Source organism: Sturnira hondurensis, unplaced genomic scaffold (assembly GCF_014824575.4).
Source record: "Sturnira hondurensis isolate 20B ecotype Veracruz unplaced genomic scaffold, ASM1482457v3 Scaffold0015767, whole genome shotgun sequence".
NCBI lineage: Eukaryota > Metazoa > Chordata > Mammalia > Chiroptera > Phyllostomidae > Sturnira > Sturnira hondurensis.
In genome coordinates, this window is record NW_028088398.1 from 34,507 (window position 1) to 95,555 (window position 61,049).

At 52.2% G+C, this 61,049-nt stretch overlaps 3 protein-coding genes across 6 annotated transcripts; 2 read left to right on the plus strand and 1 right to left on the minus strand.

The window, feature by feature from the left end:
- The first annotated feature begins 26,016 nt into the window (after positions 1–26,016).
- Positions 26,017–36,932, plus strand: LOC119000473 (carcinoembryonic antigen-related cell adhesion molecule 21-like). 3 transcript variants are annotated; one of them, XM_037065461.1, is made up of 8 exons: positions 26,017–26,211; positions 27,074–27,427; positions 32,666–32,941; positions 33,889–34,009; positions 35,457–35,509; positions 35,847–35,878; positions 36,275–36,316; positions 36,556–36,932. In XM_037065461.1, exons 1-8 carry the CDS (start codon positions 26,148–26,150, stop codon positions 36,619–36,621), a joined length of 1,008 nt encoding a protein of 335 aa, XP_036921356.1. In that variant the 5' UTR covers positions 26,017–26,147; the 3' UTR covers positions 36,622–36,932. The 3 variants fall into 3 exon arrangements, with proteins under 3 accessions (XP_036921356.1, XP_036921353.1, XP_036921354.1); XM_037065458.1 differs by having other exon boundaries at positions 26,102–26,211; positions 33,892–34,009; XM_037065459.1 differs by lacking the exon at positions 36,275–36,316 and having other exon boundaries at positions 26,102–26,211.
- Positions 36,933–49,047: 12,115 nt separating this feature from the next.
- Positions 49,048–50,796, minus strand: LYPD4 (LY6/PLAUR domain containing 4). Of its 2 annotated transcripts, XM_037065535.1 has the most exons (4): positions 50,614–50,796; positions 50,304–50,447; positions 49,545–49,868; positions 49,048–49,288 (listed from the first exon to the last, which is right to left on the minus strand). In XM_037065535.1, the coding sequence occupies exons 1-4, from the start codon at positions 50,678–50,680 to the stop codon at positions 49,086–49,088; spliced, it is 738 nt and encodes a 245-aa protein (XP_036921430.1). In that variant the 5' UTR covers positions 50,681–50,796; the 3' UTR covers positions 49,048–49,085. The 2 variants fall into 2 exon arrangements, with proteins under 2 accessions (XP_036921430.1, XP_036921429.1); XM_037065534.1 differs by lacking the exon at positions 50,304–50,447.
- A 4,202-nt stretch (positions 50,797–54,998) lies between these two features.
- DMRTC2 (DMRT like family C2) lies at positions 54,999–59,964 on the plus strand. The gene is made up of 8 exons (XM_037065536.1): positions 54,999–55,222; positions 55,305–55,459; positions 55,742–55,818; positions 56,092–56,272; positions 56,412–56,538; positions 58,187–58,247; positions 58,403–58,577; positions 59,536–59,964. Exons 1-8 carry the CDS (start codon positions 54,999–55,001, stop codon positions 59,646–59,648), a joined length of 1,113 nt encoding a protein of 370 aa, XP_036921431.1. The 3' UTR covers positions 59,649–59,964.
- Positions 59,965–61,049: the final 1,085 nt, after the last annotated feature.

Below are 61,049 nucleotides of genomic sequence, written 5' to 3' on the forward strand. Positions count from 1 at the left end.
TTAACTTGTTTTCTTTTAATATCACATCTTTATCATGCAAACGAAAAAAATAAAAATGAAAACCCCAACAAACTTCTAGGTAAGGCATTTTGTCCCACTTCCCGGATTTTCCACAACACGGCTATAACAACAGTATAATACAGTAAAGACCCATTCAGTGACCAGCACTATCCTGAGTGTACATTATACAATACATAAGCCAAACAGTATTACGATAAAACCACATTCGCTCTAGATATACGTTTATAAGTCGATGAATTAGCCAGAACTCACCCCAGTGGGCTGTTTCCTGGAACAGAGCTTCCTGCCATTCTACCAGGCAGACAGAGCTCCTTCAGACAGAGGGTACCCAACCAAATCAGACCCCATTTTTCAGACCAAGCTTTGTAACCCAGAAAGGTACCGTTACCAGACGACCTAAGTCGTGACCTGGGATTTTAACTTGAACGAGAAAGCACAGTGATTCAATCAAACGTGATAAACAACGAGAAATATCCAGAACCAGGGGGGAGAGTCCCCAAGTGAAATCACTTGGCAGCTGCTTGGGAATCTCCAAATCTAAACCGCTCGGGCCTGTCAGCCCAGGCAGCCAATGAGACTCCTCAGCAAACACCCAGACTTACTGAAGAGTCCCAACATCTGTCCCAGAACAGAGTGGCTGAAATAGTCGCTTCAGAGTCGCAGAAACTGGAAAACACACCTGAGCTCCTGCTGCCTGTCACTACCAGCGACTACCAGCTACCTGTCAAACCCAGTAAGTACAGAGATCACTCCTTATGGGCACTTTACTCAGATGGCTGTGACCTGAGAAGATGGGGGGTTCTCACCCTAAGGGACCATCTTAAATCCCATTTTGAAATGGCCCTTTTAAATTGGAGAACAAAGTGTGAATAAGATGTTTGGAATTCAGAGAAAAGTTAATTAGATCTAACAAAATACTGCAGAGTTCTCACCCTAGGCAGTGGTCTTCAGCAGTGCCCTAGGAAGTCTGCTGTATCTCCCAGGAGTTGGGATGGGCCTTCTCTGTAGTTTCTGAAACAATAGCTTTAACAAATGCATTACTTACTGGGCTTCTATCTATTTACCTTCAACTACCATTTTCCAACTCTTGAGTCCCCTAGCAGAAGGAATTAAAATTCCAGGAGAGAGCTGTTTGAGATCCGAACAGGGTTGAAAAACTTCAGGCTGGGGGAAGGTGGGAAAGGCAGAGGGGCACCTATGACCGCAGCAGTTCACTGCAGACACCTGCTGTTTCCATACCCACCAAAGAGCCAGCTCTGCTGAGAAACTTTCACTGGCTTAATTTTCCACTAGACTTTGCCACCTGGGGCTCTGGCGGTGTATCCTGGGAGGGGTGGCAGTGGGAGAAGGGCTGGGAGGGAAGGGGCGGGTGTGGGAAGGAATGAGGCTGAGGCCTGAGTCCCTCCCAGTGGACGTTGCAGGGTGCAGAGCACTGAAAGGACTGGGGTGGGAGGGACAAAGAGTGTTCAGGAGAGCCTGAGGGAGCCCAGCTGGACATGGGGTTGGGGTGGGGGGTCCAGCTTCAGAGGAGAGAGTGTCTGCCGCAGGAGGACCAGGCAGGGGAGGAAGAGAAAGAGGAAGCTGTACTTCCTGGCCTGGCTGGGGTCTGCAGGGCAGGGTGGCTTTTGGTGGAAGGAAGACCACACTTGCAGACCCAGAGGAGTGTGCCTCTGTTGCTGGGACCTTTGGTTTGATGTTGGGCACTCCGTGTTGGGTGTGCACTCCCATGGAGGGTAGGGTGGCTGAAGACACTGGAGAGGGTGAAAAGAAAAACAGGAGATGGCTGTTTCTGCAGGAGATGGATGATGTCTCTGCACTCAGAGAACCTGCACAGATCAGCCCCACTGGTGTGGCTGGGCAGGCGGGGGCATGGGAAGCGCTGCGCGCCTGGTTCCCCAAACTGAAGGGTCCCAGATTCAGTGCCCAGTTGGGGCATGTGCCTGTCTAGCAGGCCAGGTCTCTGCTTCTCTTCCTCCTTCTCCCTCCCTTCTGCTCTTGGTGAAATTAAATCAATAACGAAAAGCAAAAAGAAAGAAAAAGAGCTCTCTGAGATCAATCTAGGTTTCAGGCCTTTTCTCTGCCAAGAGCCTGTAGTTGCTGCCTCTTTTGAGCACCTGAGCAGGTGGCACTGTTTCTTTAAAAAGGGGCGGGCCCAGCCCTGGCTGGTGTAGCTCAGTGGATTCAGCACAGGCCTGCAAACCACAGGATCGAGGTTCCTGATTTCCAGTCAGGGCACATGCCTGGGTTGCAGGCCAGTTCCCAGCAGGGGACTCACTAGAGGCAACCATACATTGATATTTCTCTCCTTCTCTCCTTCCCTTCCCCTCTAAAGATAAATAAATAAAATCTTTTAAAAAGAGGGGGGGGCAGATCCAGCCTTCCTGGGCGCCAGGGGCCAGAAAGATGGCTTCACAAAGGCTTTGGGAGCTTTTCCTGCACCCTGGGCCTTCCTTCACTGTGTCCTCTAGGCCTCAGATTCTACACTGGTCCCCTTGCAGGTCGCTCCCTCGGGTCCCAGATTGTCCCCTGAAACCACCTGCAGTGTGGACTCAGCCCCCTCACCCCCCAGCCACGGGACGCTGGACTGCAGTCAGTTGGTCGGGAAAGCCACCCAGGGCTCTGGCCTTGCCCACTTCAGCCTTGGGACCTGCCCTGGCCCTCTCCACCCGGACCCCTCCCCTCACCCCAAGCCAGCCTCCGGTGCCTGGGCAGGGGGCTCTTCACCCCCAGAGACGTTCCCTCCCCTCCCCCACCAGGTCCAGCTGCCCAGGCTGCCTTTTAGGGCCCAGGGCACAAAGCCTGGGCATTTGTTAAAGCAATAGCACAGAAGACCTCTGAACAGAAACAGGCCACTGACAGCCTTATTTAACATTTAATAAACAGTTAAATCACGTTTCATGTTCTTGTTTTCTCCCTCAACTGCATCAGATGGTATGTAAGCAGAACTTTGTAGGAGCAGTTTTCCAATAATGGACCGTTTCAATCAGCGACTCTATTCACCTGAGGACGTAGAGAGGAGGCAAGTGGGATGCATCCATCACAGGAGTTTCGTTGCCTTAAACGATAGCTGTCGGGAGCTAAGCAACAGCCGTCCCTGGACACAGTCGGGACGGATGAGATGCATCCTCACTCAGATGATCACGTCCTCACTCACATGAGATGCATCTGCACAGCAGAGGCCACTGTGGCTGGATTTCCTGTCTGTCTCTCCCTTGCCTGTCTGTCTTTGCAATGAATAGGTGGTGGGGTTTTTAGACACCCCTATTTCGGGGTCAATGCTCTGCAGAATTCCAATGAAGTTGTACAAAATGATTTCTTGGCCATAGAACAAAATCCCCCCCTAAAAGTTGATGGAGTCACAGCCCACCCTCTACCTTGGACAGGAATATGTATTAACGGAATTAAATAGATAAAGAAGCAGGAGAAGCTGGTTAGCTATTACAAACAGAGCACATAGAAACAATTACTAAGGAGTTAGAGTCCAAAGTACATAAAGAAACATTTTAGACAGAAAGATAGCTAGCTAAGTCAGACATCACAAAAGCCCTTATAATAAATTTCCTATAACCACTGTTCAGCCTAGCATAACCTTTTGCCCCATGCCAAATTCTAAGAACTTTAATAAACAATAAGACATTTAAACTCTGTAGATACAACTAATACTAGTTAGCTGAATAATGACTCTCCTTGTCTAAATAAGCTTTGTTTAACATAACTGAATCTATGGAATCCCCTGTACTTTTCCTAGTTACCTCTGTATTGATTTTTTCTGCTGAACTGATCATGCCATATACCTATTATGTTACAATCTCTATAAAAATAAAGCTTAAATCAAACTCTGAGAGTTCGGTCCGACCCACAGAGGCTGGCTGTTCTCCAGCATCCAATCGGGTGTCTGACCATTTGTCGCCTGCGCTGTCCATCCTTCGGGGACCCTGAGACCTGCCGAGGCTGGACCGTGGCAGATAGATACACATGTTAGTTCACACGGCTGCTTCTCCTTACAGAAACGTGTGGTATCTTTTACAGCACTAAGGATGGATCCTTTCTCCAAAGCAGCCACAATCCTCACCAGAAACGTAAGAACATGTTTTATCATCTGCTCACAGATATATTCTATAAACATCCTCATGAAAGCATTGTCTAGATACTCCAATTCCTTCGGCAAAATTAACCTCAACTTTTCTACGAGAAACGACACCAGGAGGTGTGTTAAAACGTACACCACAGTGGTTTTTGACAATGAAATGGCCACATCCTTGAAAGTCATCCTGAACATTTGTTTGCCTCCGACTGGGTCTTGATTTAGAGAGGTGATCGAATAGAAGCACAGAGAGGCCAATGCCGGAGAAAAAAACACAGAGAAATGAAACAGGAAAGAAACGTTCCAGGTACTCACAGACGTCCCGAGAAGGAGAGGCGCTGCGCAGCCTGTGGGGACCCAGGAGGACTGGCAGATTTGGTGACTGTGTGGCCAGACTTGCGACACTTAAGGGCGGAGCCAGAGCTGCTGTCCCAGAGGGCCCCAGGGCGCGAAGGCCTGAGGGCGGGAAGGCCGGCCCGGGGGCGGGAAGGATACTGGGCGGCAAGGCAGGCCCGAGGGCGGGAAGGCCCCAAGGCGGGAAAAGCACAAATCCTCTGGATCCTGTGTGGCCCCAGCTCACCCTGGAGGGAGGTTGTAGAGCTGGAGGGCTGACCTCCTGTGGCCTGGGGCCTGACCCGGGGAAGTGCTAGGGCAGGAGAAGCCCTGGCTCCGTCTGGGAGAGTCAGAGCAGCAGGGAGGAGGGTTTCAGTCAAGTGGAAGCAGAACGGAAGTGGGCTGGTCTGTCCGTAAAAGAAACGTGCAGTTGAGGCACTTGACACACTACAGTTTCCTGAAGGTTTTCTCAAAGGAAGGCGGGAGTCGGCTGGCAGAACCAACCCCATGTAGCCTCCCCCAGGGCGGCTGGGGGCCTGTTCCTCCTTTGTCACCCTCAGGGCTACTTAACACTGTGTAAAAACGTGGAGAGCAGTGAGAACAGAGCAGCCCACATACCTCCTAGACCACAAGACAGGGTGTCTGCTTCATCTGCCAACCAGCCTGGACAGGACAGACATGGGCAGACTGAAGAGAATACGGGGCCCTGTGGGGAACTGGTAAGGATGAAAGAAAGGATGAGATTAAGGCCTCTCCCTCTGACAGCCACCACAGGACTCCTGAGAACATCCCGGGCTCCTACCTTAGAGGTTGAGAGTCTGAGAAAAACAGAATATCACACAGCACTGTCTCTGGCCCCCACCACCACCTGGGAAACACAGAGCGGTGCCTCCTTCCATCCCGAAGCCATCCCAACAAAATATGGGGGAATTGCAAGTATGGGGCTCAGACCTGGCAGATACCACCACAACCGAATGAGAAAGAAAGCAGTACATGTCATGTCTCTCTTGAGGACACAGAGAGAACACAGCATCTTTTCTGGGGTAATCCTGCCCAAAATACACGAAGCACATCCATTCTTGAGGAACTAGGAGCAAAGACAAAACGAACCAACTTCAACAAGTTCTCAGCTGGAAGCTCGTGTGAAACATGAGTGTCAGGAAACCAAAACAGAGTCAGATCCAGAGACCTGGCTCCTAAAGGCAGGGCACCCTCCTGGACTTGGTCCTAGGACAGTGAGGGAAGAGGGAAGGGGGAACCTCTCTCTCCTGTCCTGTGCCAGCGCTCGCGCTCTCTCTCTCTCTCTCTCTCACTCTCTCGCTCTCTCGCTCTCTCTCGCTCTCGCTCTTGCTCTCACTCCCTGTGTCTCTCTTCCTCTTTATTCTGAGAGGTAGTTTCCTTCATTGCATTTTGAGCTGTAAATGTTATTTGAACAATGGGCAGGAGTGGAGGAGGCTCTGTGCCTTGGACTGCATGCCTGTTTCCATGCTGATTTCCAGTCACTGATGGAGTGCTGAATGAAGGCTTGGGGCAGAGTGTCCCCATTGTTACAGAAGGCACATCAGAGAATTTCAACCACAGGGACCCCATGAGTGCACACGAAATGCTCCTTCAGTTTCATAGCCCTCAATGAGGGCAATATTTTTTCCTCAGGAGAATTTAAAATAACACGGTCCCCTTTTGTTGCACCCAAAACACCCTAGAAGTAGAATCTCTTCCAAAACCTTTCTCCAGAAGGACATGAAAACCTTTTCCTGCATTCCACACCACGCGGAAGACGTCGGTTTCTTGCTAGAAACTGTTTTCAACCCCGTGAGACAAATACTCTAGAAAAGGTTGAGATTCGGAAATGTTGAAAGGTTTTCAATGCAGGTAAAAATACCAAGAAAACCTTTGTGAAACCGTACGTGAGAAGACAGGAAAGACGCATGTGTTTTTATTCTGAGGGCATTTGCAGATATCAGGGTTCTGTCTACCTGAGGAAAGAGGGCTATCTGGACAGGGTTGTGGGGATGAGCTTGCAAATGTGTCTGCGGCCACTGTCTCCAGGGAATCCAGTGAGGGCCCTGGAGTGCCAAGGCCCACATACCTGAGTGCATGGAAGGTGCCTTCAAATGGCTTGGGCTCTGAGGAGAAAACACACTGCCTGAAGGCCAAAGGGGGAGGAATGAGCAGGCTCACTGAAGTGGAGGGCTCGTGTTCAGAGGGTTTCCTGAGAGCTCTGTGCTCCCCAGGCCCCCCAGAGTTTCAGCGCTGCTGGGTCCCTTCTGCGCATGCGGGTCTCCCTCAGCTTCCTGTGCTCCCTCATCCAGCCCAGGGTCCTGTCCCACAGTAGGCCCTGAGAAGATGAGAGGAAAGCCCAGCAGTTCACTCCAAACACCTGCCGTTTCCATACTCACCAAAAGGACCAGCTCTGCTGAGAAATCTTCACTGGCTTAATTTTCCCCAAGACTCTGCCACCTCGGGCTCTGGCCATGGGTCCTGGTTCGGGGTGGCGGTGGGAGAAGGGCTGGGAGGGAAGGGGCGGGTGTGGGAAGGAATGAGGCTGAGGCCTGAGTCCCTCCCGGTGGAGGGTGCAGGGTGCAGAGCACTGAAAGGACTGGGGTGGGAGGGACAAAGAGTGTTCAGGAGAGCCTGAGAGATACAGCAAACTCACAGTTACTAACAACCACACCTAAAACAAAAGCAATCTAAGCAGACAGCTAGATCCAGAGCAGAGCCATAGAAATGGAGATCACATGGAGCGTTAGCAACAGGGGAGTGGGAGGAGGAGAAGGGGGGAAAAGGTGCAGAGAATAAGTAGCATAGATGGTAGGTAGAGAATAGACAGGGGGAGGACAAGAATAGTGTGGGAAATGTAGACTCTAAGGAACTTGTGACACGTGGACAAGCACTAAAGGGAATGGGGGGGAAGGTGTGCAGGGTGGAGGGGAATGAAGGGGGAAATGGGACAACTGTAATAGCATAATTAGTAAAATATATTTGAAGAGTAAAATAAAAAATATAATGTTTGTAAACAAAGAGAATAGAACAAGAAGAGGGACTTGACCTGGTGAGAATGGTTGGCAGTGCAAAAGACACCTTGTCAACAATTTATTTATCAACATTCTGGGAAGAAAGATTTGCTCAGGACCCTGGGCCTCACCTTTCAAGCCCAATACACAGATCCAAATACTGATAAACTTCTCTTCCCTCCTAGTCTCACTGTTAACCTTCTGGAGCCCTCCCACCACTGCCCAACTCACTACTGAGTCAGTGCCACCCAGTGTTGCCGAAGGGAAGGGTGTGCTTCTTCTTCTCCACAGTCTGCCTGAGAATCTTGCAGACTCTGCCTGGTACAGGGAGAGAGTATTTCTGACAACCATTCTGTTTTATCACGTGTAATAGACACAAGAAATTACACCTAGGACTGCACACAGTGGTTAAGAGACAATGTACTCCACTGGGTCCCTACTATTCCAGAAGGTCACCATGAAGGACACAAGACACTACGCTCTATAAGCCATAAAGAAAAATATTCATCCCTGGCTGGTGTAGCTCAGTGGACTGAGTGCCAGCCAGTGAACCAACAGTTTGCTGGTTTGATTCCCAGTCAGGGCACATGCCTAGGGGGTCAGGTCCCCCTAGGCCAGGCCCCCAGTAGGGGTGCATGAGAGGAAACCACACATTGATGTTTCTCTCCTACTCTTTTTCCCTCCCTTCCCCTCAGTCTATTAATTAATTAATTAATTAATTAATTAATCTTTTTTTAAAAAGAGAAGAGAAATTTTCGGAATAAAGAATGAAGCAGACAGCTCCGTGTGTACCATGAGTGATTGCTCTCTGACTTCTGGGTGTCGGGGGAGGTGAGTTCTACTCACACTCAGGACTGACAACCCTGGACCCAGCCTCCACTCTCCTCTGAGTCATGTCACAGGTTGAGGTTTGAGTAGAACCTCAACCTCCACACACACCCTGGAGACAAACGTCCTGAGATCAGAGTTCCCCTCCCCAGATTCTAGCTCTGCACACATTCATCGCAAAGAGAAGGGCCAGTCTGATGGGAGAAACTCAGCAGAAAGAGACCAGTCTCAGTCCAGCCCCAACAGACCGTGAGCAGCAGCTGATCCAAGTCCCTGGGGGTCTGTCTGCAGCCACAGCCCCTTCCCTTCTCCACCCCGGGGGCCTTACGTGGTGTGTGTGGATCCCTAGATCAACCACTGGCTCAGATCTTTCCTTCTTAGGCATGCTCAGCTCAGAGACAGAGAGAGCTTCTGGTCTGAGAGGGAACTCAGATGGAGAATTAGTCTGTTTTCACTCCAGAACCAAAGTACCTGCAGTAACAATCAGAGTCATTGCTGGGATCGCCCAGGGCTCCCCCTCAGGTGGCCCACCCACACCTCCCTGCCCTGGACTGAAATCCCTTCTTTGCTTCCTGATGTGTTGGTGTCACTCCCACTGGGCATGAAGGGAAGGACTTTGCCTCTCACTCCTCACTCCACACCTGCAACCAGCTCAGGGACCAGCACTCCCTGCTCTTTCATGTAGGAGNTCACTCCAGAACCAAAGTACCTGCAGTAACAGTCAGAGTCAGTGCTGGGAACGGCCAGGGCTCCCCTGCAGGTGGCCCACCCACACCTCCCTGCCCTGGACTGAAATCCCTTCTTTGCTTCCTGATGTGTTGGTGTCACTCCCACTGGGCGTGAAGGGAAGGACTTTGCCTCTCACTCCTCACTCCACACCTGCAACCAGCTCAGGGACCAGCACTCCCTGCTCTTTCATGTAGGACAGAGGAGTGAATGGTGAATGAAGGAATGAACGAATGATCTGAAACCCCTTCACACACAGGGAACTAAGTGCAGAGTCCTTTGAAACTCTGGCAACACGGGACTCTATCCATGTCCCTCCAGGAGCTGAGACGCATGACTCAGACCCTCTGCTGCTCTCTAGAGAAATAGCCCTTGCTGTGATCAAAGGAGAGCTCGCTTCAGACCAAGATGACGCTCCCAGGGAAAAGGATAAGTAGAGAACACTGCTTAACTTCTTTAATGGGGCAGCATAACCTTCCTGTCGGCACCAGACCAGGAGAGAATGAGGGAACAAAAGTGCAGGCCCTTCCCAGCAACGGAGATGGAACATTCCTAAAGGAAACACTGCCAAGATCCACCAGGATTCACCAAGTTGACTTTGGTCCCCAGGAAGGCAAAACGGGCTTACCGACCGTGAGTCAACTGCACCCTTTTACCACACTCACAGGTTAACTAGAAAATAATGTATAATAAGGACAAGAGAAACAAAGCGCCCTGCGATGGCGCTCCACACCCACTCGGACTGAGACAAGGCAGACACCGATGGCAAACGAGGAGAACAGGGGGGGCCCCTTGGCCTGAGGAAGGTGCCCCCAGAGCTGAAGTCCCCTCAGACACCCTGCAGAGTCCCTGAAGAGTCACGCTGGTCAGGAGGGAGGGAGGCTGTCTGTGCTCAGCCCCCGACGCCAGGCCTCTGGGCCTCCACTTCCTACAAGACTAACCCATGGGGACAGCTCAAGGGAAGGGTCAGAGTCACAGTCGGGCTGGTGACAGAAGCCCTGCCTGGGGTCAGAGTGTCCAGAGGAGACCTGGGCCTCAGTGAGGGCAGCTCCCTGGATGGAGGTCCAGGTTCACGGCTCAGACCTCAGACCCAAGACAGGAGGAGCTGGTGCTGGGCCTCCAAGGGGGAATCTCAGATAAAGGGGCCACCATGAGACACTATTCTTGTGGCCAATTGGGGCAAACAAGGAAATTCTATTGGCTGATGGGAACTGACCCAGACCTGAAGTTCTTCTGGAGACAAATGGGGGAGGGATGGACAGGCTTCTCTCTAGTTGGGGGAAGAGCCAGGTCTCAGAAGAAGGGAGTGACTGTGTCTTCTACTGTGAGGAGGGCAGGGACAGGTAAGGGGGTGACGCAATTCTCTAAGGCCATGGACCCACTGTCACCTCCCCCAGGGCCCACACACAGGGTGGGGCATCACAGCCTTGAGTGTCCAGTCTCCACTTCTCCCTAGCGTGGGTCCTTCTCCCTAGTGACTTGGGCTCTGACGTTGGTTCCTGTCTGAGGTTCTTACCTGAGGACACTGAGGTCTGTCCCAGGAGCTTCACTCTGAGAAAATCTAAACAGTATTTGAGAGCTGGGGGCTGTGGCAGTGAAAACACTTGCAGTTCCTTGTCTCAGGTGATGGCAGAGGACATCAGAACCTCAAACAGGAGCGTGACTGCCCTCTACTGGACAGTTAATGCTCAAGGAGTAGTAAAATGGGAGGGATTGTCATTGAGAGGTTAGGGCTGACCTGGGACAAAGGGCATGTTCAGGGTCAGAAGGACTGGAATGAAGGTGCAAGAGGATGGGGACTGGAGAGGGTCAAGGTCGAGAGAGATAAGAAAAACAGGGCCAGGGCAGCCTCCTGGGAACACTGGGGGCAGGACACCCAGCAGGGCTCTCCATGTCCTCAACAGGGGCCTGGGGGGCTGCTGATTCTGGCTGGGGCTGTGCTGTGTGCTGTGGGGTGGTTAGCACCGTCCCAAGGCCTAGCACCGTTCCAAGGCCTCAGATGCCATGGAACCCTCGCCCCCACCCCGAGCGTGACGGGCATTTCCTCTGACATCACTGTGTGTCCTGGGGAAAGGGGAGAAGAGGTGGGACCATCGCCCCTGGGCGAGAACCACTGACCTGCACTGCTCTCCAACATCAACTGACCAAGCGACCCCCCGCACCTCTCTGTGAGCGAAGAAGGGAGAAACAGACTTCTTCATCATGTAAGAAAAATTCACTTTAATCCACCAGAAGTCGGTGTGGCAGTTGCAGGCATATTTGGAGGTGATAACTGACGTCTGCCCAGAGCTCAGCGGGCAGAGCTCCGTTACATCACAGAAGACTCTCTACATTTTCAGAACCACACACCGTGGCATCCCCCCTTACATAGGAACACCCAAAATGGACTCAGCTGGTGACTGCCCAGTGTCGGGTTCCATTCTCACACCTGTGGGCTGACAACACCCCTCTTCCACACCTGGCCCCTCTGAACCACAGGACCTTTGATGCCCCCTCATGTAAGGACTGGGGTGCCAGTGTGGTGTCCTCATGAGTCACCCGCCCATTCTCAACTCCGGGCAGACCCTGTGGTCCACTCTTGGCTGTGATATTTAAGTTACCGACCTCCATTTCTGTCCTTCACCATCCCACCCTGTCACAGGCCCAGGAGGTGCCTTCTGCACGTGATTTTGGGGGAAAAGTCCTCAGAAACAGATGCCTTTGCCCACCTTCAAGAGACCTGCACCTCGTGATTACTAGCAGCGTTTGGGCATCTGTCTTTTTTCACGGTAGTCTGTGGGTCCCAGCTCTGGGGGACATGTGGCTCTGTGCACAGGGACGAGTGACAGAAATGCACAGAGAGAAATCGCATCAGTGTTCACAGAACCTAATAAGGATTAAATCATAGGGGAGTCCATGTAAAATCGACATCGCTCTTGTGAGTGTAGAGGGCCCCTCGGTATTGCTGGAACAGGTGCCCAGGTCTGCAGGCCCTCCCCATTGGAACAGCACCCAGACCTCAGTAGCAGGGAGACCTCGCTGAGCCCTCAGGCAGTGAGAAAGGAGCCCCAGGTTTGAGGAGGACCCCTCGGCTTCCAGAGCCTCACAGTGAGGGCAGGATGTGGGCTAGGGTGGGGGCCATTTCCATGAAGTCCCTGGTGAGAAATTGAGAGGTCCCTTCCTTGAGCCCAGGTGGCCTCTGAGCAGAAGCCCTGAGTCCTCTGTGGGAGGAAGAGACACAACATGACACCTGCCGTCCTTGTCTCTGACCACCTGCTGCCCAGATGCACCAGCCCAGGGCCCAGACCCTCAGCTGGCTGAGGACTCCACTCTAGGCCTCAGGCCTCACCTGAGTCTACAGCAGGGGACATGGAGGTGACGCCCATTTTCCACTGAAGACACCCACCTGCCAGGTCCCCTCTGGGAACCTGTGGACTCTCAGGTCCTAGCTGCTTTCACCCTGCTGGGCCCTCATCTCACTGCCCTGGTCACAGGCCACCAGGGGCCACCTCCACCAGCTCCCACTGACAGGACTGACAGGCTCCCAGACCCCGGTCCTTCCCGGTGGAGCCCACCAACCAGAGGCGTTTGTTTAGAATCACAGGATCTCAGTTCCCCAGCATCCGGCTCTGCACTTCCTGTGGACACTCTGCTCCTCCCACATGGAATCCACTTGGGGCCCCCGACAGGAGATCGGGGACCCCTGTCATCTCACCCAGTCACAGCTGCAGCACCCCCAGCCCTGCCCTCCCACCCCTCTCAACACCTCAGTCCCCACCTTTGCCAACGCCAAGGGCACCACGCCCACAGTTGCCTGTGTCCCGTCACCCCCACCCCAGCTCAGACCTCAGCTGCCTCGGCCTTCCTCACTCCTCTGAAGCGAGCACTCCCAGCCCCCTGCCCAGCCATCAGTGGGGTGGTGGTCACCATGGGGGCTCCTGGCCCGTCTGCCTGGAAGCTGGGGGCCCAAGGCCTCTGTGTGACCAGGGGGAGGGAGGAAGGATCCCTTTGCACGTGAACTACCCTCCTGTTCACACTGGGGAGATGCTGCTTGAATCAAATATTCACCCTCCCCCTGCGTTCTCACTCCTCCCTGCCTTCTCCCCTGGGGTGCAGACTTGCCAGGAAGACTGACCTTCCCCACCTGCCCCATTTGCCCAGGTTGAACATACACATTTGTTCTCAACTGTTAAGAGGCTCCTGCTTTATTATGACACAGATGGTCACATTGTTTCTTATCTAAAGTCACAGAGGAAGACTTTGGTCTGCAGAAGGAATTTCAGCTTTGGACCGCATCCCTGGCCTCTGTCCAGGAGGCACCAACAGGTCACTCACAGGCCTGACAACCAAACTCACCTGTGGACACTGCCCAACATCCCTGGTGGGAAGAATCCATGCAGATGAGAACCACTGAACTAGACCCACGTACTCTGTAAGTGTGAGGCTAAACGGTGATGAGGATGAACGAAAAAGTAGAGGCAGACCTTATCTGTAGCACAATGTCACTTAAATAAGGACAAAATAATAAATACAGATCAGAAACCAGGTGAGAGGCCCTGGGACACTCTCCTGTGCGGCTCTTACCTCCTGTAAACGCTGTTCAAGTGTCAGGCTTGTGGCTGCTCCTGGTGACGGAGACGGAAACCTCGGCTGTGCTCACAGCAGCCCCTGCTCTCACGGAGCTCCCTGTGTAAAAGGTGTGGGGACAGAAGACAAACAGTAAACAAATACATCCCTTGTCAGCCCAGGATATGGGACATAAAGAAAATAATTGATTCATTTCTTCTGAGGAGCTAACATTGGTATTCACTGAGGAATTCCTTGTTATGTTGAGAGTCCTGAGCCTTCTCCACATTTACTACCTCTCACCCCTCACCACGTTCTTGAAGTCCCACCAAGTCCCTGAAGCAACCAACACACTCCCCCCACACAGAGACATTTCCTAAAGGTCTCTAAGGGGAGCGGGTGAAAGCAGTTCTTCCCCCTTTGAGGAGGCTTATGAATATTAACATTTATGTCCAGGCCTTGTGGCCTTCCCCTGAGGGAGGAGGGGCTTCCAGAGAAAGTGGACACTCTGTGACCCTCCCATGGTCACCAGACACGGATCTGAATAACCAGGATCTCACTGGCTCTTCCTGCTCATGGGAATTTGCTCTTTGCAGAAATTCACCTGAAACTCCAGGTCCATTCTTCCCTGGGGCACACAGGGAAAATCTGTCTGAGTCATCCCGACCCCCATCCCTGCTTCCTGAGAAGGAGGAGCTGTGGTGGGGACAGTATTGACAGGGAAGGATGAGAGTCACAGGAGCCCCTGTCCAGCCAGGAAGATGCGGGGCTGTTCCCACTCGGCCCCTGGAACTCAGGGACCTTGGACAGCTCCCAGCCTTCCTCCCTTTGCAAGTGCAGAAAGAAACCCAGGAAAACAGACTGTGAGACCAGCTGCTGCCTCACACGTATGAGCAAGGAAGGAGCAACCATGGTGGTGGGCACCTGGTGGGGATGACGTCTCAGCCCCTCCCCAGGGTCCTGAGCCCCCTGCCCCCTGCAGCCCAGCCTCTGGGGGAAAGACCCAGAGAACACGCCAACTCTTCAGAAAAGCCACCATCTGGGTAACTTCACTCTCCCCTGACCACCCGCTCTCCTGCTCCATGTCATCCCAAGTCCACACCCCCTGCACCCTCACAACTCTTGGTCCATCACCACCTGCTCTTGGCATGGGTAGGGCACAGTTGGCTGGGCGTCACCCCACAAAGTGAAGGTCTCCAGTTCCCTTCTCAGTCGGGGCTCACACCCAGGGTGCAGGGTCAGTCTCCAGTTGGGGCCTGTGTGCAAAAGACAACCGAGCAATGTTTCTCTCTCATGTCCATTTTCATTTCCTTCCTTTCTTTCTTCTTTTCCCTCTCTCTAAAAGTAACTTAATTAAACTAAAACTTTTTGAAAAGACTTGCTCCTTTTCCCCCCCGTGTCTGCACGCACGGACCCACCTGATGTGCCCTCTCCCCTTTCTCCACGAACCTGCTTGTCCTTCTTCTTTGCAGCCACCTCACTGGTCATCCTTCCACGAGGTCACCCCAGCCCCCACAGGGGACACAGTGGCCCATCTGAACTCCCACCTCTGACACTTCTCCTTTGCCCTGGGACATGTCCAGGAGCACTTTCCTGTGCTCGTGCCCCTTGTCCTGTGGATGCCTGAGTTCCCGAGAGACAGGCAGGATGGGACGCTGTGCGTCTCTGTGGCCCCATCGCTGCTCCCCAAGGGCCCTGCCCAGGAAGATGGTTGTGCGGGTCAGAGAGGGAACCTGGGGAGAGAGGGGTAACTGGGGGGGCACTGCTGCTGCTCCAGCAGCTACCATGCCCGGGCCAAGGGCCTGGAGAAACGCACGTTTACACAAACTCCCACTGCATACTAGTGCACCTTTTTACCAGGGAGTGTGTGGGTGTCTCTCCTAAACGTCTGATTNCTGCTCCATGTCATCCCAAGTCCACACACCCTGCACCCTCACAACTCTTGGTCCATCACCACCTGCTCTTGGCATGGGTAGGGCGCAGTTGGCTGGGCGTCACCCCACAAAGTGAAGGTCTCCAGTTCCCTTCTCAGTCGGGGCTCACACCCAGGGTGCAGGGTCAGTCTCCAGTTGGGGCCTGTGTGCAAAAGACAACCGAGCAATGTTTCTCTCTCATGTCCATTTTCATTTCCTTCCTTTCTTTCTTCTTTTCCCTCTCTCTAAAAGTAACTTAATTAAACTAAAACTTTTTGAAAAGACTTGCTCCTTTTCCCCCCCGTGTCTGCACGCACGGACCCACCTGATGTGCCCTCTCCCCTTTCTCCACGAACCTGCTTGTCCTTCTCCTTTGCAGCCACCTCACTGGTCATCCTTCCACGAGGTCACCCCAGCCCCCACGGGGGACACAGTGGCCTATCTGAACTCCCACCTCTGACACTTCTCCTTTGCCCTGGGACACGACGTCCAGGAGCACTTTCCTGTGCTCGTGCCACGCGTCCTGTGGATGCCTGAGTTCCCGAGAGACAGGCAGGATGGGACGCTGTGCGTCTCTGTGGCCCCATCGCTGCTCCCCAAGGGCCCTGCCCAGGAAAATGGTTCTGCGGGTCAGAGAGGGAACATGGGGAGAGGGGGTAACTGGGGGGACACTGCTGCTGCTCCAGCAGCTACCATGCCCGGGCCAAGGGCCTGGAGAAACGCACGTTTACACAAACTCCCACTGCATACTAGTGCACCTTTTTACCAGGGAGTGTGTGGGTGTCTCTCCTAAATGTCTGATTCTATTAAAATAAAATTCACAAAAGTGAAATTCATTTTTTTAGCCATTTTATGTCTGGGGCCAGAGGAATGTGACCCATCTGGTCTTACCAGGGTTCTGTGCTGCAGGATAGACCCAGGGTGACAGGGTCCTGCACTGACGGTCACTTAAGGTGAAAGGTCACAGCCCATCTCTGCCCAGGGTTGCTGTCCACAGCACTAATCAAACCCTGGTCAGCTGCCTGGTCCAGGGCTACCTGAGGGTACAGGTCCCCTCATGTCCACCAGAGGGCGATATGGGGACACACATGGTGTCTGCGTCTGTCACACCCCCACACCCACTCATCCCCTGTCCCCCTGACACACACACACACACACACACACAGAGGACACTACTAGACTCACTGACCCACAAATGTCCTGCAGTGCCCTGATCCTGGAGCCTAAGGTGACTTTAGGAGGAGAGTGACCACCATCCTTGGACAAGATAATAGATGTGCCTTTTCTGGAACCATGATCCTGCCCCAGGAGAAGTGACATCTGTCTCTGTGTGCACCTCCTGGGACAGCTGAGCTGAGGGACAGGTGTCCTGTCTGAATGTGGTTGGAGGGAGTCTGCTCTACGTGCAGACGGGGCAGAGCTCCTGCCCCTTGCTCTCTCCCCACAGGTGAACAGGCCCAGGGAGCCTCAGCACTTCCTCCCTGCTGGGCCACCACGGGCACCAGGACTCGGGTCCAGGCTGGGCTCACTCTGACACGGACTCTTGGGTATCTCTGTTCCTAGAAGCCTGTGGGGCCCCTTTTCAGAGCAGGCTCCCCTCTGCCTGCCTCCTCCTTTGTTGGCGGTACGCCAGGGAGCTCCCCTCCTCTGCAAAGGGGTCTCCCTTCCTGTCCCCCGCCCTCATCCCCAGGTCCATGACACTCTCCTGCTCGCGTGTAAGAGGGTGACTCCCACTGGGCCTTGGACTGAGGCAGCCCCAGGTGCCAGCACATCCCCAGCCCCAGTTCAGGAAGCAGCTGACAGTGAGGGACCCACATCCTCCATCCCGGGCCTCCATGCACTTGGACCCCTGTCACCTGGGTCGAGCTCCCCTCAGGTCCAGAGCTCTGCACAAAGACCCCACACTTCCCCAAAGCCATCGGACATTCCCCAGGGAGACGGACACCCCCAGAGAGTGGACCCTCCAGGCTGACCGTGTCAGGCCGACCACACAGCCATGTCCATGGGCAGCTCCTCACCCGGCCCACTCCCCTCAGCCACCCCAGGAGCACCTGGAACTTGAGGCTGTGGGCTGTGGGCTGTGCCTCGAGGACTTCTAGGAGAAAGGTACCTCCAAGCCCTCCCCCACGCAGCTCACCAGGGCACTGCAGAGCCTGACGTCTGTATCTGTTTCTCTGACAGAACCAGGAGGTCTGGGCAGCAGAGAATAAACCGCTGATTCAGACAGGGAGGAAGGAATTCAGGGGCTCAGGGAGGTTGGCCTGTGGTTGGGTGTATCGTTTCAGACCTGCCCACCCACCTGGGAGAGTCCAGAGGACGCAGCTTTCACCATGACTGGGAGGTGTGAGTGTGTGCAAGAGCCCAGCAGCCTTGAGGAGCTGTGTGATGGCTCTTCTCTGTCAGGTCACAAACTACACTGGGAACCGCGGCCACTGACCAGGAAACCAAAATGCAGAGGGGGGTACCTGGGTCCTGAGGTAGGAGGGCTAAGAGGCAGCACCTAATGACCAGTGGCAAGTGGACCATGGTCACTGTGATGGACAGTAGATCAGAGCAGTAATCAGAATGGTCTGACTCCCAGAGACCAGGGCCTTTGGCTCCTTGAGTCTGGTGTTCCTAGAATGAAAGAGATTGGAAGTCTGCTAAATTCTCTCTCAATCTGTATAAGATTTCTGTATCACTAAACTAAAGTCTAACCTGAACTGTAGGAACAGAGTGTGGTGGCCCCTCAATCAGTTCTCAGACGTGGGCTCATTGACAGACCCAGAGCCCTTGGGTGAAAACAAGACTGGCCCCAGCTTGTGTGACTCAGAGGACTGAGTGCCGGCCCGGGAACCAAAAGGTCCCCAGTTCAATTCCCAGTCAGGACACATGCCTGGGTTGGCAGCCAGGTGGGATTGGGGGCATGTGAGAGACAGCTGATCAATGTTTCTCTCACATCTTAAGTGTTTCCCTCCCTCTCTCTTCCTCCCCTCTCTCTAAAAATAAATACATAATTTTTTTTTAAAAAAGGAGGACTGAGTCTCCTTGAGGAAAGACCCTGGTACATAACCGGAATTTACACTGTTATTCTTTCCTCCAGTCTTTCCCAAAGAGACTTTCACCAGGGTGTCAGTGCACCAGGGAAAAGAAGTAATCTGACCTCTGGGGACCACGGGGCACTGGCTCTCAACTGACACTGACTGAAGGACACCTAAGGTGACACAGTGGCCCCCAGACAGAGTAGGATTTTAGGGAGGTCAGGTGAGCAATGGAATTTCAGCTCAGGTTCATCTCTCAGGGGGCAAAGTAGGTCCCCACACCCACCCTGTGGTGACTTCCCCAGGTCCAAAGTGCGTACCTGGAAAATGTGTCCCCCACAGCTGGCAGAATTTCCACATTAGTCCCCAACCTGTGGTAGGAGGGTTGTTATGGTGGCAAAGGCCAGTGGAAGCCACTAAAATGTCCTCTGCCAGGGAAATATAAACCAAGTACAACCCCGCATTCCTGGTGGAAGTGCCCAGAACAGGAGTGTTTTGCTCTTACCGGAAAAGACACCTACTCTGGGCACAGACTTGCCTTCCCTGCACACGAGATGCTGCAGGAGCTGATGTCCACTGACCACAGAGCCTGTCCTGCACCTCGGTTCCCCACAGGACACTGCTCTGACTGAGGGCCTCACCTCACAGCACATGGAACGCAGCAGTGGGCTCCTGCCCATGGAGGCCACTGGTCTCTCGGTCCACAAACAGCTGACTCGGCAGAAAAGTGAAATGGCCTTTTGGAAACTCAGTGACAGCACCAGCTAGGTGACTGTAGCTTGCAGGGCTGGGGAAGGTACTCCAGGAGGACATGTATGGTCTGAATAGGTGATGCTGCCTCTCCCAGAGCCAGGAATCACAGGTCCAGGGGTCAGGGGGAGGAGTAGGACAGACACCACTCATTCTTACCTCTCACCACCTACTAGCACAGGCCCTGCCCCCTGTCTGTGCCCCAGACACCAGGCTCTGCTGGCCTGGAGGGCTCAGCTCTGGCCAATGAGAGAGGCTTCCACCCAGAGACACAGCAGGGACTCCACAGACTCAGCAGGGCCCCTCGGGCTCCAGCTCTCCAGACAGTGCAGCACCTCGGAGAGCACCACTCCCAGCTCCACCCTTCCTCCCTCACTGGGGCCAGGGCTCAGAGCAACTGAGGGGCTGCTCAGCACAGAGATGGTGAGAGGGCAGCAACCACAAGGACAGCTGCCTGGAACAGAAGCAGAGGAGGCACTGCCTGAGGGTGCCCACAGAGCCCAGGGAAAAGGAGGTGCAGGGCAGGAACCCCAGGAAGGGGGAGGGGAGGGGAGGCACACAGCATTAGGGGTTCTGCCTGGGCCCTGGGTGGCACTGTGTGTGTGAGGCTGGCTCAGGACCAGGACTTCACCCTCACAGCCCATGTGACAGAGAGCTCCCACCACAGCCCTGGATCAACGTGGACCCAACTCCCAACAGCTCAGCCACAGGCACATGGCACACGTGAGGCCCAGGTCACGGGTAACTGCACAGGAAGCAGCTCCAGTCACATGATCAGAACCACAGAGAAGAGTGTGGTGCTGTGTGTCCCCATAACCTGGGTCCCTGTCCTGGGTGCCAGACCCTGGGAGTGAGAAGAAACAATGATTTGTCCCTCCTGTCCCCTCTGTTCCCCTGACACACCTTCCCCTCCTCACTCACCTGCTTCCTGCTCCTCCTCCTCCCCACAGACCCACCACCCAGCACTTTAGCCACACACATTGCTCCACCCAGGGGCACCCTCAGTGTAACCTGCTGGAGACAAACACAAACAGATACACATTCCTGGAAATGTGAGCCTGCTAACATCTCTCTGAGGGAAGAAGCAGGACCAATGTACTTACAGAAACAGAGACTGGGACTCACGGACATGGAACATTAACATGAGATGTTTGACCCCCATGAAGTGTCTATGAAATCTTGTCAAATAAACATGGTGACTGCTGCACTTCCATCCCTGTCCACCAGAGAGCGGCAGAGGTACAGTCAGGAGCCACCCCCAGGGGCTGCTGAACCCTGGCTTTCCTCTGCTCTTCCCTGGAAGCAGCACCCACAAACCCGCAGGGTTTGACCCTCCCCACCATCCCTCAGTCCTCACTCCTCACTGTCCATTCGCTTCACAGGGCACTCCGTCAGCTCCTGCATCTAGACAGGTGTCTCCCCAGGCCAGCCCTCTGCAGGCAGCTGCTATCAACACACCCCCCATGTCCTTCCAGGGGTGAACGCCCACTCATATTTCAGGTCACACCCAAAAGGCCTGTGAGTGACATCTCCTGGCGGTGCGGTGGGACAGACAACGAAGCCCTTGCTCTTCTCACAGAGACCTGACAGGGTGCAAACTCTGGGTTCTCCACCTCGGAGAGTCACCACCAGGGAAGAAGGAAGTTCCTCCTGACCACCAACAAATCAGAGGATGACTCCCCCACCACAGGGTCCCTGGTCCATTGGAACCCCTGCCGAGGTCTCCAAAAGACATCTCACCTACCAGACCATGATGTCCTGAGAACAAGAGGAATTTCCCCATGATGGGACTGAGGTTGCTTCCTTCTCAGAGGGCCTGAGGGCCCCACAGGGCCTCCCCACCCTCTGCCCGAGTCTCCACATGGAGCTGCTCCAGCTCCTGGGCCCTGTGAGGAGGCCCAGAGCACATGACAGGCAGCCACACAGATGACTTGTGCTGGGGAAACACAGGACAATCTGCGGACCAGCCCCCAGGCTTGAGTCCTCTCCTGAAACACTCAAAGGACCCCTCACCTGGCCCGTCCTTTGAAACCTCGGGAACAGAGAGCTGCTCCTGAGACAATACACCCCCCTGGGAGACAGTTCTCCTGACACTGGATCAAGATTCTGCTGGACCACCCGTCTCCCACTGGACTCACTCTGCCCTAGGGTGGAGTCAGGAATCCAGTGACCAGGAACTGGGGTGACTGGCCACTCAGCCTGATGGTCAGAGTCCACCACTGCCCAGGGCTCAGTGTTAGCTCCCACCCTCTGGAGCCTGGTCAGCATCCCTGGCACAGCTCTGACCTGGGCCACAGGTCTCAGTGCCCTCCAGGGGGCGACATTGAGACACACAGGAAACTAACATGTGAACCTCACTTTGGCTAAGGAGATAGAAAAAGAGCCTGATTTCCACACCACAGACCCTTCTGGGCCCCTCCCACGTGCCTGCACTGTCCCACTGGCTCCTTCTGGGGTCCTGGGAGCACCTGCTGGGCCAGGGGTCCCTGCACTGTACCCCACTCCCTGCCTGGCACCACCATGGGCAAGGCTGAGTGACCACACGCAAGGCCCCAGGCAGAGGGCAGAGGCTGTCCCCATGGTCAGAGAACACATAGACAGGATCAACCAACAGGCACAGAGAGAGGGTCCCCTGAATTGTCCCCTGAGAATCAGGGAGCCCACAGCCACCAGACCACCCACCACCGTCTTTATTGCCAGAGCACGCAGGACGCCCCTCCCTTCACACCCGGGACTGCAGGTCCTTCTCAGACACCCAGTCCTGGGTCTCTGTCCTTAGAAGCAGAGGCCACACTGGTGACACCTGAACACAGAGGGTGGGTCCCCGCACTGGTCCCCACCCAGCTTGTCCTTTTGTCACCCCAGAGTCACCTCTGTGACCTTCCTGCTTGGAGGACACCCACCTCCCCAGAGCATCTGAGAACCTGGGGGAGACCCGGTGCCCAGCTGGGCTCCTGTGTCACAAACAGAAACAGTCCCCAGGTTTGGGGGCCCCGGGGCTCTCTGTGTGGTGCTGACAGACCCCAGACTAGGACACAGCAGAGACCAATGCTGGGGGGAGAGGGTTGTCCTCTCTGGGCAGTGTCTCTGTCTGCCTCCCTATTGGAGCGTGCTCCCCCGCTCCTGTGATTTTTTTAATGAACAAGTTTAGGTGTTAACAAGAAATGTCAAATGAAACATCCTGATGGATTTATTATTAAGCACGGGATTCTCACTTCTGTGTTTTGCTCACTGCTATATGACCAGTTTCTGAAAACAGCTTGGGAGAGCAGTAGAAGCCCACCAAATATTTGGTAAAAGAAAAAAAGAAAGTGAGCTCCACAAGCCAGCAAGGCCAACCTCCCCAGAAAGTGGGTCAGAAGCAGAGTCGCTGGTCCACTGCACCCCTGCAGAGTCAGGATCTGCAGTTTTTAAAAGATGTCATTTATTTATTTTTATAGGGAGGAAGGAGAGGGAGAGAAACACCAATGTGTGGTTGCCTCTCACACACCCCCAACCAGGGACCTGGCCTGCAGCCCAGGCGTGTGCCCTGACTGGGAATCCAACCAGCCATCTTTTGGTTTGCAGGCGCATGTCCAGTCCACTGAGCCACACCAGCCAGGGCAGAATCTGCATTTTTAACAGGACCTGCATACCCTCCCTGTGCACAGGAGAAGTGGAGCCTCTGCCCAGACCCCTATTCACAGGGTCTGTTCCTGGGGCACCCACCCTTAGCTGGACAGCTGTGAAGCAGCATTTCTGAGGAGTCACCTGGCATCACAAACTTCATCAAGTTCCACAGATGAAACTATGAACAGCAGGGTGACATCTCCGTGACAAGTCTTCCTGGTGTCACCTCAGGACTCCTGCTCTGTGGGGGGAAGAGCCATTAGGAACAAGAGAAGCCTAAGGGTGGCGCTACTGTGCACCCAACCTGCAGCTGTGGGGAGCGCCCCTCCGTTCTGTCCCAGGCTTGTGCTCATCCACACGGCTCATGACCGCGCGCGCACGAGGGCTGGGGGCGGAGGGATGGAGAAACACGCGGAAAAAGGCAGAGAGGGCTCCGCAGGTCCCAGGGTCTGAAAACTGGACAAAACAGAAACGGAAAGGAGGAAACAGAGCCCGGCTGGAATGGGGGAGGGGGAGGGAGGGACCTGGGCACTGACCCCGCCCCAGCCCACGTGACTGGGGAGCGCTCCCAACCCGAGCAGGCTGGGCACACTTGGAGACAGTTGGCAGATCGCACACTTCAGGTCAGCAGTGCCCGTGAACATTTGTGGAATCCAAGCTGCTGTCACAGAGGGAGGGACAGAGCAGGCAGCAGACGCCATGAAGTCCCCCTCAGCCCCTGCGCACAGAGGGCGCGTCCCCTGGCAGGGGCTCCTACTGGTGGGTAAGGAGGGGCCAGCCCTGGGGGTGGACAGGAGGATGGGACAGAGACTGGCTGGGTCCCCTGGGGAGGACGGGGGTCTGAGAGGGCACAGAGGGCTTCTGTTTGGCCCTGAGGGGAGAGGACAAGAAGTAGGATGGGGTGGGGGTCTCAGCAACAGGGAAATCTCATGACCTGAAAGTGTGAGGGGCAGCAAAACTGCAGGTAGGTTTTAAAGGGTGCTCACCACTGAGAAATAATTTCTGACAGCTGTTGAGAATAATAACAATTTGTATCAGGGGTGACACCAGGAAAACTTAACCAGGGGCACTAATCGTCCTCACCACCGACCTCAGAAAGCAGCAGATACACCCCAGGAGGAGCAGGACCTGGGACCACCCGCTCACTGCCCCACAGGTGCCTGCGGCCTGTGGGAGGCACAGGGCGTACAGCAGGGTCAGACAAGCCTCTGCCCCCATGGAGCCTACGTTCTGTGGGGAGGAGACGGACAGGGACAGATCCAGATGTGGTGTCAGGTACCCACACGTGTCACGAAGGGACAGGTCACAAGTGAAGACACGGGGTCATTAAAGGAGGTGGTCAGGGATGGTGTCTCCCTAGGGCCCCCCCCCCGAGTGTCCACAGGGGTCTGAGGGCAGTGAGGGGGTGAGATGGGCAAGTACCTAGGACAGAGTTTCGAACTAGAAGAAATAACAGGTTCAGAGGCGCTGAAGTCATGGTGGCCCTGCTGCTGACCTTGACCATGGGAGACACACACACACACACACTAAGCCTGAGAAATTAAGAGACCTGTTCAGGATTAAGGGCCTCATCTTTCCCCCTCAACTCGAAGATCCAAATATTGATGGACTTCTCCTTTTCTCCTAGTCTCACTGTTAACCTTCTGGAGCCCACCCACCACTGCCCAACTCACTGTTGCGTCGATCAATGCTACCGAAGGGGAGAATGTGCTTTTCCTTGTCCACAGTCTGCCTAAGAATCTTATAGGCTATATCTGGTACAGAGGGGAAAGTTCAGACAGCAACCATCACATTGCCTCATACGGAATACAGAGTCAAAAAATTACCCCCGGGCCTGCACACAGCGGTCGAGAGACCATACACCCCAATGGATCCCTGCTGCTCCAGAAGGTCACCCTGAAGGACACAGGATACTACACCCTACATGCATTAAAGAAAGATGTGCAAACTGAAGCAGCAACTGGACAGCTCCATGTGCACCGTGAGTGAGTGCTCTGTGTTCTCTGGTTGTGGGGTGGGGTGAATTCCACTCACACACAGGACTCACAGAGAGCCTGCACAGAGCCTCCATCCCCCTTTGCTTCACGTCCCAGGCTGGGCTTGGGCATTTAGTGCAGGACACACCCACTGGAGACAAATTTTCTAAGACCAGAGTTCCCCTCTGGGAGTTGACCCCTGCACACAGTCACTGCAGAGAGGACCAGTCTGTTGCAAGTAANTTGCTCACTGCTATATGACCAGTTTCTGAAAACAGCTTGGGAGACCAGTAGAAGCCCACCAAATATTTGGTAAAAGAAAAAAAGAAAGAAAGTGAGCTCCACAAGCCAGCAAGGCCAACCTCCCCAGAAAGTGGGTCAGAAGCAGAGTCGCTGGTCCATTGCACCCCTGCAGAGTCAGGATCTGCAGTTTTTAAAAGATGTCATTTATTTATTTTTATAGGAGGGAAGGAGAGGGAGAGAAACACCTATGTGTGGTTGCCTCTCACACACCCCCAACCAGGGACCTGCCTGCAGCCCAGGCGTGCGCCCTGACTGGGAATCCAACCAGCCATCTTTTGGTTTGCAGGCGCATGTCCAGTCCACTGAGCCACACCAGCCAGGGCAGAATCTGCATTTTTAGCAGGACCTGCATACCCTCCCTGTGCACAGGAGAAGTGGAGCCTCTGCCCAGACCCCTATTCACAGGGTCTGTTCCTGGGGCACCCACCCTTAGCTGGACAGCTGTGAAGCAGCATTTCTGAGGAGTCACCTGGCATCACAAACTTCACCAAGTTCCACAGATGAAACTATGAACAGCAGGGTGACATCTCCGTGACAAGTCTTCCTGGTGTCACCTCAGGACTCCTGCTCTGGGGGGAAAAGAGCCATTAGGAACAAGAGAAGCCTAAGGGTGGCGCTACTGTGCACCCAACCTGCAGCTGTGGGGAGCGCCCCTCCGCTCTGTCCCAGGCTTGTGCTCGTCCACAAGGCTCCTGACCGCGCGCACGAGAGCTGCGGGAGGAGGGATGGAGAAACACGGGGAGAAAGGCAGAGAGGGCTCCGCAGGTCCCAGGGTCTGAAAACTGGACAAAACAGAAACGGGAAGGAGGAAACAGAGCCCGGCTGGAATGGGGGAGAGGGAGGGAGGGACCTGGGCACTGACCCCGCCCCAGCCCACGTGACTGGGGAGCGCTCCCAACCCGAGCAGGCTCACCACACTTGGAGACAGTTGGCAGATCGCACACTTCAGGTCAGCAGTGCCCGTGAACATTTGTGGAATCCAAGGTGCTGTCACAGAGGGAGGAACAGAGCAGGCAGCAGACGCCATGGAGTCCCCCTCAGCCCCTGCGCACAGAGGGCGCGTCCCCTGGCAGGGGCTCCTACTGGTGGGTAAGGAGGGGCCAGCCCTGGGGGTGGACGGGAGGATGGGGCAGAGACTGGCTGGGTCCCCTGGGGAGGACAGGGGTCTGAGAGGGCACAGAGGGCTTCTGTTTGGCCCTGAGGGGAGAGGACAGGAAGTAGGATGGGGTGGGGGGCTCAGCAACAGGGAAATCTCATGACCTGAAAGTGTGAGGGGCAGCAAAACTGCAAGTAGGTTTTAAAGGTTGCTCACCACTGAGAAATAATTTCTGACAGCTGGTGAGCATAATAACAATTTGTATGAGTGATGACACCAGGAAAACTTAACCAGGGGCACTAATCGTCCTCACCACCGACCTCAGAAAGCAGCAGATACACCCCAGGAGGAGCAGGACCTGGGACCACCCGCTCACTGCCCCACAGGTGCCTGCGGCCTGTGGGAGGCACAGGGCGTACAGCAGGGTCAGACAAGCCTCTGCCCCCATGGAGCTCACGTTCTGTGGGGAGGAGACAGACAGGGACAGATCCAGATGTGGTGTCAGGTACCCACACGTGTCACGAAGGGACAGGTCACAAGTGAAGATACGGGGTCATTAAAGGAGGTGGTCAGGGAAGGTGTCTCCCTAGGGCCCACCCCGAGTGTCCACAGGGGTCTGAGGGCAGTGAGGGGGTCAGATGGGCAAGTACCTAGGACAGAGTTTCGAACTAGAAGAAATAACAGGTTCAGAGGCGCTGAAGTCATGGTGGCCGTGCTGCTGACCTTGACCATGGGAGACACACTCACACACACACTAAGCCTGAGAAATTAAGAGACCTGTTCAGGATTTAGAGCCTCATCTTTCCCCCTCAACTCGAAGATCCAAATATTGATGGACTTCTCCTTTTCTCCTAGTCTCACTGTTAACCTTCTGGAGCCCACCCACCACTGCCCAACTCACTGTTGCGTCGATCAATGCTACCGAAGGGGAGAATGTGCTTTTCCTTGTCCACAGTCTGCCTAAGAATCTTATAGGCTATATCTGGTACAGAGGGGAAAGTTCAGACAGCAACCATCACATTGCCTCATACGGAATACAGAGTCAAAAAATTACCCCCGGGCCTGCACACAGCGGTCGAGAGACCATACACCCCAATGGATCCCTGCTGCTCCAGAAGGTCACCCTGAAGGACACAGGATACTACACCCTACATGCATTAAAGAAAGATGTGCAAACTGAAGCAGCAACTGGACAGCTCCATGTGCACCGTGAGTGAGTGCTCTGTGTTCTCTGGTTGTGGGGTGGGGTGAATTCCACTCACACACAGGACTCACAGAGAGCCTGCACAGAGCCTCCATCCCCCTTTGCTTCACGTCCCAGGCTGGGCTTGGGCATTTAGTGCAGGACACACCCACTGGAGACAAATTTTCTAAGACCAGAGTTCCCCTCTGGGAGTTGACCCCTGCACACAGTCACTGCAGAGAGGACCAGTCTGTTGCAAGTAACTCAGGGGAGAGAGACCCAGCTCCCTGAGCCCTCTCCATGACCATGACCCTGAGAAAGACCGTGTGGGGCTCCATCAGGGGCTGGACTAAGGCGCCCCTGGAATCCTCACAGATGAGCTCAGCTTGGGAGCCCCTCCCCAGACCCCTGTTGCAAGGATTCTAACTCCAGGAACCATGGGGAGCCTGTGTCAGGGTGGGTTTGTGCTTCTGGGTAGGACTGACTTGGAGCAACGGTTTCCTGGTTGCCCAAGTCACAAGGCTCATGAGCTAGTCACTAGCCAGGGACCAGCCTCAAAGGCCACATCCGGGCAGGGGTGGAGCCTGGCCCTTCACCTGAGACTATGAGTGGAGAGCACATGTGGACAAGGTCCCCAGGCCATTAGCTACCTGCCCTGGGGGACATAGGAGACCCCAGAGGAAGGTCACCGTCCAGGGGAAAACAGAGAAGATGCTGCTCACAGCCCCTCATCCACCAGAGTCAGAACAGGGTGTCCTCTCTCGGAGACACAAATGGTCACAGAGGCTGTTAGCTGGAGCAGCTCCTCTATTCCAACTGTTCAGGAAATTGGGAAACAACTAAGGGTCATCCACAGGCAACCTGGCAAATCTGAGACAACTCACCATCTACCCTGTTTCATTCAGGGGAACTGAGTTACAGGGGCGCATTCACACAGAGTCACACAGACCAGGACTGTCCAGTGTGAGTCACCCCGAGACCTGTCTGCACTCCCAGCCCATCCCCCCCTCCACTCCGAGGGCCTCTCACACGTGTGTAGACCCTGACACCTGCTGCCAGTTCAGATCCTTTCTTCTTAGATGTGGCCGGGACAGGGGGAGAGATTCTGGTCTGGGGAGTGAAAGGAAATGGAGAATTAACCTGTTTTCACTCCAGAACCAAAGTCCCTACAGTAACAATCAGAGTCAGTGCTGGGAAGGGCCAGGGCTCCCCCTCAGGTGGCCCACCCACACCTCCCTGCCCTGGACTGAAATCCCTTCTTTGCTTCCTGCTGTGTTGGTGTCACTCCCACTGGGCATGAAGGGAAGGACTTTGCCTCTCACTCCTCACTCCACACCTGCAACCAGCCCAGGGACCAGCACTCAGTAGCTCCTTGGTGCAGGATAGGAGTGAGAGGTGAAAAAGGAAGGAAGGAAGGAAGGAAGGAAGGAAGGAAGGAAGGAAGGAAGGAAGGAAGGAAGGGTTGGTTCATAATCTGTACAGAAACCGGAACCTGGATATAGTCTTAGTAGGTTTCGGCAACACCTGTTCCCTGTCCCTCCAGGGACACAGACCCACGTTCTGTCCCTCTGACCACCTGCCCCTGAAGCCCCTTCCTCAGGAGCCAAGTCTCACAGGGACTGTGGGGCTGTCCAGCTGCGGGAGGGACTTTCAGGCTGCACTGGTCCTGCCCTGGGGCAGCCCTGGGCTCTCGGTCCCTGGGGTCCCTGAAGTCACCTGTAACCCCCACTGCTCACCAAACACATTTCTGGCTCTCTCTGCTGTTTCCATGCCCCTCATCGTCTGCCTCCTTCACTCCAGCCCCATTGCTCTGCTCTGCTTCCTCCACCCTGCAGGCTCCCTGGATTCTCCTGCTCACACCTGTGCCCAGGTCCACCCTCCTGGGCAACAGGAAGGACACAGAAGTCCATCAGAGCAGCAGCCCCAGCTCCGTCAGGAGCCAGGTTCCCAGATTACAGGAGAAAGAGCCTCTGCTGTGCCCCATCCAGGGCTCCTTCCCTCCCTCATGCCAAGAACAGGAACAGGACATCTGACAGGGACATGCAACCATTGATCTACTCTCTGTGTGACTCCACCAGGGAGTCAGAGGCAGAAGGACAGGCCTCAGTCCCCAACAGGGCTCACTTCATCCCTGAATCGTGACACATCTGTGTCTGGTGTGAGGTTCCTGTTCCTTCCAGTGTCTCCCAACTTTCCCAAAGTGGGGCTGGTGACCCTGCCCCATCTGACTGATTCACTGCCTGTGCCACACACATGTGTCCTCATGAGGCACCTTTGCCATGGGATGGGACCCTCCCAGACAGTGAGGTGCACCAGCCTCTGTCCTTCCTCTTAGATGCTGTCCAACGTGAATGAGTTTGATCAAAGCTCGGTTCTGTTCCCTGAGTTAGGAGGGGGCTCTTCCCATTAGCCGGACTGTCCACAGAAACCAGTGACAGGGACCTTCTTCCTACATGCACCAACAGAACACGTGTCTTTTCTACCAGTGTGGTGTCATCCCTCCCTTTATACAACAGAGACACCGACCCACGCTCTCTGGTCACTCCTGTCCCCTTAGCAGGACTCACAGCCTCTCTCTCCCCAGGGAGGCACTGACTTCACACTCACTGTAGTGTTTTCCTTTGGTCACAGTGTGTCCTGGTTGGACTCAACTTGGTCTGTGACCTTCAGTGTTCTCTAGACAGAGATTCCTCCAGAGACTGGTCCTAGGTCTTTGGGGCATGAATAATGACTTTCACCTATTATTGCACAAGTTAACTCAAAGTTCTGTCTCTAATGCCAAACACAAATGGTCCGCGAGGGCCATAATTCAGCAAGTTCCAGCTCCCCTACTTCCCACAAGTCACCCCTTCTGTAGTTGCTGTTGTCTGAGTGTCTGAGGAAGGGTCCTGCCCACTGCAGTGGGAGACAGGACAGTAAAGACTGAGGGCAGAGAGCCTGGTTCTGCTGCCAAAGCCAGCTGGCTCCCGTGTCCCTCACTATATTCCAAATCACCCCTGAACTCTGCTCAACCCTTTCTGGGGTCACTGTCTCATGTCATCTCCAATAAAATCCCAGGTACTTGGCTTGCCTCATGGCCCTGCAGCCTCACACCAGAACTGACCACCAGACTTTCTTCTGACCCTCTGTGTGTGCTTTCCTTCAGCTTTCCACGTGCCCGCCAAAGTGACCCGTTTACCCTGAATGTCCTCTGTGAGTAACTTCTGCCCCTGTGTGGTCCAGGCTGCCACCTGAATCCACATGCCAGAGGCCAGTATACATCCCTCTCAGTCCCCAGGACACCGACCCTCACCCAGGACACCAAGGGTGGCCATGACTTGCTGTCCCGGATGAACCCAGGCAGGTCCACCCTGAACCAAGACTAGGATGGGATGGGTGGCCCCTGTCTTGAAAGGCTCACAGTCCACACCCTGTGGTGGGACAACAGGTTAATGTCTCAGACTCGGCTCAGTGAACAGGGGGTTGTATTGGCACCTTTCACAACAAGGCTGGGGCCCAGCTCAGAGGGACACTGTGGCCCTTACACAGGCCAGGAGCTTCCCCTTCCCTCGGATGACATCATGTGTGGCTTTGCTCTGTTTGCTCCAGATGGCCCAACGACCCCTCCATTTCCCCCTCAGACTCCCATTATCTACAAGGAGCAAACCTCAGACTCTCCTGCCATGCAGCCTCTAACCCACCTGCACAGTATTTTTGACTTATCAGTGGGAGACCCCAGCAACCCACACAGGAGCTCTTTATCCCCAGCATCACTGCAAATGACAGTGTGTCCTGTATCTGCCTCGCCCATAACTCTGTCACTGGCCTCAGTAGGACCACAGTCAAGAATATCACAGTGACTGGTAAGTGCCTCCTAGACCATCGGCACCAAGCTCTGGGGTGGAGGTTGGTCTGCGTTTCAGAAAAGAGCCTGGATGTTGTCTCCATGCTGTGGCCATGGACACAGCACATCACAGATTCTTCCCTGAACCCTCCCTCACTTCTCCATAATCTTTCTCTTCCCCTTGCTCTTCTGATATCTCAGGGCAGAGCTGGGGTCCAGGCTTGGAAAGTGAGGAGGGGGTTCTCTCAGATCTCAAAGCCCCATGTGGTAGAGGGGGTTTCACTGAGAGGTCAAAACAAGTGGCCTCAGGGTCAAGTTGCTTCTTCTGTCACTAGCACATTCCTTCTGTCACCTCCTTCTTTTCTGTGACCCACTCCATGTGCTCCAGGGAACATACGAGGCTTTGAGTCAAGCTCACCTCTTTCTCCCCAAATCAAAGGGTGAAACCCCCTCCCAGGAGGGTGAGCAGGACAGACCCCTGCCTCCTGCTCTGCTCCAGGCTCATCTGCTGCCTGACTCTGCTGCCCCCTGTGCTGGGACAGGGGCCCTGGAGGAGTTGCACGGACGCCCTATCCTCAATCTGGCCAAACTGAGCCACCCACCAACACCAGAGCCTCCCTCCCGCCAGGCTGCTGGAAACAGCCACAGTGTAGCCACCTCTGAGCTGTGTCCTGGCTCTGAGGTCACCAGCTGTGTAACACTGTGTGACACCAGCGTGTGTGGTGTTCCAGAGGAGAGCAGTGAGTGATGGTACTCACCTGACAGATGGGTGGACTGCTCCACAAAGTCCCTTCACAGGACAGATGGGGCAGTGCCACAAAGCTTGTGGTTTACAGAGGAGGCTGAGAGTCCCAGCCTTTGTTAACCTGTGACTCTTCTCTCTAGAGGTTTCTCTTCTCTCTGATATTCACTCCACGGGCCAGGAAGTGAGAGTCCTGTTCACACTGAGAAAGTCTTTGGACTAGAATTTATTGAGGCCCTAAGGTCAGGAAGACTGGCTGGGCTGTTCTCATCATCTTATAAATTATTTAACAAACAGGAAAAGCCTTCCCTTGTCCAGGTAAAGCCATTATGGAGAGAGGGTTTGATCACATTAGAAAGTCAGACAAAATTACAGGAAAGAGTCACAGAAAAGTCAATGGGTGAAAAATTCCACTTGAAGCTGAGGATGCTGGACACGGGCTGAGAAGAGGCTCCTGGTGCTGCTTCTACAGGTGTGGGGGGGGGGACCGGTCAGAGGTCACCCTGGGGTGATCTGGTGTCACAGGGAGGGACATAGACCTCTCCTTACATATTGTCACCTGAACCAAGGCACTGGTCCTCCTTCAGAGACCAGGGCCATCCTCTGGTGACCGTATCAGAGCTCCCTGGGGGCTGTGATTGGCTGAGGCTCTGATGAAGGAGCCTGCTCTCAGTCAGTTGCCTTTTTGTTTCTCCACAGAGCACGTGGGGAAGCCCTTCATCCGAGTCAGGAACACCGCCGTCACAGAACAGGACACCATGGTGCTGACCTGCCTCACAAATGACACTGGGATCTCCATCTGGTGGTTCTTCAGGGACCAGAGTCTCCTTCTCACAGAGAGGACCAAGCTCTCCAGGGACAACAGCACCCTGATCATAGAGCCCGTCAGGAGAGAGGATGCTGGGAGCTATCAGTGTGAGGTCTCCAACTCCGTCAGCGCCAGCAAAAGTGACCCCCTCAGGCTGGATGTACAAAGTAAGTGACCCTCGACCTCTCCCACCTGCTCCTCCATACATCTCACAGGCGGGAGAATGAGGTGGATGCAAGCCTTGAGGAATGGGTAGCCCAGTGAGGGTCTCTAGAGCAACAGGGGGAAGCCCCAGAATTACACTAGTCTCGTCCTAGTCTCTGTTCCGTGCGCACAAGCTGGCTGACCTCAAGCTGATGCTCACCCAACTGAGCCTCAGTTTTCTCAACTGTAAACTGGAATAAACAGCTGGATTGTACAACAGTTGTGAGGATGTTCATTATGAGATTTAGTGAGATTAAAGCCTTAGGGTCACTCACAGGTGGGACTCAGTCAGGGATGTCATAGTGTTGTTATTTGTATGAACATTGTTGTCATCGGCTGTCAGTCCAGCAGAACTGGGTGAAATCTTGTTTATCACTCACCACGTCTGTGACCTCCAATGATTTTTAAGCACCTCAAGTCTCAGATTTTGTCTGTGCTCCATGGGGGTGACACCCCGTCCCTCATGGGGATGGAAGGGTCAGATGACGTAGAGGGATTCCCACCCTTCCTGGGCCATTGAACACAGTGGGGACACCCTTACCATGAATCAGGACTGAGTGGACAGGTCAGTGCCTGCCCTCTGAAAGTGTCATCAGGGCTGGAGAAGAGGGAAGAGACACAAGGTGAGAGGGAAGAGGAGTGAGGAGGACTGTGAACAGGATACGGGAGTGGCAGGTGTGAGAGCACCTGCACAGTTAGAGCCAATGGAAGGTTCCAGTATGTGAAACAACAGGATGCAACCACAGGCAGAGGGGTGTCACAAGGATGGTGCAATGACAACACTTCCTAATGCACACAGATGGTGACAGTTCCTTCCTCCCTAACCAGGCCTCCCGGCTGCAAGGCCCCTCCTGGTTTCCCCTGAGTGGACTCGGACCCTCTCCCCTCCCCCTTTCCCTTCTCATTTCAGCAGAAAATGACTACACGGGCTACCCCGTGGGGACCATTGCTGGCATCGTGATTGGGGTCCTCGTCCTGGTGGCTCTGGGCACCACCCTGGGGTGTTTCATGTACCACAGGAGGACTAGGAGGTACAATGGCATTTCTTTAATCCCGCCCCCACCCAGGCTAAACCCCTGCTGACCCACTGCTAAGCCCCTGCTGACCCCAGACCAGGAGGAAGGAGACCCCCCCTTGATGCTGGACTGGCTCTATGTGGCCTCCCGACTTCCCCCATGGACATTCCCAACTGCCCCCTCCAGCACCTCCTGCACCAGCCACTAAACCAGGCTGTTTCCTCAGCAGCCTCCTCACCTATAAATTCCTCACAACCAAGGAACTATCCCCTCGGGATAGTCCTGCTTCACTCCTCACACCCGCACAGGGCTGACAGGGAGTAAGTGCTCAGTGAGGTACGTGCTGCTGTGTGTCTGAGTCCACCCACCCTGTGAGGGGGATCTGCTGCCCCAGGATCTGAAGGGCATCCTGGCCAAGGTCACACAGCTGAGGGTGGCAGAGCCTGCACAGGCCCGGTGGGCTCAGGCGCCCCCAAGTGGCTTGGTTGGGAAGCACAACCCCTGGTGTGTGAGACAGAAGACCTGAGGCCTGGACAGGTCAGCAGACCCTGTGCTGTTCTTTTGGCCTCCAGTGCAGGCAGATGGAGGCAGAGGAAAGGCCCCTGTCACAGTTCAGCTCTCAGGCCTGAGGGGCGGGGCTGGGCCCAGCAGGCACCACATTCATCCAGAGGCAGCAGGCACGAGGCCCCGTGGGTCCTGCACAAGCAGCTGGCCCTGCTTCCCTCTGTGGCCTTGACCTTCCCACAAAGTCAGACCCTCAGGTGGTTCCCGTCCTGGGTCCTCAGTCACTTCCCTGGTAACTGCCTCTCAAACCAGACCTGCCAGTGGGTCCTTCCCCTGTGGGCCCAGCTCAGCCCAGGATTCTTTAGGCCTTGCCTCAGTTTCCCTGTTTTGGGCCCTCCCCCTCTTAAACAGTGGAGAGAGGTCCCCACCCTCTNACCCCTGGTGTGTGAGACAGAAGACCTGAGGCCTGGACAGGTCAGCAGACCCTGTGCTGTTCTTTTGGCCACCAGTGCAGGCAGATGGAGGCAGAGGACAGGCCCCTGTCACAGTTCAGCTCTCAGGCCTGAGGGGCGGGGCTGGGCCCAGCAGGCACCACATTCATCCAGAGGCAGCAGGCAGGAGGCCCCGTGGGTCCTGCACAAGCAGCTGGCCCTGCTTCCCTCTGTGGCCTTGACCTTCCCACAAAGTCAGACCCTCAGGTGGTTCCCGTCCTGGGTCCTCAGTCACTTCCCTGGTAACTGCCTCTCAAACCAGACCTGCCAGTGGGTCCTTCCCCTGTGGGCCCAGCTCAGCCCAGGATTCTTTAGGCCTTGCCTCAGTTTCCCTGTTTTGGGCCCTCCCCCTCTTAAACAGTGGAGAGAGGTCCCCACCCTCTGATGGAAAGGGAGACCCTCCTTGTCCCCTGTGGTGACACCAAAGCTCCCCTGCTCCCCTCACGTGTAAGTCTGTCCTCTCCTAGGGATAGTGACAAACGAGACCTCACAGAGCACCGACCCCCAGCGTCCACCCCTGGTGAGTGTCTGCTCAGCTGGGACAGGCTGAAGCCCCTGACCTGCCCACTGTGTCCACTCCTGTCTGTTCCCCTCGGGCTCTGACTCTGCCCTGGGTTATAAGGAGGGACTCTCATCAATATCTCAGCACAGTGGACCCCGACTGCCCGTCACCCCTGACCTGTAGGGCTGTGTCATGTGTCACCACCTCCCTCACTAGACCCAAAAATGGCCAGAGGGCCTGTCTCTTGGAGCTGCTCTGTCACCCCTGGTTGTCTGGGAGCCAAAGACTCACCCCGGCCCGGGAGAATGGTAGAAGGTCCCTCAGCCCTGATGCTAACTCTTGTCTCTGCTCCCAGGCCAGGGTCCCTCTGGAGCCTCCGCCTCCCCGGTGAGTCTGTCCCCTCCCCGTCTCTCCACCCAGGGTCCCAGCTGTGCAGGCTCAGGGCAGGGGCACCGTCCAACCTCCCCACACAGCAGAGACCCTGTCCCCAGAGCAGCCAGCAAAAGGCCCACCCTGCCCTGGCCAGGAGGGGGCACCCACACCAAGGGCAGACCCAAAGAGTCTGCGCTGGTTCCCTGGGGTCTGGGATGGAGCTGAGTGGATGCTGTGAGCACCAGGCAGCATTCTCAGGTTAACGGGTGAGGGGGCAGCACGTGGACTGAAACTGGGGCGCAGGGTGACAGGTAGGTGTGGGGACAGCTGCTCGGGAGGCAGAGCTGTCACTCCTTGCAGAAATGGCCTCCCGCCCTGTCCCCTGATGCCCTCTCTCTGCCCCCTACACAGGGCCCCCTCCCCAGCCCCAGGACAGCCGGCCCCATCTATGAGGTGAGTGTGCTGATGAATGTTCTGTCCTGCAGGGCCCAGGGGCCCAGATCTGCCCCAGCTCAAGCCCGGCTGTGCTTCATGTTCGGGAAACAGCAGCATAATGTGCAAACAGAGGGTGGGGAGAGGGAGGTGCCCGGGCACAGGCACCCCCAGCACAGGCAGGCCCCAGTGCGCCTGGGAAACGCTGCACGTGTTCTGAGGAGGCTGCAGGGCTCAGGGGTCTGTCCTTTCCCTCACAGGACTTGCTGCACCCGAGCACAGACGTGTACTGCCGTGTCAGCCCCAGAGCCGATGGGGCTTCCTAGCTCCTCCGGGTCCTGCTCCTCCAGGGCTGTGGGGAGGGACAGCCTGAGACCCAGACCCTGGGGGGTTGGGAACTGGAGCCTGAGCCAGAGAACCAGCCCTGAGCCCTGAGGATATTCAGGGACCTGGGCCTGAGGTCGGGGTCCCTCCTGATTACTGATGACCCAGACTGGCCACCCTGACCCTGATGGACCAGGGTAAAGGCTGCCATCTTCCAGAAAGTGACCATGCCAGTGAGGCTCTGAGGACCACCCGTGTGATCCGAATAAAGGGGGCCTCTCCTTCATTTGCTGTTTTCTATGAATGGGTACTTAAAAAAAGTATTATGTATTTATTCATGCTGGGGAAGGAAGGGAGTAAGAGAGGGAGAGAAACAGATGTGAGAGAGAAGTGTGGATCTGTTGCCTCTCGCACGCCCCTGACCTGGGGCCTGGCCCACAACCCAGGCCTGGGCCTTGACCTGGAATTGAACCAGTGACCTTTTGGTTTGCAAGGCGACACCCATCCCATTGAGCCTCACCAGTCAGGGCTGAAAGGGAACGCCTTTTAACAAAAAATCACCTGAAACACTGGGTCCTTTCTCTCCAGTGTCACACAGGAAAAACAACTCTCAGTTACCCCAGCCCCTTGTCTCTGTTTCAGGGAGTGAGGACAGGGCCTGGGTGTGGAGGGGCGGCGTGCTGGAGGAAAGGCAGAACCCTGCTCAGGGTGCCCGTTTGGTTGTAGCGTCGTCTTCATGTGCCAGGGTTTTGAGTTCAGTCTCCAGTCAGGGCACACGCGGGAATGAAACCAATGAATTCAAGAATGGGTGGAACAACAAACCAGTGTTTCTCTCTCTCTGTCTCTCCTTTCCACTCTCTCAAATCAGTAAATAAAGAATAAAAATAAATAGAAAATTAAAATAAAGGAAATGCGGAGATGAGAGAAGCTTCACCAACCAGGAGAGCCCTGCTCTGTCCTCACACAGCCCCAGAGACCTGACCATGGACACACCCCAGGGTTTGCCCCTTGGCACATGTGCACTCTGTCTCAGGAGCAGAGAATAGGGGTCACCTCGTGTTCTCACAAAGATGAGCAAGGATGCTTCTGTGGGGTTATTGCCTGCACCCATGGGTAGGCACATATTCTGGGTGGGACCTCCTCTGAGTCTCCCAGTGTCCTATACCCTACCTTCTGCCTCACCCAGGCTCCCATGGAGACGGGACCAAGTGTCTCCTCCTGCTCCTGGCCCAGTTCCTCCCACACGCGCCCCCTCTGCACGCCTGGGCCTGCAGCTCTCAGTCCCTCCCTGAGGGCCCAGGATGGGTGCTGTTCCCATGCAGGTCCACTGCAGTCAGGGTGTCCATGTTCACACAACAAAGCTGGTCCAACATGGAGACACAGAATTACATTCAGGAGGACGTTCCTATTGCCTGAGAATCATCTGTCATGAGATGAGACAGAGTAACAAACCGTCCCAGGTTCACACCACAACGGAGCTTTGACTCCCTCTCTGTCCCAATGCACACGAGCTTGGGATACAGGAGGGGACGCCTCCTGCTGGTTTCCTGCAGCTGCTGCAGCCAATCACCACGCACTTAGTGGAGTCACATGACACACATCACAGCGTTGACGTGGTGGTTCCTTCGGGAGGTTCTCCCTGGTGTCCTGGCCTCTTCAAGCTGTACAGGGAATAAGAAGTAAAAGGTACAGGGAATAAGAAGTATAAAGTGGTAGGTAGAAAATAGACAGGGAAAGGTTAAAAATAGTACGGGAAATGGAGAAGTCACAGAACTTCTACGTATAAACCATGGACATGAACTAAGGTAGAGGAATGCTGGTGGGAGGGACGGTACAGGCCAGAGGGACATAAAGGGGAGGAAAAAATGGGACAACTGTAATAGCATAATAAATAAAATACATTAAAAAAAGAAATTTCTACATACAATAAGAAAAAATAAAGCTATAGAGAAAAGAGAGCTCAACCCCCCCCGCAAAATAGGCATCTTACGAAAGAAGTACAGCCAATAAACATGTATAAAAAGAAGTTCAACCTACTTAGGAATCGGGGAGATTAAAAACCAGCCCTCAGTGAGGTGCCATTTTACATCCACCAGGCAGGCAAAAATTAAAAAGTCTGAAAAGCTAGAGGGCGTGTGCATCAACAGGAACTCTGTCACGGGTAATGTGCGATTGCTACAACCACTTTGGCATTGTCTCCCAGAGCTGAAGAAAGTTTACCGCCCGCTACTTCGCCCCTGGGTGCCCACGCAGGAGAAACTCTCACACACAACCACAGGGGTGCGTGTAAAAGAGTACTCATAGCAACGATGGCCTTCAGAAGCCTAAAAACCGGTGGAAGGGGGAATCCGGACATAACCCACCAGAATCCCATTGTGATTCAATGCCATGGGAGGTAATACATCCGTGAGAATGGAAGAACAAAACCATACACTGGAATAGTAGAAACATGGTGATGTGCTTTTAAAAAGCAAGTCCCAGAAGCTACATATAACATGTGTACATAGGTCAAAAGCAAACAGATGGAAACAACATTTATTGTTCAAACATATGACACAGGTGTAATCAAAGTGTGCAAAAATCCGAGCAAGTAAAATGGTGATTACTGCCCGGAAGGCAGCAAAGAGATGGGATGGGAACACACATGTAGGTGAAATGCAGGTAAAAAGAAAGACCCTATTTCCTTTTGGTGTTAAGTTGCATGAATTCCTTATATATTCTGGATATTAACCCCTTATCAGACGTATCATTTTTTTCCTCCCAGATTTATTAATTGACGATGAAAATGATGTGTCTTTAAGTTGTACAACTTAATTATTTGATATACATTGATAAATAATCATCACACTCAATATAATTAACATATCCCTCACTTCCCACAGATACCTTTTTCTTGTGTGTGTTTTTTCATGTTTATTTTTTCACTTTTCCCACTCAGCAGGTTGTCACATTCGCTATGCTGTGCTTTACATCTCCGTGACCACTCTGTAATCACCAATTTGCAGCTGTTAATCCCTTCACATCACTTTTTTAAAATATCTTTTTTTATTTAATTTGTTCAAGTGCAGTTTTCTGTCTTTTACTCCCATCCCAGCTCACCCCCCTCAGTGCTCCCCACCTCCCTCCCATTTCCCCCCCTGTTAGTTTTTGTCCATGTGTCCTTCATACTTGTTCTTGTGAATCCTTCCCCCTTTCCCCTGAAATTCCCTCCCTTCTCCCCTCTGGTCTCTATTTCAGTGTCTTTGGTTATATTTTGCTTGCTTGTTTGTTTTGTTGTTTAGGTTCCTTTTTTTCCTTTCATTTTTTACTTTTTTAAAAATATATTTTATTGATTATACCATTACAGTTGTTCTATTCCCCCTCTTCATTCCGCTCCACCCTGCACACCCCCTCCCCCACCATTCCCCCCTTTAGTTTATAACCACGTGTCTCAACTTCTTTAGATTCTATATTTCCCCCACTATTCTTGTCCTCCCCCCTATCTATTTTCTACCTACTGTCCATGCTATTTTCTGTACCTTCTCCCCCCTTCTCCTCCTCCCACTCCCCTGTTGTAACCCTCCATGTGTTCCTCATTTCTTTGGTTCCACTCCTGATCTAGCTGTCCTCTTGGTTTGCTTTTGTTTTAGGTGTGGTTATTAATAACTGTGAGTTTGCTGTCCTTTCACTGTTCATATTTTTTATCTTCTTTTCTTAGATAAGTCCCCTTAACATTTCACATAATAAGGGCTTGGTGATGATGAACTCCTTGAACTTGACCTTATCTGAGAAGCACTTTATCTGTCCTTCCATTCTAAATGAAAGCTTTGCTGGATAAAGCAATCTTGGCTGTAGGTCTTTGGATTTCATGACTTGCAATACTTCTTTCCAGCCCCTTCCTGCCTGTAAGGTCTCTTTTGAGAAATCTGCTGACAGCCTGATGGGAACTCCTTTGTAGGTGACTGTCCCCTTATCTCTTGCTGCTTCTAGGATTCTCTCCTTCATTTTCATCTTGGCTAATGTAATTATGATGTGCCTTGGTGTGTTCCTTCTTGGGTCCACCTTCTTTGGAAGTCTCTGAGCTTCCTGGATTTCCTGGCAGTCTATTTCCTTTGCCAGACTGGGGAAGTTCTCCTTTATTTTTCTCCATATTTGTTCAAATATGTTTTCCACTCGTGGCTGTTTCTTTTCCCCTTCTGGTACCCCTAGAATTTGGATGATGGAATGTTTAAAGATGTCCTGGAGGTTCCTAAGCCTCTCCTTATTTTTTTGAATTCTTGTTTCTTCATTATTTTCTGGTTGGATGTTTTGTTCTTCCTTCTGGTCCATTCCATTGATTTGAGTCCCAGTTTCCTTTCCATCACTATTGGTTTCCGTGCATTTCCCTTCATTTCAATTAGTTTCGCCTTCATATGTTCCTCTAATTTGTGACTAAAATCAACCAGTTCTGTGAGCATCCTGATCACCAGTGTTTTGAACTGTGCATCTGAGAGGTTTGCTATTTCTTTTCGCTTAGAGTTATAGGCTCTGGGGCTTTGAGTTCTTCTTGAGCCATATTTTGGACTGTTCGTGCCTGTTATGTATGAGGAGCGGAGACCTAGGTGTTCACCAGAGTGGGGCAAATCAGTCTCTGGGTTGTGACACTATACGTGGGGGCAGGGTCAAAGGAATGCAATGGCAGTCCAGTCTGCGGGCTGCCGCTGCTGCCACCACAGCTGCCACTGTCTCCAGGGCCCTCGCGTTCCATCTGACTGCGTTCGAATGTGCAACCTCGGTCAGCCCTCCGCCTCTGGGTTCGCCCACTGGGGCCTGTGCAGTCCGTGTCACTGCTCACTCTGCTGGTTTATCTGCGCACGAATGGGTGACCTCGGTCAGCCTGCCCGGTACCCTCACTAGGTCCGTGCTGCTACCCCGGCTGCCTGTGTGCCTGGGTCGGGGGATCTTTCCTGTCTGACCCACCTCCACTGCTGGCTCTGCCCCTCTTACCGGTCCCAGTTAAAGGGTTCGTTGTTGTCGGACTTCCATATAGTTCAATTTTCTGTTCTTTGGCTGTGTCTTTGTTTACTAAACCTTTGTTGTATTCAAACTTGGTTGTGGGAGAAGGCACAGTGTTTCCACCTATGCATCCATCTTGGCGGAAGTTCCCCCTTCACATTTCTTACCCAGCCCCCTAACCCCTCTCTCATGCAGCAACCATCAGTTTGTCTCTATGGCTCTGCATTTGTTTTCTTTGTTCATTAGATTCCACAAGTAAGTGAAATCATATGGTAATTGTCTCTGTTTGACTTATTTCACTCAGCATGACAACTTCTAGGTCCATTTATGTTTTTGGAAAATGGTAAGGTTTCATTTTTTTTATGCCCATGTAACATTCCATTGTATAGATATACCACCTCTTCTTTATCCAATCATCTGTGTTGGACACTTAGGTTAGTTCAATGTATTGTGAATGATGTTGCAATGAACGTAGGAATGCATATACCCTTTTGAATTAGTGTTTCAAAAAGGTTCCTAAGCCCCTCCTCATTTTTTTTTAATTCTTCTGTCTTCATTCTATTCTGGTTGCATGCCTATTTCTTCCTTCTGGTTCAAACTGTTGATTTGAGTCCTGTTTTTCTTCCCTTCACTGTTGGTACCCTGTACATTTTCCTTTATTTCACTATTCATAGCCTTCAGTTCTTCCTGTATTTTGCAACCATACTCTACCATTTTTTTGAGCATCCCGATTACCAGTGTTTTGAACTCTGCATCTGATAGGTTGGCTACCTCTTCATCACTTAGTTCTATTTCTGGAGCTTTGATCTGTTCTTTCATTTGGGCCATATTTTTTTTTTTGTCTCAGCATGCCTGCTATGTAGTAAGGAGTGGAGCCTTAGGTGTTCTCCAGGGCAGGGCAACCCATGTCTCTGTGTTGTGGCACTGTGTGTGTGTGTGGGGGGGGGTGTCCAAGAGGGATCATTGCTGCTTGCTCTGCTCTTTGGGGGCTTTTAGTCACTTCTTCCACTACCCACAAGCAAATTAGGCCCTTCCAATGCCAACTCCCAGGTGGGTGGGTTTGTGCACATTCTAGGACCCTGTGGCTCTCTTCAATGAAGTCTCCTGTGAGGCTGGGAGTTTCTCCCACTGCCTCAACCCCCACGGGTTTTATCAGTCAAAGGTTTTGAGGCTTTATTTTCCTGCACCGGAAACCTGGTTTGTGCGGTCTGTCTCCCTTCACAGTTGTTCCTTCTGGTTTGTCCACGCTCAAATGTGGGACCTCTGGCTCTGCCAGCTATTGCCTCACCCAGTCCACCAGCCACCACTTTGCCTGCCCTGGGCCTCCAGCCACAGCCTTGCCATGAGTCCTCTCCACCCCAGCTGCCCATCTCTGCCCCTCCAACCCATCTGGATGAATGTTTCTTCTGTAACTCCTTGGTTGTCAGACTTCCATACAGTTTGACTTTCTGGCAGTTTAAAAACACAGGGCACCCCAAGGCCTGATGCCACCCACCCCATAAGGCTCAGCTGCTGAAAAAGGCTCAGGCAGGATGTTTTTTGTTTGTAAACGTGTTGTTGTCCTTCTTTTGGTTGTGAGATGAGTCAAAGTGCATCTACCTGCACCTCCATCTTGGCAGGACTAGCTCTTTCATTTTTTTATTTATTTGGATTCTTTCTCTTTTTTCTTGATGAGTCTGAGTAAAGGCTTAACAATTTTGTTTAATTTTTCAAAGACCCAGCTCTTGGTTTCATTGACCTTTGGGGTTTTCTTAGATTCTATTTTCCTTATTTCCACTCTGATCACTATTATTTCCTTCCTTCTACTCCCTTTGGACTTTGTTGTCCTTTTCCTAGTTTCTTTAGGCACAGAGTTAGATTGTTCATTTGAGATTTTTATTGTTTATTTATGTAGGCCTAAATGGCTGTGAATTTCCCTCTTAGGACTGCTTTTGCTGTTTCCCATAGATTTGGGGTTGTTGTGTTTTCATTTGCATTTGTCTCAAGGTATCTTTTACTTTCTTCTTTGATCTCATCATTAACCTCTTCACTGTTTAGAAGCATGTTCTTTAGCCTCAATGTGTTTGCATGTTTTTCAGTTTTCATCTTGTAATTAGTTTCTAGTTCATACCCTTGTGGTTGTGGAAGACTCTAGATATGATTTCAATCTTCTTAAATTTACTGAGACTTTTTCTGTGGCCTATCCTGAAAAATGTTCCATGTGCACTTGAACACAATGTTATGTTCTGCTGCTTTGGGGTGAAATCCTCTAAAAATATCAATTAAATTAATCTGGTCTAGTGTGTCATATAAGGATGCTGTTTCCTTGTTGATTTTTTGTCTGGGAGATGTATCTATTGATGTCAATGGGGTGTCAAGTCCTCTACTATGACTGTATTACTGCTGATCTCTCCCTTTATGTCCATCAAAATTTACTTTATACATTTAGGTGTTCCTATGTTAGGGGCATAAGTGTTAACAAGGGTTACATTCTCTTGTTGGATTGATCCCTTTATCATTATGAAGTGTCCTTTGTCTCTTATTATAGCCTTTGTTTTAAAGTCTATTTGTCTGATATGATTATTGCTACCCCAGCTTTTTTTCTATTTGTATGAAAAAATTTTTCCCACTCTTTTTAATTTTTATGTTTTTTATTATTAATGTTCGAATACAGTTGTCTCCATTTTCCCACCACCACTTTCTCTCTCCCTACCTACTCCCACATCCCGCCCTCAATCCTACCCCCTTTTGGCTTTGTCCATAGGCCCTTTATACGTGTTCATTTAAGACCCTTTCCCTTCTTTCTCATGTTATTTCCCTCTTCCTTCCCATCTGCTTACTGTCAGTTTATTCTTGATTCCAGTGTCTCCAGTTATACTTTGCTTGCTTGTTTGTTTCGTTAATTAGGTTCCACTTATAAGTGAGATCACATCTGTATCTGTCTTTCATCATCTGGCTTATTGCACTTAGCATAATGCTCTCCAGTTCCATCCATGCTGTCACAAAGAATAGGAGCTCTTTCTTTCTGCTGTGTAGTATTTCATTGTATAAATGTACAACAGTTTTTTGATCCACTCATTCACTGATGAGCACCTAGGCTGCTTCCAGCACTTGGCTATTATAAATTGTGCTGCTATGAACATTGGGGTGCATAGGTTCCTTTGAACTGGTGTTGCTTTTGATCACTTTGAATATTTCCTACCAATTCCTCCTGGCCTACAAAGTTTCTGTTGAGAAGTCAGCTGACAGTCTGCCTTTGTCTTCCTGCTTTTAAGATCCTCTCTTTGTCTTTAAGTTTTGCCATTTTAATTATGATGTGTCTTGGTGTGGGCCTCTTTGGAGTCATCTTGTTCGGGATTCTCTGTGCTTCAAGGACTTGAATGTCTATTTTCTTTGCCAGGTTGAGGGAATTGTCAATCGTTATTTCTTTTTATTTTATTTTTGTTTTTGTGTTCAAGTGGGTGTTTTCTGCTATCTTGTCTTCCAAACCACTGGGTTGATCCTGTTTCATCTAATCTGTTGGTTCCTTCTGATATATCCTTCATTTCAGATATTGTATTCTTTGTTTCTGACTAAGCATCCCTACAACCATTGTTTTGAACTCTGTATATGGTAGCTTGCTTGCCTCCATTTTGCTTAGCTCTTTTTATGAAGATTCCTTCTGTTTTCTTCATTTGGGGCATGTTTTTTGTCACCTAATTTTGACTGTCTCTCTGTATCTGTTTCTATGTAGGTAGATCTGCTATGTCTCCCAGTCTTTTTTTTCTTAAGATTTTATTTATTTATTTTTAGAGATAAGGAAAGGAAGAGAGAAAGAAACATTGGTATGTGAGAGAAACAGCAAAGAGCTGCCTTTCACATGCCCCCACAACTGGCGTGTGCCCTGACTGGGAATTGAACGAGCAACCTTTCAGTGCACAGGCTGGTGTTCAATCCACAGAGCCATACCAGCTAAGCTCTCCCAGTCTCGATAGGTTTGCCTTATGTAGTAGGTGACCAGTGGGGCGCAGAAGCAACCTCCTTGATCACCTAAAAGGGGTGCTCCAGAGTGTCACTTGTGTGTGTTCTGTGTGTCCTCCTATTGTAATTAAGGCTTGATTGCTGTTGGCTCATCAGAGGGTGGGACTGGCCTTCAGGTTGACAGGCTGTGGGGATTGTCCATGACCACCACATACAAATTGCTGCGCAGGGGCTGACTCCCTGAAGTAGGATTTGCCCCTGCAGGCTCTGGTGCCTACAGAGAGCAGCCTTTAGGTGTGCCACTTGTGATCTGAAGCTGGCCACTGGGTGTGTCAGTTTTGGGGTCTTTTAGGAGGGACTCTACTGCAAGCCAAGGTTAGCAGCTGTCTTTGGCTGGCCCAAGATACCTGGTAGGAACTACAAAGGGGTCAGCAGTTGGCAGCTGCCCCGCACTGAACCTGGAGGAATATGGGAAAGGCCACGTTGTGCTTTGAGACCAACTGCCACTAGTGCTGGGTCTGCAGCAGCTCAGGAAAAGGCATAGGGCACCCAAGGCCTGCCACCACCTGCCCCATAAGGCTCAGCTGCTGAAAAAATCATGCAAATTGGGTGAGGTAGAGTCTCAGGGAGTCACCAGGTGGAGCAAGTGGTCTTCACCAGGTTAATGCAGATTTAGATATGGCACCAGTGCTGAGCCTGGGGTCACTCAGCAAAAGTCACAGTGTACACCAAGGTCAGCTGCCACCCACCTGGGGCCTGTGGGCCTCTGAGACTTTTTTTAAATCCTCACCTGAGGATGCTTTTCTTAACTGATTTTAGATGGAAAGGGAGAGAGGAAAAAAATAGAGAAAGGAACATCGACATGAGAGAGAAATATTACTCGGTTGCCTCCCATAAGCGCCGTGTCCTGACCAGGAATCAAACCCACAACCTGAGGTATGTGCCCTGACTGGGAATAGAACCTGAACCTTTTGGTGTAGGGGATGAAATTCCAACTAACTGAGCCACTGGGTTCTCTGAGACTTTTTAAAGAAAGACTGCAGCATGGGCCAAAGCCGGATGCCTGTTGCCAAGAGAGCTCTGGTAGTGTGCAACTTGGGCGAGGCAAGATCTCAGAGAATCATCGAGTGAAGCAAGCGGAGCCCACCAGGTTCATGCAAATTCAGATTTGGCCCCGGGAAAGATGGCACCCACTTGCTTGCTGTGGGGTGGAAGGGCTCAACACAAGGGCAAGGACAGCTGTCCCTCCAGCCCTCGCCCTGAAGCCCCAGGACTCAGCTCCTCCCTATCTGTCTCTGGCGCCTCCCACACCCTGGCCACTGCCCCTTCATGCACGACGGAGTCTGTGCACAGGCCCTTTAAGAGGATGCCTTGGTTTCCAGCAGCCCTCCCTCTCACCCAGACAGACAGAATCCCTGCTGATTTTCACAGCCAGATGCTGTGGGGGCTCCTTTCTGCAGCACTGTTCCTCCAGGCTGGGGAGCCCAGGGTGGAGCTCAGACCCCCCACTCTTCAAGGAGGGACCTCTGCAGCTGAGACGCCCCTCCCAGTTCTCGACCACCACATGTGAGTATGGAGCCAGCACATTTCGTGTCTCCCCCAACCTCCTACCAGTCTCAACATGGCTTCTTTATATCCTTAGTTATAAGACTTCTGTTCAGCTAGGCTCCAGGCAGTCCTCCAGGTTGATTGTTCTATAATGAGGTTGTAATTCTGATGTGGACTTGGAAAGAGGGAAGCACAGTGTTGACCTACTCTGCCATCTTGATCAGAACCCCTCCATGTCTGAGATTCTACTTCTCAAGTGAAGTGATAAGTTTGTGGGGTTCAGTAAATCACACTTCATATCCAATATTTTTGTTCCATATATCTTTTATACACAGTAAAGTTGTCCCATCTCTGGTGTTATGATTGGGGTTACCTACTTGGGACACCTAAGGATACCACTGTCTTTGACTTTCCAATTCTTTTTGATGATTATTGATGTCCTCAGCACCTTGCCTCATAGGACTAAATGAAATATGCCGTGGCCTACCAAACACTCGGCTCACCCCTTAAAATTATCTACTGGCACTTCTACTTGTAACAAGTACAGGATGGGTGAAGCTCACTAATAAAACTTGCCAAAAAACCGGTCCCTCTGTGACCTAACAGCCTCCTACCACAGGCTTCCAGTCTCCATTCAGACCTAGTCCACTTACCATGACCTTCCCTGGCTTCCCGACCACGCTTCCAAAACCTGTCCACAGTCATCGAAGTCTTCACACCAGTCTCTCTTCTGAGGTCAACTGCAGGCACCTGTGCTTCAGATCCCACTTGCCCAGTCTGTTCACAAAGGTGAGCTCTGAGGCCTCAGGTAGTTAAGCCTGTTTCTTCATTTATAAAGTAGAAATACAGAAGTGACTATATCTATCTAATAAGATTGTGGTAAGAAAGAACGAGGTAATGTACAGAAAATATTTAACCTGTAGTAAAAGAACCCTTAGTGTCTCCTTCCCTACTTCATGAGACAGTGGAGAGAATTAAACTGAGTTCATACATGTAAAGGGCCTAGTTCAGGGACTCTCCCTTTCATATTCCCCATGACATCTGGCACACACACCCCTTCTTTGAAGGCATCAAATTGCAAGATGAGTGTATCTGCTGCCCCCTTATGGCCAGAGAGGAGTTACACTGTCCTCTCTGAAGAGCTTAGTACCTGAAGTTTGGGTTTTGGTAGAAAGGAACCACGATCGGCAGTTGGTGCTTCCTCTTTCCTCTGAATTTGCCAGCTTACACAAAGAAACAACTACTGGACAGAGGAAAGCAGCTCAGGACTCCAAATTTCTCAAAATTTCCTCGGCAGGGAAAGAGATCTGCAGGGGAGACGAGAGGGATTCTACTCTGGGCAAACAATTTAACCCCCAAGAACAAGTTTCTTCCTGACAAGATAGGGATAAAAGCTGTATCTCACTGAGATCTTGAGAGGACATAATTTTTATGCTTTTTATTTTTTCTATTTTTTATTGTTGTCCCAGTACAGTTGACTACATTTTCCCCTAACCACTCCTCCCCACCCATCCCGCCTCTTACCCTCCATCTTGAAAGGATCTAAATGATGTCCTAATAGTAGCACAGTAACAGACACATACCGTGTAGACACCCAATAAGTACTCATATTTTTAAATCACCCTGATGAGACAAGGCCGTAATTCACAAGGTGCTCTATTTCACAGGGGAGGGAACTAAGGCCCCAAAACGGGGAGAGATCTGGCCAGGGTTTCTAAGTCAGTGGCTGAACCCAGGCTAGTGCTCAGGTTCCCAGAGGGAGTGGGAGGAAAAAAGGAGTACTTGGGTTCCTCCTTGTTGCTGAACGTGACACTGTCACTTTGCCAGCATTGCTCCTCCTCCCCCCCCACCCCTGCTTTTGCTGACTTCACACAAACACTGCCCACTGCCTGTGCCTCCCCTCCACCTCCCTGGACATGTGGACCACAGGACAAAACAGAAAGGCAACTCTGACTTTATTTGATTATGTGAAGGGGTCTGGATGTTTGTCTGGTTGACTACATCGTCAGTCCCTAAAGGCAAGCAGGAGGCCTGTGAGGATGCCCCAAGCAGGGCCCTGGCGGGAGGGCTCTGCACCAGCAATCTGGGCCTTCTCTAAGATGTTGAGAGCCTCAGTCACCTTGATGGTCCCAATATGGTGAAAATCTGCTAAAATCTTGTGTTGTTCACGAGCACAGCCCATGAGGAGGAAGGTGGTATTGAGGAACCCTGTAAGGAGGAGAGGGAGGAGTCAGGGACACTTTCAAGACTTAACTGTCCCATCCCTCCTTCCAGACACCCCTCACAAACCAGGACACCTGCTCTCCCACCAAAGACTTGGGCACCAGGCACCCTCCTCCTTGGAACTCATGTGCCTGGTTCCTACAACCCTATTCCCCTCTCCAGACCCCACCAGCCTCCCTCAGAGATGGGAAAGTATCAGGCAGCACCTGGCATAGAGTAGGCATCTGATAAAGTTTCTCACCTGCCTGAAATTTTAAGGTGGAACTGTAACACTTAGAGGCAGTTTCAGGGCAAGAATCGGTGGTGACAAAATTTGGGAGACAGTCCTTAGAGTGCTCACCCACACAGGTTGGGCAACTAAGGGGAGAAAATGCTTCAGGCTTAGGAGTGTTCCTGAGTTTCATAAAAGGATCCAAGTTGGTGAGATTATTGCAGAGATACGTCCGGCAGACGCGGCTATAGGAGGCAATGGACAGTCCAGGCGGTGAAACGAGGTAGGAGACTCGCTGCGGGTAAGACGGGGCTGGGCTGCAGCCTTTAAAACCCACAACTCCCCTTCTGGTCCCTAAGGAGCAAAGATTAGAGAGCTCTGATCAGTGCTGTTGGCCACACCCTCCCACCCTCCACTTCCTGCTTGCTCTGCTCCATCACCGACTTTGCCTCTCCCCCACTGTCCACTCACAGCAGCTGCACAGGGCTCAGATATCGGGGTCTCCATCTGTTTCTCCTCACTCCTCTCCCCTCTGCTCCCCTCTCCTTGTGTCTCCTTCTCTTCAGTCCCAGGTTGCCTCACTCCCCCTGGGATCTGCCCACCTCTTACACAGCCCACACCACAACCAGCTGGATCCTGCCCCTCTCCTGCCAGTGTCTTGACATTATTTCCCAAAATATAATAGGATAAACATCTAGAACTTGAGTCCAGAGTCCCTGGGTGCTGGGGATGGAGCTAGGGGTCAGAAGAACAAGCAAAAAAAAAAGTATCAAAGTCACTTCCCTTCACTTGTCTCGATGAGCACCAGCGTCTCCTCACAGCCCTCCCTCAGCTTACACACCATGCTCCTCAAAAGAAGCCATCTCCAGTTGTGGAAACTAACAGCTCTGAAGAGTGAGGACGTCGCTTCATAGCACAAAAGAGCCCCAGACCCTAAGCAGAGAATTATCTTCCAGTTATTTGCCCCTCACCTTACCCACACCACCCCTGAGCTGCCAACCGAGTGAGTGCTCAGCCCCCAAGATCCTGTCCCCTGAGCAACACGGATATCCAGCCCCCTCCCTTGGGGTTCTAAAGCATCCAGCCCCGTAGGACATACAAGGCAGAGTGGAGATGGCCCCTAGGAGGCACAGCAGCTGCACAGGTCTCAAATGCTGAGGTCCCATGGTCCTGTGTCAGGGCTCTGGGTGCTAGAGGTCAGTCCGGAACCAGTTTCAGCCCAGATCTCAAGCTTGCTTCTGGTCAGTCCCTGGATTCTCTGTCCACCTGCCTCTGGGTCACTGTTTCTAAAGCAGAAAGTTGATTATCATTTTCTGTGACACAGTCTCCCAGAGACCTTGAATGACACAGGGCTTGTCATCTCCATAGTCTCCCCTCCAACGTGACCTGGACCCCGCCCCCCACATTAGATTCTCAAATCACGATTCTCATTCTCCTGCTTAAGTCCTTCCCATTAGGATGCTGACAGAGAATACTGGCTTATTCAAGGGATCACTATTCTCCAGAGACAATGAGATCGGAACAACAAATGTGTGTGTGGAAGTTAACTGATGTTAATGTCAGTTAATAAATAATAAATAATCCTTGGTTCACAAAGGAAATTTATAAGTGTTTCAAACTGGCCCTGGCTGGGTGGCTCAGTTGGTTGGAGCATCATCCTGTATACCAAAAGGTTGTGGGTTTGATTCCCAGTCAGGGCACATGCCTGGGTTGCAGGCCAGTTCCCAGCAGGGGATGCACGAGAGGCAACCATACATTGATATTTCCCTCCCTCTCTCCTTCCCTTCCCCTCTAAAGATAAATAAATATAATACTTACAAAATAATAAAATAAAATATTTTTAAAAAAGAAAGTTCTCAGAAGAGCAAACCAAAACGCTAACAAACGTGGAGACACTCAGATTCAACAATAATGAGAGAAATAAAATATATCAAATGGTACATCCATCAGACTGACGAAGGATCAGAATGCTAGAAATGGAGGAGCGCTGGCAGAAATGTGGAGCTATAGAGCCCCGGGCATGTGGCTGCCCTTGGGTGGGTGAGGGAGGGGTGGAATAGGGCCCCTTCTGGATCCTGAGGAGTAGAGGTGAGTTCTGATCAGTGACTCAGGACTCTGGCAATAACTAGTTGAATTAGGCTTACAAATACCCATTTCTGGTATATCTTGGATACACATAACCAATTTCCACCTCCACCTACAATGTAACACATACGAGGATACAGCATTATTATGGTGACAGTAAGCTGAAGGCAATGCGGGCATCCTTCCCTAAGACCTAGTGAACACTCAGCGCACAGGGCATGCACACCGTGGAATACCACGCAGCGGTTAGAAGAAACGAATTAGATGTACACATAACATGTACATGGATGGATGGCAAAAGCGCGGCACTAATTATTTTAAATAGTAAAGAACACAGCATCACTTGCACGAATCAGAACCTCATGCACATAAAATGCAACACATCTGGCAAGAACATGCACAAACCAAACGATATGTGTTAGCCACCTGAAGGGAGCATATATATGGAAGGGTTAGGGCATGAGAGTGGGGAATGGGGATTACTGGAAATAACGAACACAACGTAGGTGGTACAAAGTTCACAGACTTTGGACTCAAAGGTAGACCAAGGTTGAAATCTTCACCTCCACGTACTAGCTGAGCAACTTTGTGCAACTGATGAACACATTAATAAAGTAGATTAATAATGCACCTCATAGGGTCATTGTTGAAAAAAATAGATTAACATAAACATCAGACAAGTGCTAAGCTCTCTGTAAATGGTTTCTTTTCCTTTTTCCCTTTCTCTTTTTCTTTCTCTTTCCCTCCTTTCTTCCCTCCCTCCCCCTCTCTCTCCCTCCCTTATCTAAAAAATCAAGGTTGCCCGGCCAGTGTGGCTCAGTTGGTTGGAGTGTCATCCCATACACCAAAAGGTCACCTGTCAGATTTGGGTCAGGACACATGCCTAGGTTGCAGGTTTGATCCCCAACCATGAGGGAAGCCACCAATGAATGTTTCTCTCTCTCGAATCAAGGTCAACCTCTTCAGCTGGCATTCAAGCCTCCCACCCAACCGCCCCCAGAGCGACCCTAAGCAACCTTTCCAACTGTGTCTAGTACTGCTCCCCTGCACAGCAGCCTGGGTAGGGTCACCCACAGCTACCCAGAATGCCTAGCACACAAGGCCTGTCTCCCAGAAATCTTTGGCAAACACAAGGGCTAAGACCCACAGAATGGGGGCACGAAATGAAGAAATGAAGGTTGACAAAGGATCACACAAAGGGAGTGAGCCAATCAGAGAAGACAGCACACACCAGCCTGGAATGCAAAGCAAAAGGAGCCAACAACCCGAATACAAGCGGGACACAACCACAAAAAAACTGGAATGCAACCCTCAAGGCAAAACAGATAGAGTGGGGGTTGGGGGTTGAAGGAGAGGCTGCCCTTACGTTAGAGAAACTGCACAGTGGAGGAGCAAACGGTGGAATGGAGCCACGCGGGGGTTCAGGGGAAGACCAGTAGGGGGCGCAACCAGAGCTGCGGGAAAGTGAAGAGGGGGCACAAAATGGGGTCTCAGGGGGAACGGGAGACCCTCTCTGAGCGTGAGAGAGAGAGAAGGGGACAAAAGGGAGGACTGGGAAGAGAAACGTGAGATGGGTCAGAGACACACAAAGAAGGCAACCAGTTACGGAGGGCCAAGAGGTGGGTGAAATCAGGGAGGGAGATGCGCACAAAGGGTGGACGGGGCTGACAAGACCAAATACTACAGACGCGGTTAGGGAAGTGAAGAAAGTGAGAAAGGCAGTCCAGGAGTCAGCCCGGTGGACGGGCAGAGAGACTACGAGAGAACGGGAAAACCAGGTTAGGAGAATCAGCTCCGACAAGAAGAGCCGAAGGAGACTGAGAAGTCACAGGGTGAGGGACTCGAGCACCAGGAGAGAAGAGAACACACGAGCGTCCGTGCGACGAAGCGGCGCCTCCTGAAGTGGAGACCAGAGGGCGAGACCACGCCTGCGCAGCCGGGCTCAGGTCAACGCCCCCTGGTGCGGCGGCGCTGGCTGTGCCTGGGGGGGCAGGGCCAGCCTCGTTCTGGAAGCTCCCTTCGACGCCCCATTGGCCACCCACCCCAAAAGGGGAAGAACAATCTGGAATGGCAAACCACAGGGCCAGGGCAATGCACCCCAAGATTCAACTCGAGGCACCATTGGCTGGCCCACGAGCTCCCTGAGTGCAGAAGCGCCCCGGACGTAAGCGGTGAGCCGTCAGTCAAGGATCTTGAAGCTCATTGGTTGCTGGCCTGGGCGGCCGGAGACGGCGCTGAAGCTCATTGGCCCTTCTGAGAAGGGGCGGGAAAACCAGCGCGAGCGCAGCCGTTCCTGAGGTCACTTCCACACCGAGCCCCGTCGCCGCCTCCTGACTGAGTCAGACTCAGCTCGAGGCTGTGGTAACCGCGGGCCTAGGCCGCGAACACGCCCCCGCGCCTCCCTGGTCCACCTCCTCCTTTCTTGCACAGGACCACCCTACCCCGTACCCCGTGCATCCCCTCGCCCCCCTCCCACTGCCCCCTGGAGCTCCTCGCGCCCCTCGCCTCCCCTCCCCCACACCGGGGTCCCCGGAGCACGCTCCCGTGCCGGCCTCCTTCCTGGGACCCTGAAATGGGCCACGGTCTGGCTTTCGGAGGGACAGCGGTGGCAACGGGGTGCATCTAGCAGCTGCGTGAGGGGGTGCACTGCGGGAGGTGGGATGGGCCTGACCTCGACTGTTGGGCGTGGGCAATGGCACAGGCAGTGTGGGGCGCCGCGACGCGCGGGTTTGCATGGGAGTTCGGGGACCGTGTTGGGGGTGAGAGCGAGATTCCTCCAGGGAAGAGAGAGCTAGATGAGAGCCTGGCACGTGGCAGGGGCTCCAAATGCACTTGTCGAAGGAATGAGAATAACCATTGGAAGAGGGGCAAGGAATCCGTGAGAATAAGGGAGTTCCTGTGGGTGCAAGAGAGTGATCTAATCAAAGGGGGTGCGAAGGGGAAATTCAGTTGCAGGGCACACGTGGGTTGGAAGGGAAGCAGGAAATATTTGTGGGAATTGGATAGATGCAGGAAGGAAGATCATTGTTGAAGAGGATGCCAGAAAAAACTGTTGGACCAGGGTGATTGTGGAAAGGGGAGGTAGGATTCCTTGCAGAGGGGCGTGAGAGTGCGTGAGTGTGCCTAAAACTGGTATTTGTGCATGGGAAGGTACAGAGGAGCAGAAGAGAATGATGCTTGGATTGAAAGAATAGGTAAGGAAGGAAAGAGGAGGAGCTTTCTTGGGAAGGAGGGTACGTGAGGAAGGTAGTGGGGTGAGCAAAGGAGAAGCAAGGGTGACAGCAGAGCCCAGAGTGGGCGGGAGGGAGGACCACCTCAGGCATGGCCTCCCAGGGCAGCCACGCTGGTCAGGAGAGGGCTCGCATGGCCACCTGACCCTCCACTCCTGCCCCCAGATCCATGGAACGTGAGGAAATGCTTGCCATCCACCACTGCCCCTCAGACTCTGCCACCAGGGGTGAGACCAGAGTCTCCCAGGGCACGGAGCTTACTCCTAAGAGAGCTGTCGGTCGCTCTCCAACTTGCGCCCGCTGCCGCAACCACGGCGTCACTGCCCACCTCAAGGGCCACAAGCGCCTCTGCCTCTTTCAGGCTTGCGAGTGTCACAAATGCATCCTCATCTTGTGAGTATGCGATGCAGGGAAGGGAGGATAATGGCTTCCACCTCAAGGGTGGCTGACTTTTGACTCACGACCCCCCTTTTAGGGAGCGCCGAAGGGTCATGGCTGCCCAGGTGGCCTTGCGTAGGCAACAGGAGTCACAGCTAAAGAGGCACCTGGCTCACAGACTGATGAGAGATACCGCTCCTCCCAAAGCCCACAGCGGCATCAAGAAGGGAGCCAGGCGACCAGGGGTCCCCCGTGAGTGACTGCCTAGAGATGGGTCAGGGATTCGGGTGGAGAAAGCATGAGTAGGGAAGAGTCCAAGACATGCCACCGAATCAGTGTGTGACCTTGGGCAAGGTGTTTTTATTCTCTGGGCCTCAGGCTCCCCACCTTTAAAATGTGATCAAGTGCTGGGAGAGTGCATTGAGATCTGTGAGTAGAAAAGGGCCCATAGGAAGGTGAGAACTCAGTTTTCAGCTGGAGTGGGATGTGGGTCAGGAGAAAGGGCTCACCAAAGCACTCCCTGGTCCCCCACAGGTGGAAAGGAGAACATAGCACCCCAGCCTCAGACCCTCCATGGAGCACTCTCACTGGCCCTGACACCCCCTGGGAAGGTAAGGAGAGCCTGGGCCCTGAGGGAGTTACTCCTCTCCTAGCCCTGCCAAGGCCCCTTCCTCTCTGCCCCTGACATGTGGGTTCCAGGTCCAACCCTGACTTGCTACATCATCTTGGGCAAATCTCTCCTCTCCGTGGGCAAAATAATGGGGTGGGATTTTCTAGCCCTCCAAGCTCTGAAGTTTGGGGGTCTTATGCACATCCTAGAATACACCCATTTCTTCCCCAGCCTTGTATCGGAATCCAACCTGTGTCCTCTGATCTTGCAGGAGAATTCCCAGGGGCCTCTGCTGCTCAGGCATCCCCCAGAAGCCTTGCCTTTGCCCTGCACTCCAGTTCCTCCAGGTGCTTGGACCCCTGGACACTGGCTGCCTCCAGGCCTTCGCATGCCACCCCCAGTGGTGTGCTGCTTGCTATGCCAAAAACCTGCTGTCCCTCTGCATCCCTTTCCTGGTAAGATGAATTCAGCAGGTATTTGAATGCCTGTATACCACTTTCGGAAAAAGAAGAAGAGAATACAGGGTAGGAAGAGGAAGGACAGAAGCCGTGACCTCTGACCCTTACACACTCTACATTTTCTTCCCCTCCTTAGGCTTTGACCCTGTCACCTCCCTCTGGCTGCCCACTTATGGGCCCCTCCTAACCTGCCCAGGATCTCACCCAATACTGACGGCTCCCCTGTCTGGAGAATCTGAAGGGCCTTCTGCCCTGACTGGAACGTGAGTAGGGAGAGGAGATAATGTGTTTACCACATGCCTAACCCTGTGCTGGATATGGAAGTAGATGACAAGGAAGAAGAAAAGGTCTCAGACTAGGGGGTGAAGCAGATATCTCCTAGCTCTGCCGTTGCCTGGCTGTGAATCTTTGTACAAATATTTTTATGTTTACCACTCTGAGCCTATTTATCTACCAGTAAATCAGAGACACTATTACTTACTTCACAGGTTGTCATGAGATTTAGCAATAACAATAAGTAATACACCTAGCACAGGCCCTGGCCTTGAACAAATAGCTATTAAAATCTCTTAAACAGATAAGATGAGGTTGAATTACCTGCTGAAACAGGGCATGCAGTGGGGGCGGGGGAGTGCGGGGAGTGTGATGAGAGTGTCAGAGGCCATTGGGGAAAGCTTCCTAAAGGTGGGTGGGGCAAACTGCTCCTCAAATTCCTCTAGGATTAGGGAACTAGGGGGAGGGAAACAAGACTGTGGTAGGGCAGGAACAGTCATCCCATTTCCTCCAGATGTTTTGTCAGTTTTTTAAAAAATTGATACCAGTGATTCACATAATCCTCGCAGTAACCTTGGGAGAAAGAAGTGGACAGGCATCGTCATTTTACAGAAAATAAAGCAGGCTAATAGAAGAGAAGGGACTTACCCAAGGCCACAAAGTCCAATGACCCAGCAGCCACTCAGATTCCCAGGTTAGAATACAGTCACCAGCCACTTAATGACAGGGATACATTCTGAGCAACTTCATCCCTGTGAGAACATTGTAGAGTGCCTGTACACAACCTAGATGGTACAGCCTACTACGCACTGAGGCTGTGTGGTACAGGCAATTGCTACCAGGCTGCAAACTCGTGCATCATGTTGCTGTACTGAATACTGTAGGCAGTTGTAACACAGCGGTGAATATTTGTATGTCCAAACATAGAAAAGGCACAGGAAACACATATGGTAGAAAAGCTTTAAAAAAACAGTCCACCTGTATAGGACACTTACCATGAATAGAGCTTGTGGATTAGAGGTTGCTCTGGGTGAGTCAGTCAGTGAGTGGTGAGTGAAGGCCTAGGACATCACTGTGCACTACTATAGACTTCATACAGACTGCACACTTAGGTTGCACTAAATTTATTGAACAAAATTAGATTAAATCAAGCCCAAGAGAAAATGATGCTATCAGGAGTCAGGGTAAACACCAAATTTATGAGGCTGCTGCTGGCCTAACACAAGCATACAGTTTTATAGTAAGCTTTGTTTTGTGAGTAGAAAAGTACACTCTAAAAAGTACAGTATAGTAAATACGTAAAACAGTAACATAGTGGTTTATTATCATTATCAAGTGTTATGTACTGTACATAATTATATACTTTCACGTGACTGTCAGCACAATAGGTTTGTTTACACCGGCATCACCACATAACACGTTGCGCTATGAGGTTACAATGGCTACAACATCAGGAGGCAATAGAAATTTTTCGGCCCCATTATAGTCTTATAGGCCCAAGGTTGTACATGTCCTTCATCATTCACCTAAACATTGTTATGCAGTACATGGCGGTATGACAAAATCCTTCCCTCTTTCCGTGTGGACATGTCTGGCCATGTGTTTAATATTCCTGGCATCTTCTCTCCTTGTTTTTAGATGCTCGACTTTGATACTTCAGCCGTGTGGCACCCCAGACCCTCTTCTGCGACCACCACAGGTCCTGGGAGAGAAGTGGGACCCAGGACCCTGGGAGGAAGTTGACCTCAAGGAGGGAAGAGTAGGGGATAGTTAAGTAACTGGGGGCTGAGGAAGCACGTGGAGGGTGGGGAGAAGTGGGGGTTCCCAGTCTGCTTCTCTCCCCTTCCTTTGCAGACTCCCAGAGCCTCTCGCCTGGCCTGGACCTCTGCCCCCTCCGAGCAGCAGCTGCAGCAGGAAGCAGCTGAGGTTCTTGTGGGGCTGAAGGACTCATCCCAGGCTCCCCGCCTGACCCCCTCAGTCCCTCCCAGCTCTGCTTGGATCTCGCTGCTCCACCCCTGTGGCCCACCAGGTAAACTGTTTCCTGAAAAGAGACAATGGGGTAGAGATGGTTGGGAAATGGAAGTACTGCAGTTCACAGGGACTAGCCAAGGTTATCAGGAGGTCAGCGGTGTGAATGTGCTCAGGACCAGGCCCCAAGCTTCTCAACTGAGCTTCTGGAATTGCAGTTGAAAGTTATTCAGTGGATCAGTTTTATCACTTTTGTGCTCAAAAGCAACTGTCCAGTGCCCTGATGGCAAGGAAAGTGAGGCCGTGGGAGAGGCAAGGACTGCTTAAGGACTCAAAGCAAGACAGTGGCAGAGCCTGGTGTCCTGGCTCTAGGCCAAGGCTTTCCCTGGACACAGGCTGCCCGCTGAAGTCTGGAGAGGAGGTGAAGATGAAACAAGGGTTCGGCTTGGAAGGAAATCTGATAACTGCCTTTGGGAAGCTTCCATTCGACTTGGAGAAACTGGATGCCTTCGCAGAGCTCAGTGACAACTCCAGAGAGAACTACAGGAATCTTGAGGAATGAGAAACTCCTACGGGGACAGAAAGGGAAGGCTGAGAATTCTCCTGTCCAAAAATGGTGGGTTGGGCATGGTGTGTGGGGGAGGAAACCGTCCTGGAGGAACCGTCCTGGAGGACAGAAAGGGAGGAGATGCGCTGGAGAGGTTTTTCTGATCATGGAGGTCTGCATGCCAGTCTTAGGAGTGTAGACCAGCAACTGTGCATGAAGGGGAACCAGAGATGCTTCTGAGCTAGGCAGGGGCCTAGTCAAAGGACCTAAGCTTTAGAGAGACAGATGTGGTTAATGTAGTGGAGGGATTAGAGGAGGCAAGACTGGAGTGAGGAAAATGAGTGGGGAGGAAGTGCTTGCTGTAATCCGGGTCAGCAAGGACAAGGCCTGGATTGGATGGGGTAAATAGAGGGGTCTGCTGGGATAAGAAATGAATGTGACCTTGCCCTGCCTCCTTTCTTCCTGCCTATAGGTCCTACTGGAGGAAGAGGATTCCAGCCTGTTGGCCCCTCTCTCCGACCCAGCCCAGCCCCTTCTGTGGCTCTGCATATTGGGCATCTGGGTTCCGTCTCCTTCCTAAGCTAGAAGCCCAGAGGTGGGGGCCTCACTGGGGCAGGGTACAACAACCTGCAGGCACTGCATATTTGGTATTTTGTTTATGAATTTATGCATGGAATTTAATGTACTACAAGCTGAAGGCTTTTTTTAAGCTTTCAGGTACACCTTGTTAGCTTTTGGTTCTTTTTGTAGCATATATACCTCTCCTTGGCCCACAGCGGATAGTCTGTAACCCCCTTGGGTCTTGGGACCTTTTTTAATATCCCAACAAAGAATGAGTTGTGCAATTTAAACTTCTAAATAGGTTTTTGCATGAATTCATATTTCAGAATATTTATTTTTGACATGTAATTCTGTACATACCTGTGCACTTATATCTGTTTCCATGCATGCAAGAATGGGAGATTATTTTCATTTTGTGTCTAAGTTTGTAGGAGTAAGGAAGAAATAAAGCTTTGTTGTGTTAAGCCACTGAGATTTGGGGATTTCTAGTTACCACAGCCTAACCTGGCCTGTCCTGATGGACAAAAAGGACTTACTCATTTCACTTCTCAAAATGAAAATCGTTATTCAGTAACTACCAGAGGTAAATACAATCATGGATTCCTGGTGGGGTTTTTTTAGATTTTATTTATTTTTAGAGAGAGGGGAAAGGAAGGAGAAAGAGAGGGAGAGAAATATCAATATGTGGTTACCTCTTGCATGCCCCCTACTGGAGACCTGGCCCACAACCCCGATAGGTGCCCTGACTGGGAATTGAACCCACATCCCTTTGGTTCGTAGCCCCATGCTCAATCTACTGAGCTACACCAGCCAGAGCCAAACACGGATTTCTTATGGTCAGACAAGAGAGAATGGTAGAGGGGAGACAGTAGAAGATTCGCTGATTCAAAAATTAAGTGCCTGCTCTGTGTCAGACACAGACAGTTTCCAGCTGTCCAGAGAGCTACAAACTAAAGTGCCTACAGGGCCAACCAGATCACATAAGTGAGGAAAGAAGGCCGAGGGAGCCCTGGAAAACTGAGAAAACGTGCATTACCTAACAGGACAGCCTCCTTTTGACCCTGGCAGATTATTGTCAGGCAGGAATGCATGCTCAGTATTGCCACATCTGATTTTTCAAGAGGATCTGGAAAACTAGATTTCTATGTAAAACATCTTAATTTTCAAATGTTGACTCAATTTTCTTCCTTAAATCTTACATGAGCCAAACAAAACATGTCTTCACGCCAGCTTTAGCCAATGGAAAGCTGATACACCTCTCTTTTTACTCAAGATGATTGATGGTGATAGCATCCAATTATAAATTGTTCTTCCTTATTTAGGGCCTTGGGAAGGTGGACTACTCCCTAAAAAATTACAGAGTAACAAATCTGCAATACTTAGTGCGAGATAATCACAGTGGGAAACTCCGCCTCACAGCTTTCT

What these genes read in the sequence shown, in the direction of transcription:
- LOC119000473 (XM_037065461.1), top strand. Translation starts at nt 26,148, where the DNA reads ATGGAGTCCCCCTCAGCCCCTGCGCACAGAGGGCGCGTCCCCTGGCAG. An exon ending in GCAGGGGCTCCTACTGGTGG is followed by an intron (nt 26,212 to 27,073) that starts GTAAGGAGGGGC and finishes CTTTTCTCCTAG; the next exon opens with TCTCACTGTTAACCTTCTGG. An exon ending in ACCCCCAGCGTCCACCCCTG is followed by an intron (nt 35,510 to 35,846) that starts GTGAGTGTCTGC and finishes CTCTGCTCCCAG; the next exon opens with GCCAGGGTCCCTCTGGAGCC.
- LYPD4 (XM_037065535.1), bottom strand. Translation starts at nt 50,680, where the DNA reads ATGGGACCTCAGCATTTGAGACCTGTGCAGCTGCTGTGCCTCCTAGGG. An exon ending in GGCCATCTCCACTCTGCCTT is followed by an intron (nt 50,448 to 50,613) that starts GTATGTCCTACG and finishes TTCTCTGCTTAG; the next exon opens with GGTCTGGGGCTCTTTTGTGC. An exon ending in CACCTTAAAATTTCAGGCAG is followed by an intron (nt 49,289 to 49,544) that starts GTGAGAAACTTT and finishes TCCTCCTTACAG; the next exon opens with GGTTCCTCAATACCACCTTC.
- DMRTC2 (XM_037065536.1), top strand. Translation starts at nt 54,999, where the DNA reads ATGGAACGTGAGGAAATGCTTGCCATCCACCACTGCCCCTCAGACTCT. An exon ending in CAGGCGACCAGGGGTCCCCC is followed by an intron (nt 55,460 to 55,741) that starts GTGAGTGACTGC and finishes GGTCCCCCACAG; the next exon opens with GTGGAAAGGAGAACATAGCA. An exon ending in CCCTGACACCCCCTGGGAAG is followed by an intron (nt 55,819 to 56,091) that starts GTAAGGAGAGCC and finishes ATCTTGCAGGAG; the next exon opens with AATTCCCAGGGGCCTCTGCT.